The following is a 72,089-nucleotide window of genomic DNA, read 5'->3' as shown; positions in this document are numbered from 1 at the left end:
AAACTACAGAATTTATGAGTCTAAAATCAAAAAAGGGAAAAAGACATTCTGGTCAGAAAAGGTCATATAGTTACATGGTATGTTAGAGGTCCTTAGATCAAATCCTTATGGACATAATTTTGAAAGTTGTTATATTCATCAAGAAGAAGACATAAATTTTGTTTGCAATCATTTCACTTTTATCACAATGTTGTTGTATTATGCATGGGTGCATTTTCGGTACTAGTCAACACCCTTTTTCCAAAGTTGATTGTTGGAGAACATGGCTAAACTCGATGATTTATTACATTTATTAAGCAATATAATGTGGTCTACTGTCCATAACGATGTCCAAGTCATCAAGGACACACTCTTTGACATCTAATCATGTTTGCAAAATGATTAAAGAAAAATTGAATTCTTGGAGCTAGAGTCCCAGTTTTAGCGAGATGAACTATATGAATTACAAAAGAAGAATCATGAACCTATTATTTTATAGAACAATAGTTTGTTTGAGCCTAAGATAAAAGTCCTTATGTGAAAACTATTATAAGACTGTGGGAAGAGATTACTCAAAATGAACACATAACTCATTTGGGATATAATGTCCTGGATGTATCTTTTCACTTTCCAAATTTTTCTAAACCTATACATTTCCAAAGTGCTAGATATTTGAATGGTGTTGTTCTAGAACAAGTTGATAGATGCCAACCGTGTAATAGAGTTGAAAATGTGAAAGATCAATGTTTTGATCTTCACCCACGTGAACATTGTGGAAATCACAATCACCATACAAACAGATGTTCCAGAGAGAAGACTTCTGTAAGAGAGCAGCTAAATTTTGGATGGATTTCTTCTTGGGATTGGACGAAAACAACCAAGAAGATTATAGATCATACCGAAGGATATGTTCGAGAGAGATGACCAGTCTTGCAGTGATGAAGAATATTTCTCACCCTATATCTGACAAGAGGGGAATTTTTGATGGTCTGCTACAAGTTCGAGCTCGAGATGTCAAGTGAGTCTGAGTCAAAAATCTACATTGAGCCTAAGCCACAACCTATACCAGTTAGAGCCAGAGTTGTGAGACTTCAGTATTTACTGATTTAGTTGTTTGTGAATGAGCACTTCCATATTTGGAATTGTTCGAGGAACTATTGTCATAGTTTCATAGTTTGTGGTCACCTTAAAACTACATTTTTGGTTTTTATGAAAAATTCTATGAACATTCAAGAGTTGGTGTTGGTTGAGACCTTGAGTTTTCCCATATTGGTTTGTGGTCATCCTTAAAAACCATTTCTTGAGAGACATTCAACTCTTGGTTGAGATGATTTTTTGCATTTTGAGCTCTCATTCATGGACTTTGGTACAACCCTTCAGATTAAGGAGGGAATTTTATATAGCTAATCCTTGGGGTTAAAGATTGAGTTAGTTTGAGTAGTTATTGGATTCCAAGAAGATCCGGAAACTAATTCAACTCTTTCCTGTATGTATTAATTTGTACACATTGTATATCATTGATTGAGATCAATTAATATATGTTTGAGTTTAGTTTCCAATTTGTGTGTCTTACATCTACTAGTTGTCATAGTCAGTTTGAATTCAGTTTAGTTAGTTGATTTTAGTTGAGTTTTAGTTGGGACTTTCTCTAATTATTTATTACTTTTGTTTCCTTGTCTCTTTTGTAATATATTTAGTTGTTACTTTGTGATGAGAAGAGTTGTTAGCTCCATTGCTTTGCTTGATTGTATTCTTTGTACCTTTGTTAGTGTCCATTTTATCCTCACTAGATACAAAAAGCGGACATGACCACATTTAGAATTCATGAGTGTGTCAACATTGAGGTTGTAATGGGTTTCCGCTAGCATGGCCACAAAGCATATTAAGTGAAGGCCTGGTCTACATGCGCACCAGAGAAACAAAATGCCTTGAATTCTTGAACAACTTTCTCACGAGGTTTGGAAGTTGGGGTATGTATTGGGATTTTATGATTGTTTGGATCCTAGCCCCACCATTTTTTGTTTTTTCCTTCACATTTTAAAATATTGATTTATTACTCTCCACTCTCTAATGCCAGGCATGTATCTCATGGATCTACTGGAATGCATGTTGATCATGGATAATGTTGAATGCCTTGGAATCGATAGACACTTTGAGAAGGAAATCAAGGAAGCTCTAGATTATGTTTACAGGTATCAATAGAAATTTAAATTTTATTGGACTTCGAATCGACTATTTCCTCTTAAAATCCTTGAGTGTAAAATTGAAGAAATAGTGGCATACATGCATTGGAATGGTCAAGGCACTGGGTGGGGAAGCCTAAGTCCTGTTTTTGGATTTCGGTTGCATCGGTGCAACGTATCTCCAATTGCTTATCAATTTTATTTTATTTTCTATCTAAAGAGATGCTTCAGTGTAATAGATAAAAGTATGCCATGGGTTGTGAGAGACATCATTGGCTATTCTATCCTCTAACATCCAAACATCGTTTTATTAATGATCCTTTTCGACAAGCTCAAATATGTTGATGGGAAATTCTTTTGCTTGACAGGTCAATTCAACAAAGATGTAGGAAACATGTTGAGCCTTTATAGAGTTTCCCGGCTAGTATTTCCAAGAGAAAACAATTTGGATGAAGCTAAAAGCTTCACTACTCAATATTTGACAGAAGCTCTTGATAAAAGTGAGACTTTCAACACATGGAACCACAAAGAAAGCCTAAAAGAAGAGGTAACTACATACAACATTCATATACTTTGTCACTTGTTAAATATTGGGAAAAACATCGGTGACTATTGTTTGAAAAAATAAAAAACCCTACTTCTTCGAAGCTAAGATCTGACTGTGAACCCATGTTTTCTGTAGAAGGGTAGTTTTAGTTTGTATTGCAAGAAGAAAGAGCCATCCATCATTATGTAGTCATTAATGGCGTAGATTCAGAGTTTGTCAATGTGGGATTCGTCTTTTCTGCGTGTGTTTTTCCCCTTCTCCATTGACATATAAAGTTAGATTTAGGATTTAATAATTTCAAAGCAGTGCAAGTCAATGGCAATGAGTTTATATCTACGCATCTTATTTCTAAGAAATCATCCCTGTGTGAGAAGCTGGCAACTTTTCTGGTTTTCTTGGTTTTTACGAATACAGTGAATAGGAATTTTTAGAGCAATCTACGTGTCAGTCCACGCGAAATACACAAAGAAATGTAGTACATGGGCCATATCCATCAAATACTATGAATGGGATGTACATTCACAGAGTAGGGCCACCTTTACCAACTGTAGCGAGCTCTTCTATCATCATCAATCCAATATTTATTTAAAAATGAAATAAGATGGAAATGACATTTATTCCATATTAACAAAATTTAAAAGCAACAACAGTCATTTTCCTTAACTTAACTCAACAACATTAAGATTCATTTTCCTTACTTCCTTGGTGAACTCACCACATAAGAAATCGTAATAAAAAGAATCCTTAATTTTTAAAATGATCTTAAAGGTCGAGATTCGAACTCTTTAATGGAAAACTATGAACTCACATAAATCATAGTAAAAGAAACCTTAATTTTTAAAATGGTCTCAAAGGTGGAGATTCGAACTCTTTCATGGAAAACTATGGGATTTGTGAGATTGTCTTTGAAGGAGGAATTTCAAGGATCATATTAATATAAAGTCACACAATTTACTTAGAGAATGAAAGTGAACTACTAGTATATATCTATTTATTGCAATGTAGAGTATGATTTCTATCATAATGGTTTTTAGTTGTATCACTACAATTGGAATGAGAGTTTTAACACAATATTTGAGACAATTTTTGGATAAATTGTTTTAACTTGAGACAAAAAAACTTGGTTATTGTCATAAATATTGTCTTAAGTGAGTGTCTAAAATTATTTCCTTAAAAATTGTCTCTATGAAAACAATATATAACAAAAGTGTTATTGTCTCTTAGAACACAATTTCATTTGTCTCTCTAAAGGAAATAGTTGGGATTAAAGACCTTGCCTTTATAGAGACAATATATCTTTAATCCGAGCTATTGTCTCTTTAGAGAGAAAAATGATATTTAGAGACAGTACAATAATAACTCATTTGTCTCTTTAGAAACAATATAAAACAATGAATCGAGAAAAATATCCCATCATTGAAATAAATCAATATAAAAAGTATTTAATTAAAACTAAACTACAATATCATTGATTAATTCATGTTAGGGCATAGTGGAATTGAACCACCAACCTCCTTCTTAGAAGGAATATGCTCTTCCATTAATCTAGCACCATTAAAATAATTATCTGAGCAGTTATGGTTGTCCTTGAAATTGCATATATAAGCATTGATTTAACAAAAAAAAGCTCGACGGGGAACCGTTTACCATAATAACCAGTAAGCTAATTAAGAAACGCATTCATTTACATGATGAGATACTTCAAGAAGTAGACAAAGGATCATTCCATTCACCTCGAACTTAAAATATCTTAGCTTCCATCACCAGAGTAGAACCAACCCTTAGTTTCACAAAAACTGATTTTATCTATTTGCAGAATGACAACATCACACTGACAATAATTCAGGATTTCAGGAGAAACTTTAAGGAACCAATTAGTAAATAATTTTCTTGGAGAACGATTACTATATTGACACTAATTTGGCTAAAAGGTGTTCAAACATCCCCAAAAGCATCAAGGAACATCTCCATGACCTCTGCCTTTTTGGCAGGAAACATACATGGAACTAGGAGTATGTACTATGTCTCCCACATTCTTGGGGACATCCCTTTACAAAAATGGATGGATAAACATACAGGTACATCCCTTGGGAGTAGGTATGGGTTCCCAAACAACATTGAGAAAAAAAAAAGAAAAATGAGCTTGAAATGCGTGTTTGTATATGGCTTCCCTTTCTCTTATGTTGAGCATATTAATGTTGCAATTAGAGATTTGTTCTAATTTTTTGTCCCTAAAACATTTTTTGGTTGAAGGCTATATGCCTTGCACAACTGCAAGAAAATACGGATGTCACAAAATAAGATATAAGCCTAAAAGATGCATTTCTAAGGCAGTAAAGTAAGTACTGGATTTTTCATCATTTTATGTGTCATAACCTAAACAGAATCATGAAGTTGCCTTCTTTCCAAAAATATGTTATGGACATAACACTATTATGAATCTTCCATCCATCTAAAGTAATTGAGAAGTCAATGACGCTAATAATATTAAAAAATACTTTTACACTTCCATGATGGGTGGGATAATACCAAAATCTCCTTAATTGTTAAACTTTAGTTGGTTCAAAATTTAATGTAACATATTGTAAATAGATACAAATCTAGACACAGTAGGGAGCCTCTAGCATGTAATGGAATGTATACAAACCTAGACACTATAGGTAGCCTCTGGCATGTAATGGAACATTTCAGATGTTGTTGAAGACATTATAGGTACCCTATGGAATGTAATGGAACATTTCAGTTATTGGTGAATGGTAGATGATGTGAGTTTCCATGTTCTTCAAGATATCATGTTAGTTTCACCGGGTGGATGCTTGAAGAAGTCAATATTGTTAACTACCCAATACCTAAATATTGTTGATTGGTGGATGTCGTTGTGACAAAGACTGTACAAGTAGAAGAGGAAGAAGTTATTATCATTTCTTTGGAGAACCAAGCACATGATTTGCTTGATGAAATACTTACATGAGGATGTTGATGAGGCATAGGATCAACTACAACCATAGTAATGTCTAATTCCATGAGATATAAGAAAGCAGGTTTAGGTTTGGTTGGAAAAGGAATGGTTTCTACTGCATCACCTATCAGCATTTCCACCATCTTAAACATTATTGAAGGTCGCACTGTTGCAACTACTTGCATGCATTCAAGGCCAATTTTAATAACTCTAATCCCTTCCTTCCATGGATAACTCCCCTTCTATAATGTTGAATCCATAGCTTCTATAACTATGTCTACTTCATACAGTTTCCTTATATGTGTGAGAAACATCAACAAGAAACTATATATTAGTAAGGGAACCTACATAATATATGGGAATTTTAGAAGAAAGAAGGGTGAGATGCAAATGATGTTGATTCTTTAATGTTGATAATCTGTTAAATCAAACTAGAATTGAACAAAGAACATCATGCCTTTGGGACTAAATTCATGAGATTATAGCTCGTCGTTTTGATTTAAAAAAGAATATCATACCATTTGGACTAAGTGCATAAGACTATTGCTCACATTAAGAAGTTTGCATTTCAGATGTTTTGAATTGATGCGTTGGTCGTAAAAAACCTACAACATCTACAAAACCATTAGCAAAATTTAGATCGGTTTAAAAATTTATGATTGTGGAAGACAATTATTTTACTCACATTCGTTTCAGGTACAAACTTAAAACTGGGTTCAAATTTTGATCAAAATGATTACAAAATTTCACAATAGATAGATTGAAATATTCACTTGCATTATAGTATTAGATCAGACAATTAAAGGAAATAAATTTATGATAAATGGAGTTATCTTGGCAATTACAACATGTGTGCAACAAGCCCCAATGGAAACTGTTTCCAACCTGTGATATTGAACCCTGTATGGTATTTTGAGAGGTAGATATGATAATTATATCTATATCTTCACCCATTATGTAAAGGGGATTTGTGCCTTTCTTGACACTTTGAGGGTGATTGTGATATTTTCTTTTGCATATCACGAAAAGGTGATTTATGCATTATACAATGTGTAGGAATGCCACCATACCTCTTTGTTGGTTATTTCTCACTATGTTTTAGGTGTTCCCTTTCAGGAATATTTTCAAAGTAACTGTTATTTGACTTTCTTCATTTCTTTTTCTTTGTGACGCTTCTTTTCTCCTTTGTTATCAGTGTTAATATCAAAGTTTGAGCCACTACTAGCTTGCTCTTTCTTCTACTTCTCCTTATTGTGTTTATTTTTCTCTACTTTCCTCCTTTTCTTATCCTCTTTACTAACTTTCTATCACTCCAATTGTTTCAATCCAATCATGCCATAATAGGATAATACAACTTAAAGTATTACGACCAAAGTTGTTTATCATATAGATGTTGTATAGGTGATATGTAGTATAAAATGCAATTGTATGCACTCTATTATATGTCCATGGAAAATACTAGCAATAATATAGTCCTTTAAATGAATACATTTGAAACGATATTCATAATGGCCATTATGGATGCATTATATAAAACATATTGTTTTTTTATTATTTATATTTTGATAGGATTGTTGTTGATTTGGGCAATAGCTTCTTGCTCCCTTTGGTGGACAAGAGATCAATATGTAACTTCCGCTATACAAAATTTGCAGATTGAGGCTCTTCATACAAAAAAAGTGCTCCTAGACGTGCCATAAGATGCTCTTTAATAAAAAGAAATTATCAAAATATGTCAAAGCATGAATAATCTCACATCAATATCAAGAATCATATAACCAATACAATGATTTCTTGGATATTTTTCAACATTTTATGTTACAAGATTATTCAAAGGCCTAGATTACCTAAACTAATTGATGAGAGCTACTTCTCAATTTTATTGTTCTTCCTAGTTAACAAGTTGGGAATTATTTTAATATTAGTTTCATATTGAAGAACATATTATCAACTTCCCATGATACATGTTGCCTTTGCATTCAATTCATTAGTTGTGCTGGGGAAAAGTCACATCAAATTTCTCATGAAGTCTTCGAAATGAAATATACAAAATATTTATGACCCCATTGGTAAACAAGACAACCACTAAGCCCAAATTGTCTAATGGAAATTTTTAACCAAAAAATAGCGGTCTTGGAAAGTGTCTAAAAATAGTGTGTATACGACAAAGTAGTTACCATTTTTTGTATCTCATGTCTGAGTTAGGAATATTTTTCTAGAGACATAGAAATCTCCACAAATTCTATTGAATTCACAAAAAATTATACTATGAAATTACAAATGAACAATTTTTTGAAAGCCTACTATTTTGATAATATTTGGCAAAGATACAAAATAGGCTTGGCATAGAAAATCCCCAACAAAAGGAACTTTTGAAGACAAAAAGTTGAGTTTATTGATAGTTAACAATTAGTAGGAAGCTTTTAATAAAAAATTACTACCACCCCCCCCCCCCCCCCCCAAAAAAAGAACAACAATTTCTTAGCCCAAAGTACCTATGGAACTCTACTTGCATGTTATGTTTCTCTTGACATAATATTGCCCATGTTTATCTATGATTGAGTGAGTGTTTTGCGATTTCTATCATTGAGGATCCTATCTAGGTTTCCTTCCTTAGTGTATTAGTGAATGATTGAATCCTCCTCTTTCCTTTAGGAATTTGTTACATTTGTTTGGCTCTTCGAAGCATCCCTTATATATTACTACTTGAGATAGAATTTTATTATTCATTGCCAACAAACAGAACGATACAACTCCTAACTAGATTTTTGGGAGCTATACCCTCTTCTTGAGCTCCTCATTTGACAAGACTTAATCTTTACATGATTGCTAGGTCTTCTTCCTTTATTGGGTGTCTTCCTTGTTTCTTCAACATTCCAACACATTATGTGTCATCCATTTAGAAAAAAACCACCTCTCTTTCCAAGTTTAACATTGATGGTTTTGACTTGCTTTGATTTCAATACATCGAGCATTTTCCAACAATATTCATTTTATTTTTGTTTAACATGACCATATTTTTGAAGGCCAACCATATTTCTTTTTCTTCTCTTTTAAATTATAACATTATCCACTCACATTGCTATTAGAAAATTCAAACTCTCCTTGATTATATATTGCATTACAATGGGGCAAAGCAGGGGAAAGTTGGAAGGTGGAATTTGCCAAGAAATGATCATGCACCCAAACTCTGTGAAGTTATTACATGCATACACTAAAAATCTTAGATCAGTAAGGAAAACCATTGCATATAAATTAGGGATTGATGGATATCTTTTACTAGCTACTACTGTCAAGTCTTCCTCTCATCAACAGAGGTGAGTACATAGCTATGTGATTGCATCCAAAATAACTTAGATGGGAACATTGATGGAAAACATCAATGCTTTAGCTACAATAATATATGTTAAAGTTAGGGGGTCACCTGATTGTAGTGCATTGTTTAGCTAAGAAGAATAGCTTTAGGTATGCTTAAGCTTATGGTACTCTTCTACCTTTATTGGCGTAAATATTGATGCAATGACACAAAAATATGAAAGAGAATTAGACAACTCTATAGCAAGCGAAAGGTAAGATGAAATACCTGAGTGAATAGATCTTATATAGGACGAACCGAATCAAATGGACCTAACAAGGGTCCCTGTTATTAGAGAGAGAATAAATCAGTTAATTTTCCTGATTACATGTTTTTTTCTAACAAGGTATATACCTTAAAACCAACAAAATGTTACATAGTATAACCGCAATCACTATATATAATGAGCTTCTGATTGTGGTTATATTATATCTACGCAAGAAATACAAGCCCAAATGTTGAACACCAATCACCCATGACGGCGTGATCAATTCGTTTCATGTGGGTTGATCACATGAAAACACAATGTGATCAGCCCAAGTGACTTGGTGTGTGGTGGGTTCCAGTATTGCAGCAATACTGCTGCAACTCCTAGGACTCCCTTCGTTACTTTTATCAACCCGGTAGTTCCTAACAAACTTGGAAGCGACGGTGCTGTATGCACAAGTACTAGCTCTTGCCGCAGCTGTCACTGGGTCAGCTGGCACAAGTCCGCTAGGAGCTTAAGCTAACTTCTATGAGCTCTGAGAAGAAGCTTTTTAACTGATGGACGAAAGCTAACTCAAAGAAGGCTGATCTACTTGCAGAAAGAAACTGGAGAGCTGAAAGAAAACGTAAACCCTAGTAAACCCTAATTTTACCAGCTAGCCCTACTGATGCAAGGAAGAGGATGCAAGCTACTGAAAGAGATGCCATTGACTTCTAGGAAGGTAAAATACATGTGTCTAAGCTAATTCTACAGTAACATTTGAAAAAAAACATCTTTTTGTATTTTTGAATAAGTTGACAGAATTATCATGCATGCGATCTAACTGTTTTTGACTGTGCGGAGGTGGATTGGTGAGAGGAAATGCTTGGAGGAGGTCGGGAAGGTTCAGAGAGGGCCTAAGGGGTCCCTAACACCCTTCCAGAGAGTTTCACAGAGTTTGGCTATCAAGAAACCTCATTCGTGAGCCTCTACAGGTAGTCTGCAGGGGTTCTACAGGATGTTCTGGAATTTCTACAGGATGTCTGTAATTTTCTACAGGTTCTTCAGAAATGGGATTTTGGAGGATGGATGGAGAGAGAAAGATGAAGGAGTGAGTATGGAGGTAGGATAGGGGTGTGAGGAGGTCTAGGAATTGGTGGATGGAGTTGAGGAAATATGAAGATGGCTGGATTTGTTCAAGAAGGAATGAAGCAATGTTGCACAAAAATTAGGGTTATGTGAGCAAATGGAAAACGTGAGGCAAGAATCCGTGTTAGGGGATGGAGAAGATGGGATTGATAGATTATGGGCCGATAGAGAAGTGGTACAGGTGCTCTGCAAGTTGTTTTTCCAACTGAACCAACGAAGACTTGTAAAATCAGAGACCTAGTTACGTTGACCTAATTTGATCTAGCTAACAGTAAAGAGAATGAACAGAAGTTTTAATTGCAATGAAACCATGTATACTAACTATGCAACGAAGTAATCAAGAATCTGAACATGTAACCAACTTCTGCAAATAAAAATCGAACACTAATGATTTCATGGCGAAGCAAAGTCAGTGTTTTTGTTGGGAGCAAGGTCACCTTGATCCTAGCTCCTGATCCCACTAAGGGAGAGGTGAAATCAGAGGTGCTTGATGGCCCTTTTCTGAAGCTTATCCCTGTTAATAACCTATCAACTCAATTTGAACATCAAAAATCTTTCTAATCATCAATAGTGACTTAGTTAATCAGCAAGATTTTAATCTACTTAACAGAAATGATTTTGCAAAGACATAAAGAACAAATAACAATACATAAAGGAGGCCTTGGCACTTGGGTTGGGCCCAACCCCAAGAGCTGCAGGCTCCTATAAAGAACTCAGATCTGATGCCAAGTAAAGCTGCTTTTCATTACTCAAAAATAATCATCACAAGAAAGTTATACAACAGTAGATACAAGAAAATGAGCTGAGAAAATGACAGCACTATAGTGCAAATACCAACAGTTCCAAAAGTAAACTACGAAGGCTGAGGCCTTCCTATTTATACACTACAAGGGGCCTAGCAGCCCTCCTTAATTCAAGGGACTCGGCTGTTCAAACTGCCAGTAAACAGTGACTCTTCCCAAAGCTGCTCGGCTGCCTTTAGGATTCGTTTTGGTGGCCTGTTGAGCTCAGAGTTGAGGGTGGAGATTTCGAGGAAGGGCCATTTAATGAAAGAGACAACCTCCCTACGAATCCTCACCTCAAGCTTGGCTGTCACCTGGCCCATAATTGCTTGGTTTTGCTCCAAAATTTGTCCAAAAACCTGAAATAACCACGTATTAGCCTCCTTGGTAGAGTGACCGCCCTTATTCGTTCAAATAACATAAACATACTAAAAAAACAAGCATAATCTATGAAAAATGGTGGATTGATCAAAGACAATTTAGGCAAAATGAGCCCAATAAGTTACCCAATTCGGGGCTCATCAGTGTGGTGGTTGCCATCAAGTCCAAAGGGGGAGATTGTTGGCATTATGATTCAAGTGTGGCTCTGATACCAAGTGACTTGGTGTGGTGGTTGCCATCAAGTCCAAAGGGGGAGATTGTTGGCATTATGATTCAAGCGTTGTCCTTGATGGCAACCACCACACCAAGTCACTCTCCCCCTTTGACATCAAGGGCAAAGGGCAGACCAAGAAGTTCTCTCCCTCTGCTGTCCATACTCCCCCTGAGTACCTGTTGAAATCTCTGATTGGGCTCCCCCTTTGTATATGCCAAGATGTACCAGTCTGTTCATGCTCCCCCTGAGCACATGCAAGGTCTTTATAACAAAGACCAGCAATCCATTCAAGACCAAGATAGTCATTAGCCACTATCATACATCATATATGATCTGCACCATAAGCATCAGCATCCAAACCTGCACTACCATTCCTTTGATCAACCAGCAAGATGTATCATTTAGCCTCATAAACTTCATCAAAGACTTCTAACCATAATGCCAACAATGCATTATTTGAAGTATATGCTCCCCCTGAGCCTGTGCCAACCATTATATATCATGACCGAACCATTTCCTGAGTCTGTTCTGTTGTCTTTTCTTCTGAAATCCATATACGCGACTCTGCAGCCTCTAGCTCGCGTATATACGCGACTTATATTCATTATATCAGCGTATGCAATATGGAATACTGAAGGTCTTCACTTTCAGTTTCCCCTGTGTCTGTTATGTCTGCTAACTGAGTTATGTCACACCTTTCTGTCTCTAATTCTGTCTTCTTCAATTCCTGGAATTGTGATGATGTATAGTCCTCTTGCTTTGAATTTTGAAATTTTCTCCTGCATTCCCTTGCTTTATGTCCAAGCTTGTTGCATGTATAACATCTTACATGTTTCATGTTCCTTCTATTGCAATCAATTGCTTTGTGTCCAAACACATTGCAGGCAAAACAATATCCTCTGAAATACCTGGAATGTGATGATCTTGTGTGATGGTCTTGAACCATTCTACTTCTACATCTGGCTGCAACATGTCCAAGATTATGACATACATAACATTCAACATTATTCAATGGATGAAATAATCGTCTATCACTTCCATAGTTAGGAGTAAAGGATTTTCTTTGAGGAATTTCTTTCCTTGGCTGTTGATGAGTTTGTCCTCTTATCTCTTTATTGAGTATTTCAGAATTCTCATTAGAGTTCCTTGCCTCACCTTGTGAGCTAGATTCACCTTCAACTGATTCATAAAAGCCAAGACCAGTTTTGATAGTAGGGGATCTTTGACTACCAAGAATGTCATCCAAAATCTTAGTACTATCTTGAAATTGTAACAGTTTATCCTTTTCTTCTAATTTACTTTTCAAGATATTTACCTCAACCTGATGTTGTTCTTTCTTTTCCAGATACTGCTTCCTTATGTTTTCTTCAGCTTTTCGTCCTTCTTCCACTTGTTGCCTTAATTCGATCACTTCATGTTCTTGTTCTTCAAGAGCTTCTCTATTCTGCTTCTTTGTTTCTTCAAGATTTTCTTTTAGAGAGAGGATCTTCGATTCAAGTCTCTGAATTGTTATGCTCTGATCTTTTACTACATCCTGCAATTGCTCCCTTACTCTGGTTACTGACTCCAATTGTTCCTTTAATCTGGTAACTTCTTCTGTTTCTACATCCTTATTTTCATATGCCATGAGACTTCTAATGTCTTCACAACTATTGAATGAGTCATTACTTTTAACATGGGTATAATAGCTTCTATTACCTTCTTCAGACATCTTTCCTTTGTTATGAGGGCATCTAGCAGCGTAGTGACCAACTCTACCACATGAAAAGCATTTGAAAGGTAGCTTACCTTTGAACCTTCCAGTTCCCCGTTCAAGATTTTTGACAAAATTTACCTCATCTTCTCCTTCTGAGATGTATCCTGATTCATTTGCTGATACTTCGAATGTGGCTTCTCTCATATCTGATGGTCCTTCTTTTCTCATCTCATAAGCAATTAAGATTCCGTGAAGCTGCGTCATAGTGATTTTCTGCAGATCCTCCTTTTCTTCTATGGCAGACACTTTGGAATCAAATTTAGTAGACAGGGATCTTAAAACCTTTTCAACTAAGACAACTTCCTTAAATTCTTCACCCAGATTCCTCATACAATTGACAATCTCATCTATACGTAGGAAGTAATTTGCTATGCTTTCATTACTATGCATCTTAAGATTTTCATACCGTATTCTGAGAGTTTGAAGCTTTGCTCGTTTTACCTGTTCATCTCCTTCGTAGCTTAGAATGATTTTGTCCCATATTTCTTTGGCTGATTTGAAATGCATAACCTTCATAAATTCTGATTGTGACAAACTTCCCAATAAGACAGTAACAGCTTTGGCATTGAGTTCATATTTCTTTCTCTCTGCTGTATCTGTAGGAATTGCTGATGGATATGTGTATCCTCCTTCCACGATTCCCCAAACATCCATTCCAAGCGATTGTAGATATGCTGTGGTTCTTATCTTCCAGTGGGCAAAGTTGCTCCCGTCAAAAATTGGTGGCCTGATGGATGCCTCTCTTTCTTGATTAGCCATTCTGATGGATCTTTCCTTCAAGCGATCAAGCTTCTTCTAAAAGGACCTGCTCTGATACCAATTGTTGGAAATAATACTGAGAGGGGGGGGGGGGTGAATCAGTATTAGCAAATCAAACACTTTTTCATTTTCATACTCTGATTCATATACGCTACTTCAGTTAAGGATATCTGCGTATATATGCAACTGTGTTAAATGCAACTAGCGTACATCCAGTAAACTTATGATTCAGTTAGTTGATCTTCAATGAGTGCATCAGAACATTATTAATCATATGAACAGTCAACAGGTGCAGTAAAACAGAACAGATCATCACACATAAAGAGCACACATGAACACCATGACATAGGGTGGAAACCCAATGTGGGTGAAAACCACATGCTGCAATTTGTTTCTATCTTCCTTTAATAAGAAACTTCTTTTACAATGTACTGGTGCAGTCCTTTACCAGTGCACAGGCTGCAACCTGCAGAGGGCTACAACCCTCTCTCGTTCTCCAGCTTCTTCTGGAAGGGAGCTACAACCCCCTTAGCTCTTGTACTAGCTGAAATACTAGTACGTAGGTGCTGACCTATAGAAGGCTACAACCTTCTCTTTACTTCCAGGGACCACGTTTCATAAATTTTCAGACTGGATCCATAAGTACAAAAAAAACACCACTGTAAGACAATCATCAACTATACGTGAATTAACAATCACTAAATCACCCAATACTGAATCACTGAAACCCTGTCATCAGAACACAGTTACCAGAACACAAACCAGAGCCCAGAACTCTGCAACAACCACTAGAACCAACAGCAACCTGAAACATCAAATCTCATAATGCATACACTACTTGACTGTGTCAAAATCGCGTGTACACGTGCTTTCACCAGAGAGAACCTGCGTACAGATCTAAAGATAGTTACTTATACCTTCGCTGCCATTTCCAACTTGATTCAGATCGAGCCAAGCATCACAAACTCATAACCAACATACTAGATCTTCACCCTTTTTCCAGACATACACTTCTTGCTCATCTACCCTTGACCTAATGATCTTCTCCTTATATAGGTTTAGGCTTCTCTCAATACCATGGTCCAAAACCATGTAGAAACAATACCTTGGACCCAATACCTGGGATCAACACTTCGGACCAAATACCACGGATCAATACCAAAATACCATGGACCAAATACCACGGACCAAAACTTAGTTTTCCAACATGTACGCGCCTTTCCTTCTGTGAACCTGCGTGTGTACACATACGCGCCTTTTGTTCTTCTCACCCGCGTGTATACGCGCTTTCATCAAGGTTAACCTGCGTATATCTCTCTCTTGACCTGCTGTACTAAGATCTATCCTCTGATTGAGTTGCCATCACCTGTATCATACCTCTGAGTGAGTTGCCATCAAGGACAACACTTGAATCATAATGCCAACATCCCAAATAACTTAGATGGGAACATTGATGGAAAACATCAATGCTTTAGCTACAATAATATATTTTAAAGTTAGGGGGTCACATGATTGTAGTGCATTGTTTAGCTAAGAAGAATAGCTTTAGGCATGCTTAAGCTTATGGTACTCTGCTACCTTTATTGGTGTAAATATTGATGCAATGACACAAAAATATGAAAGAGAATTAGACAACTCTATAGCAAGCGAAAGGTAAGATGAAATACCTGAGTGAATAGATCTTATATAGGACGAACCGAATCAAATTGACCTAACAAGGGTCCCTATTATTAGAGAGAGAATAAATCGGTTAATTTTCCTGATTACATGTTTTTTTCTAACAAAGTATATACCATAAAACCGACAAAATGTTACATAGTATAACCGCAATCACTATATCTAATGAGCTTATGATTGTGGTTATATTATATCTACGCAAGCAATACAAGCCCAAATGTTGAACACCAATCACCCATGACGGTGCGATCAGTTTGTTTCATGTGGGTTGATCACATGAAAACACAATGTGGGCTCCAAGTACAATAATAGAATCTGGCCATTTCAAATCAAATATAGGTGAGAAAATCAGCCACAACATATGCCATTAATCATACTTTCCAATCTCTCTTTATTGGCTACATGCTCCACAACATAGTTGTGAGTGCCATCGCACGTTCAAGCATGGAAAAATGTCAACTCAATGCGTGCACCAAACAATCAGAAATATACAAGTAGAATATAATGCACATGTTTGTCAACATAAATATTTTCTACATAGAAGGATTGAGAAATAAACAAAATAAAATGGAGCAAGACACACTAAGTTTCACATAGAAAACTGCAAACATGAATCCATCCAATACAACAGAAATAATTCTTGGTTTTACTTTTTGGTTTCCTTCCATTTTATATTGGGTTAAATCGGAACTTAAAAAAACACCAGGGAAAGAAACAAAATAGCTGCCCTTCTGGTACAAAAACATAGAGTGAGATCTCGTCTCTCATAAGTCATCATTTGAACCTTGAAAACATTGTAAGCCTCCAAAATACCCTCTGTAGCCGCAGTAGTAATCTCCTCAATCTACTTGGATATAACCTCTCAATATTGTGTCATGGAGGATGAGCTAAAATGGAAGTGAGCCTCTTTGAAGAAGCAACATGAGCAATTGTTTTCTTCAGATGGCTCAATGATGGATCGTCAATCAATTGTATTTGTAGAAAATGATGCATGAAATAAATTAAAATCAATGCCAACCTAACCAAATTCTACCATGTTGATCAATTCACAACTCTGGGAATCACAGATGATCCCAAGTTTGAGGCTCATCATTCACCTACACAATCCATTTGTGGTTAAAGTATTATTAGAGCACAGTGGGGTATTTCGAGCATTAAGGAATTAACTAGTATTTCTCAGAATCTAGGGAGTACCCAGAAATAGTGGAATATGGTAGATGAAGTTGGACCTCATGTTTTGAGATACTCACTGTGAGACTCTATTAAAAAACGAAAAAAATAAATAAAATATCTCTACACTATTACTTCTACAGAACCCCGCTCAAGTATTTTGTATGAATGATCTCACTTGAAGCAAGATTAATTATGACATTAGATGGATCCCTTACCCAAACTCAACCATTTAGGCCACCTTAGTTGAATAACACTGAGATGGTTGAAATCCTAGAAACTTTAATAAGATAAGGTATTTCATAAGGTCCTGTCATTCAAGTCATCCACTAAGTGTATAGAGGGTTTTGGAAACCATGAAAGGAAAATATTCCTAAGTACAATTAAGAAACAAAGCAGAGAGGAACCTGGCCAAAATATATTATCATATACTGGTGACTAAACTAAAAAATATCCACTAAACAAAGTTACCATGAAAACAATAACATCATGTATTTCACAATGTTCATGTGCCTGTTGGACACAGATTGTCAATGATGTCAATATGGCAATATTCGAGGAGCAAAAGGAGCCAAGAGGAGCAGAACAAAGAATGCAGACAACCATCACAGCAACAGAGGAACAAGCAGAGCTATAAGGAAGCAGACAGAGCCATCAGAGGAGCAATGGGTGCATTTATATTATCGGGAGCTATCGGGCCACAAAAGAATTATATGCATGAAGATACAGGCCGAGGAGCATATATCATACATATATATACATTTATACTATCGGGCCGAAAAGCCCATATACATAGGCTTAACACTATCGGAGGCGGAAGACTTGGCTCTAGGGCAAATACACTATCGAAGGTGGATTGCGGACTTGAAACTCTATACATGGGAGTGTTGAGTTGTATCGGGTCCGGCACATCGCATCGCTATGAGGGGTCTACGTTAACGTCGAGCCCTGACCCTGTGTGACTTTTGATCATCGATAGCGAGTATCGCATTGGCACTTCGGAAGTGGGAGCTACAATATGTCAAGCGGTCCATTGTGATCGTCAATAGCGCTATTGCATTGGACCTCCACCAAGGGCAACCCCCGATTGCGATGAATGCATGCGGACCCGCCGCTACATTACAATATGACGTAACCTTCATCGCATCCATCGCAGATCGCACGCTGAGAAGCCTTGCTGCATGAAAGCTCCAATTGTGATAAGGCTGTGGACCCAACAGGCATATAAACCATGGTTTAATACCATATCGCATCCAGTCCATCGGAGCAGTGGAGGATCAGCCGTCGGCCATCGACGGACTCATGGGTTTGATATATAAAGGACCCCCGGGAGTCACGAATCGCCGATTGCGATTTAAAATGCAGACCCGATATAGGAATAGCCGAAAGGCTTACGATGGTTGTTTCGACGTATAGAAGGCTGAACGTCAGTTAACAGGGGTGAATCATGGCAATTATGTTTGTGATTGGGACAAAACATCTCCATTTAATTGAAAGAACTCTGTGTATGCCCACAATCATTGCCAAAAGGAGCACTGTTACGGTAAACCAGGAATATATGTTCTATGTGGATCGTTTGGACCTGTCTAATGAATCTACGCGTCCCCAGAGAGTCAATGAACTTGCACAGTGTAGAGGAAGCCGTAGCGACTGAGGAGGAAGCCTAAGGGGCAGTGTAAGCGGAAATGAATGGACAGAGGCATGGTAATGTATAAAACAGTAAAAACAGACAACTGTTTGAGCTGTTGTTGCGGTGAAGAACCAGAGTGCGAGGTAGCAGAAGCAGCAGAGGCAGAAGAGACAACAGAAGCAGCGGAGGTTGTAGAGGCAGCAGAAGCAACAGAGGCAGGAGTGAGAGAACCTCAGCTGAATAGAGTGTAACAGCATACCAATTTATACCAAGGTTGGGTTGGAGCCTCAGAACTGAACAGGACTGAAGTCATTGGGGGTAGGTGCTCCTAAGTGTAGAACCACTGCAAAACAGAGTTGGTGCTCTGGAGGTTGGAGCCTCACTGAAGTCCAAGTTGGAGCTTGGCAACTATTCACAATAAGATATATACTTATATTGTATTTATTTCATTGCATTGTCTTGAGTTTTAATAAAAGAATTAATTCCGGCAGTTGATTTCTGTGTTCTGTGTATACATATACATATCTATATATGTTTTTGGTAATCACTAGAACAATAAAAAAAAGGGAAATACTGATTCACGGTTGTTAGGCCCCTATACTACTAGTGTAACCCCTTATTGTTATTAGTAAAACCCACTTATTATATTGATGTACCCATGTAGTGCCCATATTGTTACTATTGTGCCCCATAGAAGCCCACTATTGTTATTATTGTGCCCTTACATTATTATTGTTATGTCGGCTCTGATTATGTTATGACCCCTTAGACTCCTATATATAGAAAGGAGGTCTTTTCATTTGTATCATCCAAGAATTGTTCATTTATGTAATGTAAAGGAGGTTGCCCCCTCGAAGAGGCTGAATTCTAAGGTGTTGATCTATCTTTTCTATCTTTTTCTTGAGTTGGTTTCATAACATTTGGTATCAGAGCTTTGGATTCTAGGGTTTCGCTGCTCCAAATAGGTCATCGTGGCATTTTCGCTATAACATTTTTTCTGCGACGTTTCAGAAGCTAAAAAAAAAACCCATTTGAGAATAATTTGCGCTGAATCTCGGATCCCAATTTCAGAGCTTTTCACACTATATTTACGGAGATATGATCTGAGGAACTTGGTATTTTTGCAGACTCCTGAATTACATTCCAAACAGGTGACCTGGGGAAAATCATCATAACTTTCTCTCTGAGCATCAGATTGAAATTTCGTAAGAAGGTACAAAAAGAGGACGGACTGTAGTTTCTTGTATATAGCTTTTAGAGCCAAAGGTCGAAACAGTGACATGTAGCACTTCATACAAGTTCTCTCTTCTGGAAAGGTCTATAATCAGGTCATCTTGGGAGATTGTGCATAACTCTTTCTTGGAGAATCCAATTTAGATTAGACTGGTGGCATTGGAAAGAGGACACAGTGGGCTACTATAGGTCGCAATTTCAGAACTTAAAGATCCAAAAGTACAGAGTTACAGTCGTTTCAAGATCGAGCTCCTAAAATCGAGAAAAAGCAAGATGAGGAAGTTTGATGGCAAAGATCCGGTAAATTGGATACTCCAGATGGAGCAATATTTTGATCTACATGGTGTACCACTGTTACAAAAGGTATGTATTGCATCTTCATATTTAGAACTGGATCAATTTTTATGGTATGAAGGGCTTTGTTCTCGTAAACAACTTGTTACGTGGTCAACTTTCACGGAGGAAATGATAGAACATTATGAGGATACAAAGAACAACACCTTCTTTAGAGCAACACCACAACAATTGGAAAGAGTAAAAGGGCTTTGTGACATAGTGGAAAGAAAAATTACGGAAACCAGGAAACACACCCATCACAACTATAAATATGGAAGTGTTGTTTCTCCTAGCCTTCCACAACCTACAAGGGTTACACCACAACAATTGGAAGAAAAAAGAGAAAAAGGGCTTTGTTACAATTGTGATAGCAAATGCACTAAAGGTCATAAGTGTGCTGAGAAGAAATTATTTTACATAGAATATGAAGAGGAGGAAGAAAAGGATCAAGAAACATCAAAAGAAGAAGATATACGCCAAGACCCCACCCCAGAGAAAGAAGAAATGAATCAGACGATATCTTGTAAAGCATTGGCAAGAATTACCACTCCTCAAACTCTCAAGATAGAAGGACATATCAAGAAGAAAAAGGTGCAAGAAGTGAAAGATCACATCAAGAAAGAAGAAATGAATCCAACCATATCTTGTAATTCATTGGTCGAAATTACCACTCCTCAAAATATCAAGATAGAAGGACATATCAAGAAGAAAAATGTTCAAGAAGTGAAGGATCACATTGAGCATCAACAACAAGTTCTCCAACTTTTAAAGGATAACGCCACTTCGGTGCAAAATCAAACGAAACAACAGGTATATCAACATTGTAGTGAAAAATGTTTTGATGTAAGTGATTGGGTATTTTTACTGCTACATCTCAAGCAAGCTATTTATGAGAAGGAAATGTTGGCAATACTACATGAACTTAAAAAATGAAGACCTTACCGAATGGGAAGACTCTTCAAGGATGAGGATGTGGAAGCATTGTTTTGTGCTATTTCTATTATATAACTAGATTGGATAAACGAAGCAAGGGATGAATGGAAGAAGTACGAAGAAGTATGGCCACTTATTCAAAAGTTGCAAAAGATCCCAATTCAAACAATATTGCCAGAAATTGAAGAGGAAGGAAAACTTTTATTGGAACCTGGAGCAGTCATAGAAACAAGAACCCGACAGCTACGAAATCGATCAATTTCAGAGTATCTTACCAAGTGGAATAACTTAACCGCTGAAGATTCCACATGGGAGGACAAGAATTTTATACAGAAGCATCAAGAACTACTCAAGCGTTGAGGACAACGCTTTTTGAAGGAGAGGGGCATGTTAGGCCCCTATACTACTAGTGTAACCCCTTATTGTTATTAGTAAAACCCACTTATTATATTGATGTACCCATGTAGTGCCCATATTGTTACTATTGTGCCCCATAGAAGCCCACTATTGTTATTATTGTGCCCTTACATTATTATTGTTTTGTCGGCTCTGATTATGTTATGACCCCTTAGACTCCTATATATAGAAAGGAGGTCTTTTCATTTGTATCATCCAAGAATTGTTCATTTATGTAATGTAAAGGAGGTTGCCCCCTCGAAGAGGATGAATTCTAAGGCGTTGATCTATCTTTTTTATCTTTTTCTTGAGCTGGTTTCATAACAATGCCCCATCTCAGTATTTCCAACAATTGGTATCAGAGTCGGCTTCTTCATACTAGCCTAACAACTTGAAGAAGGATCTGCAACCATGATGAGAAATCACAAAGAATCAGGAAGACCTCCTCTGTTCGATGGCACTATGGTTTCTGGAAAAAGAGAATGACCTACTGCTTAATGTCCCTTGGACCTGAAGTCTAGCATTTTGTTCAAAATGAGTATCATATGCCTACCACCCTTCCAACAGATCAAGACGAGAGGGAAGCCTACATTGCAAATGCAAAGGCCTTAAACTCCATCACTAGTGGAATCACTAATTCCGAGTTCACAAAAGTCATGAACTGTGACTCTGCCAAAGAAATGTGGGACAAGCTAGTTGGCTTATACGATGGAGACTCAAAAGTCAAGAAGGCAAAGCTTCAAACTCATAGAAGACAATTTGAAAGCCTGAGGATGGAAGATGAAGAAGATATTGCAGCATACCTCCTCCGAGTAGCTGAAGTGGTCAACTCCCTTAAAGGATTGGACGAAAAAATTGAAGAAAGTACCATTGTTCAAAAAGTATTAAGATCTCTTCCAGATAGATTTGACTCCAAAATAAGTGCCATAGAAGAAGCAAAGGATCTAGATGCCCTCAAGATGGATGAACTCCATGGAATCCTCACTGCCTATGAGATGAGGAAAGGTGGCCCTAGCCCCAAAGATGCAACATTCAAGGCTTCAAAGTTAAAGAAGGGGAAAGAAAGGAATGACTGTAGTGATGAGTCCGATGTGGAATCCGAATTGGCTCAATTTGTACGAAAGCTTAAGAAAGGATCTAAGCTTAAAGGCAAGTACCCTCTTATATGTTTTAAGTGTGGAAAAATAGGTCATTATGCAGCAAAATGTCCTCATAAACATGATAGTGATGATGAAGGAAATTCTAAAAGAATGGCACACAAAAAGAAAGGGTTCAATAAGAAGAACTTCTTCTCTAAGCAAGATGAGTCCGATGAGGATGAGTTTATGGTCATCAAAAAGAAATCAGATGTGGAAAGTGACCATGATGAAAGCCAAGAAACATTATTCATGGCATTCACAAATGATGATGACTCAGGGCTGGAAGGAAATATAGATGAACTGTTAATTAGTGCCATTGAAGAAAATGAAAAACTACGGAATAAAATCATCTCTCTCAAGGTGGAAAACGAGGAAACAAAAAGGAGAGAAGATCTCCTGGAAGCAAAGCTAAAAGAAAAAGAAGAGACTTGTGAAGAACGTGAGGCCGAAATAGTGTCTCTGAGAAAGGAGTTGGAGCAAATTAAAAAGGGCTATAAAAGCTCTCAAATACTTGAGACTATTCTAAAAAGTCAAAAACCCCAACATGACAAGTCTAGAATAGGTTTCAAAGGAGAATCCTCAAGCACTAATAATAGTGCGAAAAGCTATGCTGATGCACTTTCCTGCAATCCAAAAGAAGAAAATGTGTGTTATCAAAAGCCCATCCCAGATCCGATGAATGAAGAGAGAATTACTCCAAAGAAGAATGTGGAGTCGAATCATGGATACTACAACAAATACAAACTTCTACTCCACCAAGGGCCCATCTCAAATCCAAAGAATGAGGTAGGAGTAATTCCCAGGAAGAAAATCGACTCAAACCATGGCTACTTCAACAGGTACAAAACCATCTTTCTTGGACACTTCATTCACTGTAAAAACTTTGGTCATCAAGCCAGACATTGTATGGCTCGCAAAAGTGAAAAGACAAAGCTAAAGGACTGAATAATCAACTCATATGCCCCCAAAAGGCAGGGACAAATCAAAACCTTCAATTCATTTGATCCCTTGACCAAATTTGATCTGATTTGCTCTTTCTGCTACAATAATGGACACTATGAACAAGACTGCCCACTCAAAGGAAGAAAGACGAGTAGCAAGAACTCTAGCATGGATAAATGTGGCCTGGCTCTATATGCTCAAAATAATGGAAACCATTGGTTTGTGGATAGTGGGTGCTCCAGACACATGACAGGAGACAGAAGGAAGTTTGTCTCACTGAGCAAAAAGGAAGGGAATGTGTCCTTTGGAAGCAGATCTGGCAGAATTGCAGGAAAAGGAACTGTTACTCTAATCAATGGAAAAGGAAAAGCTCAAGATGCTCTGCTAGTAGATGGGCTCAAACACAATCTCCTGAGTGTCAGCCAAATCTGTGATCAAGGACATAAGGTTGTCTTCAGCACCAAAGACTATGAAATAAGGAACTCTTCCTCAGGGGAACTTGTGGCGAAAGGGGTTAGAACACTAGACAAAATTTACATTCTGAACAAGATTTAGGAAAATAAATGCTACCTGAGTTAGACAGATGAAAGTTGGCTATGGCACAAGCGACTTGGACATACAAGCTTCGAAAATCTGGTCAATATCAGCAAGATTAGAGCTGTACGAGACATCCCAAGGCTGTTCAAACCAAATCAAGGAGTATGTGGTCCATGTCAACATGGAAAGCAAACCAGAACCAGCCACAAGACAAAGGAGCTCTCTACATCAAAGCCCTTGGAGATCATCCATGCTGATCTATGTGGACCAACTAGAAATCAGGCACTCCAAGGAGAAAGGTACTTTGTGTTATTTGTTGATGACTATACTAGAATGATGTGGATATATTTTATAAAGTATAAATCTGAAACTTTTGAATGTTTTAAGAATCTAAAATCCCTTGTAGAAAATGAAAAAGATTCAAAAATTAAGTGCCTCAGGGGGAGAATTCACATCAAACGAGTTTAGTAAGTCCTGTAATATTCATGGAATTAAAAAGAAATTCTCTGCTGCCAGAACACCTCAGCAAAATGGGGTAGTTGAAAGAAGAAACTGAACAGTGCAAGAAATGGCAAGAACAATGTTACTAGCAGCAGACTTGCAGTCAAAATTCTAGAGAGAAGCAATAGGGATGGCTATCTATACATTAAATCGAACTCAATTGAGACCAAACTGTGAAAAAACACCTTATGAGTTATGGAAAGGAAGACCAACTTCAGTAAAGTACTTCAAGATATTTTGAAGCAAGTGCTTCATAAAAATCAATGATGGCTCACCAGGAAAGTTTGATTCTCGGGTTGATGAAGGGATATTTCTTGGATACTCTACAAGGAGCAAGGCTTACAAGTGCTACAATTTTCGACTGAAGAAAATAGTGGAAAGAATTGATGTAAAGGTTGATGAAGGACTTCCAGAAAAAGAAATTGAAGAATATGAAGATGATTTTTTCATTGAAGAAGAAGAACCTAAAGAAGAAGAACCTGAAGAAGAAGAAATAGATGAGGAAGAAGAAGAGGAGAAAGAACCACCTCATACCCCTTCAAAGATGAAGTTTGTCCAAAGAGATCATCCAGAAGAGCAGATTATTGGCAACAGAGATGAAGGTGTGCAGACCCGAAGAAGGATAACAATTACACCCAAGAGAAAAGTCATTGCCCTTCTATCTATGATAGAACCAGAAACATTTGCAGAAGCAAGTAAGGATCCTCATTGGGTAAAAGCCATGGAAGAAGAAATGTCCCAAATTGAGAAGAACAAGACATGGGAGCTGGTACCTTGTCCAAAGGACAAAAACATAATAGGAACCAAATGGGTGTTTAAAAATAAAATGAATGAGGAAGGATAGGTTATTAGAAACAAGGCAAGGCTTGTCTGCAAAGGCTATTCACAAATTGAAGGAATTGATTTTGAAGATACATTTGCACCAATAGCCCATCTGGAAGCTATCAGGATGTTCTTGGCATTTGCTTGCTGAAAAGGATTCAAAATCTTTCAAATGGACATGAAATCAGCATTTCTAAATGGAGAACTCAAGGAAGAAGTCTACATGGAGCGGCCAGAAGGTTTTGATTTAACAGAAGGAAAGAACTTAGTCTGTAAGTTGAAAAAGGCTTTATATGGGTTGAAACAATCTCCTAGAGCTTGGTATGCAAGATTGGATCACTATCTACAACAACAAGGCTTCAAAAAGGGAGTGGCTAGAAGTAATCTATACATAAAGACAGATGAAGGTAAGTTATTAGTTACTCTTATTTATGTCGATGATCTGATCTTTGCTAGCAATAATGATGAAATGAGCAATGAATTTTCTCAAAACATGTCAAAAGAGTTTGAGATGTCAGTGATAGGAGAGCCGTCTCACTTCCTTGGACTTCAAGTATCTCAAACCAGAGCAGGACTATATATATCTCAAACCAAATATCTAAAAGACATGCTCAAAAAATATGGAATGGAGGATTGTGCACCCATGAGCACATCTATGACCACAAACTGCAAACTGAGCAAAGATGATGACTCCCCTCTAGTAGATGCAACTCATTACAGGTCAATGATTGGAGCCCTTCTATACTTAATAGCTACAAGACTAGACATAATGCAGGCAGTAGGAATGGTGGGAAGATTTCAATCTGCTCCCAAACAATCCCACTTATTAGCTGTAAAAAGAATTCTCAGATACCTGAAAGGAACTTTTGATTTCGGTCTTTGTTACCCAAAGAGCTCAACACTGACTGTCACTGCATACACCGATGCTGATTGGGCTGGAAGTATAGATGATCAGAAAAGTACTAGTGGAAATGCGTTCTTCCTAGGAGACTGTTTAGTATCCTGGCTCAGCAAAAAACAGTCATCCATATCATTATCCATAGCCAAAGCTGAGTATATTGCTGCAACAGACTATTGTACTCAGATACTATGGATGAAGGAAGCTTTAAAAGATGTCGACATATGTACAGATCAATCGATTACCGTCTATTATGACAACACAAGTGCTATCAGCCTCATCAAAAATCCAGTGATGCACTCAAGAACCAAACACATACCAATCAAGTATCATTTCCTCCGTGAGAAAGTAGCTGAACAAAACATCATCCTGGAATATATCAGTACTAAGGAACAGATAGCTGATATTTTCACAAAACCTCCTTCTCGAGAAGCATTCGAACATCTGTCAAAAGATGGGGGCTATCTCTTTATCATCCCTCAAGTTCATTCATAAAGATGTAGCAAGACAAGGGGAGCAGTTTGACGGGGGGAGTCCGTATGCATTCCTTTACCATTGATGTCAAAGGGGGAGAGCAGAAGAATATTGCCATCAATAACAAAGGGGGAGATTGTTGGACACAGATTGTCATTGATGTCAATATGGCAATATTCGAGGAGCAAAAGGAGCCAAAAGGAGCAGAACAAAGGATGCAGAAAACCATCACAGCAACAGAGGAACAAGTAGAGCTATAAAGAAGCAGACAGAGCCATCAGAGGAGCAATGGGTGCATTTATATTATCGGGAGCTATCGGGCCACAAAAGAATTATATGCATGAAGATACAAGCAGAGGAGCATATATCATACATATATATACATTTATACTATCGGGCCAGAAAGCCCATATACATAGGCTTAACACTATCGGAGGCAGAAGACTTGGCTCTAGGGAAAATACACTATCGGAGGCGGATTGTGGACTTGAAACTCTATACGTGGGAGTGTTGATTTGTATCGGGTCCGACACATCGCATCGCTATGAGGGGTCTACGTTAACGTCAAGCCCTAACCCTATGTGACTTTCGATCACCGATAGCGAGTATCACATCGGCACTTCGGAAGTGGGAGCTACAATATGTCAAGCGGTCCATTGCGATCGCCGATAGCGATATCGCATCGAACCTCCACGAAGGGCAACCCCCGATTGTGATGAACGCATGCATACCCGCTGCTACATTACAATATGACGTAACCTTCATCGCATCTGTCGCAGATCGCACGCCGAGAAGCCTTGTTGCTTGAAAGCTTCGATTGCGATAAGGCTGTGGATCTGACGGGCATATAAACCATGGTTTAATACCATATCACATCCAGTCCATCAGAGCAGTGGAGGATCGGCCGTCGGCCATCAGTGGAGTCATGGGTCCGATATATAAAGGACCCCCAGGAGTCACGAATCGCCGATTACGATTTAAAGCGTGAACCCGATACAAGAATAGTTGAAAGGCTTACGATGGCTGTTTCGATGGTATAGAAGGTTGAACATCAGTTAACAGGGGTGAGTCATGGCGATTATGATTGCGATCGGGACAAAACATCTCCGTTTAACTGAAAGAACTTTGTGTATGCCCACAATCGTTGCCAAAAGGAGCACTGTTACGGTAAATCAGGAAGATGTGTTCTCCATGGATCGTTTGGACCTGTCTAATGAATCTACACGTCCCCAGAGAGTCAGTGAACTTGCACAGCGCAGAGGAAGTCGCAACAACCAAGGAGGAAGCCTAAGAGGCGGTGTAAGAGGAAACGAATGGACAGAGGCATGGGAATGTATAAAACAGCAAAAATAGAGAAATGTTCGAGCTGTTGTTGTGGTGAAGAACTAGAGTGTGAGGTAGCAGAAGCAGTAGAGGCAGAAGCAGCAGAGGCTGTAGAGGCAGCAAAAGCAGCAGAGGCAGGAGAGTAGGAGTGAGAGAACCTCAGCTAAATAGAGTGTAGTAGCATACCAATTTATACCAAGGTTGGGTTGGAGCCCAAGAGGTGGGAGCCTCAGAACTGAACAGGACTGAAGTCATTAGGGGTAGGTGCTCCTAAGTGTAGAACCACTGCAAAACAGAGTTGGTGCTTTGGAGTTTGGAGCCTCACTGAAGTCCAAGTTGGAGCTTGGCAACTATTCACAATTAGATATATACTTATATTGTATTTATTTCATTGCATTGTCTTGAGTTTTAATAAAAGCATTAATTCCAGCTGTTGATTTCTGTGTTCTATGTATACATATACATATATATATATGCTTTTGGAAATCACTAGAATAATTAAAAAAAAAAGTTAAATACTAATTCACCCCCCCTCTCAGTATTTCCAACAGTGCCATACCATTTACACATTTTGATATCTAATGAATCATGTATTTCTCAGAGTTCATGTGTCATAAATAAAATAATGATAAAATTTGAAATTCAATCAAAATGAAACTCGTAAAATGAGCAAAGTAATCCTCTTGAACACTAAAGGGATGCCTCTCAAATGTGACAAGAATGACTCTCCAACAAGGCAAACGTCAAATCTAAGGAAAACTCAGAAAATCAACTATAAATGCGAGTTTTTAGCTCTGAAGTAGAAAATCAACTATAAATGGGAGCTTTTAGCTCTAAAGTAGTTCCCAACACCAAATTAATGTCGAACACCAACAAAAATTGAATAATGGTGAAAATGAGTTGACTTAGGGTTTGCATAGGTTTTAATACAAGGAAGAGAGCAGGCAAGAAGCCACTACAAATGGCTAGGACCCATAAGAGGTCTTTGGATTTTACTTTTTTAACATGATGGAAAATCATATGCAGGGGAAGCATGGACATCCTCTCATCCAACAAGTTACATCCAAGCATACAGGACACAAAGAACATGGTTAGTGATGTACCCCCTGCATCCCCAACATATCCTACCAAAACATACCTCACCTAGCAATATTCAACATGCATCTTGTGTTTCCACCACTCCATAGCATCCAGGACATCTACCCAAGATGCAGGTATGTGTCCCAATGTAACACGACCATAAACAATATATGTTCGAGACATGTCACAATAGGGCCAAGGCTAAAGAAGCAAAAGCACAAATTACATTTAATACAAGGTGCAGTTAAGGGTAAAATAAAAGACTAGGCTTGACTAAAAAAGCTGACTTCCTCAGAGCCCAACTGGATGCAACCATGATGGGAAATTTCATAGACCTACCAACCCATACAAAACATAATTATGCCATATTTGTGTAAGAAAAATGCTTGGCTAGGTGGATGGGATTTAAACAAAATATAAAAGTCCAACTTAATCAAAAATCATTTATTTATGGATAATACCAGTGCCAAAAGAAGGCCAGAACACAGTGTCCTAATGCTTTTAAACTTTTTTTTAACTCTATATATCCATAGAGTACAAAGAATATGGGCAAGCCATGGTCGGAGCATGTTTCTGCATCCCATACCCATAAACAACCATATCTAGTAACTATATTGCAAACACAATTAGCTCACACTACAAACCATTCAAAATTCATATTTTAGATGTTTCTGTTGGACTTACAATAACAACAAAAGCTACAACACCACATCAAAACGTTTTTCATTCTATCGTGGATAGTAGAAATAAGAAAAAATAATAAAAACAAAAATAATATGACCAAAATTATTCTCAAAAGAAACATGCTTTGTTCAACCTTCTATACTTAGCAAAGTTCTAATCAAATATTTTGGTAAATATATAAAAGAAAATCTCGCAAATATATTATATATGTTAAAAAAAAATACAAAAATGCCATACAGTCCATTTCTCTAGAATGAGAACTTGAACCATGGAATTTAGGAATAGGCCGAACTTGTGAATGAAATGGAATGCTCTGAATTTTGATTATCATAATGAATTATTTTCCATAAATGGATATAGTTTAGCATAAAACTGTCTTTGGAATTAGAGGTGGTTAACGGCTCCTCATGGAAACTCTATTTGGAGGAAAGGATGTGCTCAATAAGTAGAATTCATGCACTCTTCACCTCCAATGTGAATTTTCACTACCCTCACTTAGGGCCATTAGCCTTTTCACTTTTCTTTGCCTTCTATGCAGTTTGCCTCCCATTTTCCCTAACTCTTTACACAGTGTTTGAAATTCCCATGGGAATGATTGTTTCATTGCAGGTTTCTCGAAGTATTAAATGTTAAGCTCCATTAATTTAACACAAAAGCTACCTTGATTTATGGAGTTGCAGCTTTTCTTAACTTATGGAAACCAACTACAGTAGTTTCCTTAAGTTAAGAAAATCAACTGCAATTACTAAATTAATAATTGGGAGCTACTAAAGTGGTCCATTACTTTGATCTCATCTCTACCTTGATTTGTGGTTTTTCTAACACATAGCATTTAGAAGCTTGATGGAAGCTTAGCTATATGTTCATCTGTTGGTCCCCAAGCTCATATCTCAAACCCCCTTCAGTTCTACACCATCTAGCTGAGATAGCAGAGCTCGGAAGTGCCTTCAGAATTTTGTGTTCTTTTGTCTGGACAGAAGCTGGAGTGCTGAAGGAGAAGCTTGTGGACTGTGGCCTGCTTCAATGCATCACCAATGGCTGGAGGTAACTCGTATCCCTGGGCAATAAGGTTTAATGATTCCTTGAGTTTATTCCGCATGCAGAATCATTGTTAAAATTGTAGAATATCTAACAGTTGGTATCAGAGCCCTTTTACCTCTGCCTTGGGTTTTTAAGTGCGCCGAACTCCACATTCTTTAAGTGCGCACTTTACATTTCTTTTATGCGTTTTAAGTTTTAAATTTGGTTCATCGAACGATTTTTGTTAGAAAGCGATTGATGTACCTACCAGATTATTAATAATAATCGATGCCATTCATTATAGTAAATTCTTTTCGATGCCGAAGAGTATTCGAGTCCCTTCAGACCTTGGACTTTGATATAAAGGAGTGAGAAACCTAAAAGTAGCGGACCACATCAGCTTATTTGAAAAGTGTTTTGGCCGGCACAAAACCCTGGTTAAGTCATGACCTTTTCTCCCCCAGCATGCGTATTCGTTTTCTATTTCATTTGCATGTGAAGGTTTGTAGTTTGATTAACTTGCCTGTCCTTTCCTCTGGTAGCTTTATCGTCTCAAGGCGAGGGGAGTATGATTCCCCTCTTGATTTATGCGATGGCGATGGAGTGTTTTGACTCGACAGGGCCAATCTGAATCTGTTATTTGAAAGCGGAGGGACTAAGGGTTTCATTGTCATTGGGTGTTTCCGGCTAGAGGGAGTTTTTTCTAAACATGCACACTCAAATATGAACAAACGCGAAGCTCTATCGCCCTTATCAAAGGACTTTTCCTTCTGGTGTGGGTTAAAATAGAAACATCTTCAGCTCCAAGATAAACCAGTAGAAAACATTAACCCTTTAAAGAGACGAGAAATTATAATTGATGTTTTTCTGGTAAATGTTAAAAATCATTCTTGTTCTTGCTCTGAGCACTGGTGAACTTCAACCTCGGTTCCGCCATTAGGTTTGCTAGGAGGTAGGGTTATGCCATGACAGAAAGAAATTTTATGTGGAGCCGAGTTTGCGGTCCGTCCGTCTGGGTTCTGAACTCTTGGACTCTAATTCATATATTTGTTTTAACAAATGTCGGCAGTGAGCTGAGAGCTGGAACGAATTATAATTTTATTTAATAGATTAAAAAGATATGTACCATTCGGCTTAAAATAACCTTCCTATTTCTCAGTTAATCGGACCCAGAATGCGGCATCGTTTTGTCGTGTGGCTTTTGGTGAAGAAAACCTAAAAATGGTTGAAAGGTGGGAAACCAGTTATGACGGTTGCAGTTGGTAAATATTTAACAAAAGTCCCTTTTTTAAAGTTGCATTGAGAAATATGCTCTTGACACGAGTTCCTTTGGTAAATTTATATGCCAGTTGCAGCGTCATCCCTTGTCATGTGTTTGCTGGCTACCACAATGAAAATCGAACCCTGGTAATTGGCATTGTTGATAATATACAAACACATTGCCGTCAGAAACACATTACCGTATTAGAGACAAGCGTAATGGTTGATAATGCAAAGTTTTCACTAGTGGTCGCTTTTGTATAGTTGTAACGCCTACTATGGGGTTTTCGTCAGCGGTTTTGGATGACAGATGTAAGGAATGGTCATGAATAATCGTAACATACCAATTGGTATATAGGCTGTAAACATCGAATAGGTATATATGGATGCTAATTCTGTTGACAATCTAATTAACATTGACAAACTCAGATCATTGATTTGACATTTGAAAGTGAAGGGATATGTCTTGGGAGACTGAACAGCTTAGTTGTCTTTGCAACTTAAGATTCTATAAGTCGTTTAAAGATTGAATTTCTGCAAAGAGAAGTGTTCGATTTGGATTGATGTGATTACTATTTTGAAGACGAGTGCTTTGGAATTTTGAGTCAATCCGTTTTTTAATACCATATTGTATGGTTTGTTTCGTTTGGTATATATTTTGATATATATATTTTGGTTATATATATTTGGTTATAACTTTGGTTATAATTTTGGTTATATGTATTTTGGTTACATAACTTTAGATGATTTTATAAATATATATTTAAAATAAATGGAAAGGTCATTATATGACTTGATTCATTCAAGAATGTTCATGACATAAAGGTTCTTACCAAAGTTTCGGGTATGAACGTGAAATGGTTGTGAAGTCTATTCTTTTTAATATGAGTCATGTTAAAGGAAATAGTTCATGCATTCTTAAATATTTCAATATTTCAATATTTGAAATAATTTAGTCTTTGAATATTTCAAATTTGCAGTTTTGTTTGCAAATTGTTTAGAGCCCATTTTGTAATTGATTTAAGAATTAGTCTTAAATAAATTATGGGACAGTGAGACTAAGGAATGTAAATTTGATTTTAATTCCATTTATCTTGTGAGCAAAATAGCTTGTTTGCTGGTCTATTTTGTTGTTTTATAAACTTAAGGACGGAGCCTGAAGTCAAGCCAGCTAGTCTTCGAACTGCATTTGCTATGCAAATGCAAAGTAGATCAAAGCTGATTCAGTCAATCTCCGGGTTAAGTTTATAAATTGAACAATCAATTTGTAGTCATTTTCGGTAATGCTGACTGCTTTTGATTTTGCTGGAGAATTATTACACTTATATGGAGTTTATTAAAATGTCATTTTGACTTACTCCTTTCAGTAAACATTATTTTTCTCTCTGGTTAAGTTTTGTTTATGCAACAAAATTAATGTCTAGTGATCCATGTAATTTTAATTAATTAGAGAGTAGCCACAGCATCTTTAATTAAATAAAATTATATATTGATTGGCAAGATCACATAAAGATTATTTAGACATTAAATTGTAATTAATTACACTGAATATAATAAATTTTATCCCACAGGAATTTTTATTATATTTATGTGATTAATTAGGATAAAATTTCATAACCTACCCACAGGAGTTATGAATTAATAAGTTTTATCATAAAGTTTTATTGAATCTGCTTGAATTGAAAATTTAGCCCACAGGCAATTTTCATGTCATTTGATTCAATTCTTTTTAGCATGTTTTACATTGGTAAAACGTGAAAGATCATAAAGTTTTATTGAATCTGTTTGAGTTGAAAATTTAGCCCACAGGCAATTTTCATGTCATTTGATTCAATTCTTTTTACCATGTTTTACATTGGTAAAACATGAAAGTTCATAAAAGTTTTATTGAATCTGCTTGAATTGAAAATTTAGCCCACAGGCAATTTTCATGTCATTTGATTCAATTCCTTTTTAGCATGTTTTACATTGGTAAAACATGAAAGTTCATAAAAGTTTTATTGAATCTGCTTGAATTGAAAATTTAGCCCACAGGCAATTTTCATGTCATTTGATTCAATTCTTTTTAGCATGTTTTACATTGGTAAAACATGAAAGTTCATAAAGTTTTATTGAATCTGTTTGAGTTGAAAATTTAGCCCACAGGCAATTTTCATGTCATTTGATTCAATTCATTTTACCATGTTTTACATTGGTAGAACATGAAAGTTTATTAAGCCTCAACATAAGCATGTGATTCTTTATTTTGATGCAGTAGAACAACCTGCAAATTTCTCTGAGATTCGTTCTGACATTCCCGAACTTGAAGAAGTAATCTCGTTGCTTATTATGAATCTAATATGGTTAACGTTAATAGCCAGTGAGAAGTGAGCAAAGCATCTTATCAGGAAACAAGATGGGCTCGCATGTGGAAGCTATAAGAACATGTTATTTAACTTTAAGTAGTGGCTTTGTTTTGGAGTTAGAAAGGACCTTTTATGTTCCAAGTTTTTTTTAGAAACTTGATTTTAGTTTCAAGGCTTGTACCTTTTGGATATTCCTTAAACTTTTCAGAAGAATCTTTCAGTCTATCTGATTATGTTGGGAATGGTATTTTGTCTAATGGTCTTTACTGCAAAACAAAGTCACATATGATTCAATGCATGTTCACACTGGCACTAAAAGATTAATGATTGATAACACTTCTTCATGAATAACACATCTTCATTGATTCCCCTCTAGTCATGGTGAGCAATTGGTTTGCAAGCTCAAGAAGTCATTGTATGGTTTAAAACAAGCATCCTCCCAATGGTATTTGAGATTCCATAATGTAATTTCTTCTTTTGGTTTTGTAGAAAACATTATGGGTCAATGTATATACCTGAAGGTTAGTGGGAGTAAAATTTGTTTTCTTGTTTTATATGTGGATGACCTTTTGCTAGCAACCAATGATAAGGGTTTGCTACATGAGGTGAGACAATTCCTCTCTAAAAGTTTTGATATAAAGGATATAGGTGAGGCATCTTATGTCATTGGCATTAAGATCCATAGAGACAGATTTCGAGGCATCTTGGGTCTGTCCCAGGAAACCTATATTAATAAAATTTTAGAGAGATTTCAGATGAAGGATTGTTCACCAAGTATAGCTCCCATTGTGAAGGGTGATAGGTTCAATTTGAACCAATGCCCGAAGAACGACTCAGAAAGGAAACAAATGAAGAACATTCCATATGCTTCTGCTGTCGGAAGCCTAATGTAGGAATGTTGGGACGATGTCAGAGTGATTCAGGTTTAGACCACTGGAGAGCTGCAAAGAAAGTAATGAGGTACCTACATGCTTATGTATAGACGGACGGACAACTTGGAAGTAACTGGCTACTCAGATTCTGACTTTGCTGAATGTGTTGATTCACGCAAATCAACATCAGGATACATTTGCCAAGCAGACCTTGATTGCCACTTCCACTATGGAAGTCGAGTTCGTCTCCTGTTTTGAGGCTGCTTTACATGGTGTATGGCTTAAGAATTTCATTTTTGGGCTTAGAATTATGGATTCTATATCTAAGCCATTGAGAATATATTGTGATAATTCAGATGCTGGTTTTATGGCTAAAATAGTGGGAGTCGAAATAAACACATCGACATTAAGTTTTTAGCTATAAGGGAACGTGTTAAAGAAAATAAAGTGGTCATTGAGCACGACAGCACTGAGTTAATGATCAATGATCCTTTGACTAAGGGCATGCCACAGTTAATTTCAAGGATCATGTATTGAATATGGGACTTGGTTCCATTATGCAGTTTTTCATTGTATGGACAATGATAATGAAATTCTTAATTATTGTGATGTTTTTTCTCATATTTATGTGCACCTTAAGTTGATTTGAGAAAATTCATTTAAGAAGGACCAAGAATAAACATAGGGTTTATTCATTAAGATATTGTTACCACATAAATTATAATAAGAATAAATGCATAGTAATACATGGAAGATAATACTCGTCATAAGAGGACTTATCGCCATGATTCATGTATCTATTACTTAATAAAGATTGTCAATGGTTTTTAAGTTGAGACATTAAGTTTGGAAGTATGGACCAAGTGGGAGAATGTTAAGCTCCATTAATTTAACACAAAAGCTACCTTGATTTATGGAGTTGCAGCTTTTCTTAACTTATGGAAACCAACTGCAGTAGTTTCCTTAAGTTAAGAAAATCAACTGCAATTACTAAATTAATAATTGGGAGCTACTAAAGTGGTCCATTACTTTGATCTCATCTCTACCTTGATTTGTGGTTTTTCTAACACATAACATTTAGAAGCTTGATGGAAGCTTAGCTATATGTTCATCTGTTGGTCCCCAAGCTCATATCTCAAACCCCCTTCAGTTCTACACCATCTAGCTGAGATAGCAGAGCTCGGAAGTGCCTTCAGAATTTTGTGTTCTTTTGTCTGGGCAGAAGCTGGAGTGCTGAAGGAGAAGCTTGTGGATTGTGGCCTGCTTCAATGCATCACCAATGGCTAGAGGTAACTCGTATCCCTGGGCAATAAGGTTTAATGATTCCTTGAGTTTATTCCGCATGCAGAATCATTATTAAAATTGTAGAATATCTAACATTAAATGGATTTATAACATCGATCAATTTGGAGAAGTGTACCTTATTGGATGAACATAGTAACAAGAAGATTGATTATGAGACAGTAAGTGTGTTGCTCACCTCAAAAAAATTGGCTCGCTTGCAGCAGTTTCTCCACAACTTGGATTTTCAATATTCCAGCTCCTTTAGTCCATGATCTCTAACAATATTGTTTTTTTCTGGAGTCTAATGTGATCGCTCTTCACAATATTACGAATCAGTTAAATAATATTACATTGGAGACATCATGATTCAGTATGATTGTCACCATGGTATCTGTGAATCTTACTTTTAAAGTGAATTTACTCAATTTCATCGAAGAGCAGCAACCCCAAACACAGTAAATGTGAATTCTAAATGACAATGTCAACGAAACAAGAGTAGCATTACTTCGTAGCCCAAATGTCATTGAACGTCCCTTCAGTGCGTTGTAGTTATGAAAGACACATCCAATCCCGATTTGGTTAGTTGTTCCTCACTCCACCTTCTACTCCCTATGCGCAACAATCACGTCTCGTTGCATTGCATAATAAATATACTGTGAAAGCAAATTTATCAATATTTCATGAGATAAATATAAAGTAGACCTTTTAAAATGAATAAACAGATTTGACAAAGATGTCAAGGTAGTTACAGTGATATGGTGAAGAGTGAAAAGTAAACCCTAGACTAACTAATCGAATGTATAATAAAAACAAAATTAAACTTTATAAGCATATACCAAATTCTACAGGTATTTCCCAATTTCTAGTCATAAAAAGTTATTTATTGAAGTCCATATCGATTTATCATTTTTTGCTTCACACATTTCACATTTTTAGCCATTTCACCATCATACTATTGTTGTAAAAGAAGCTTGAAGCACCACCGCATACATGCGGTCGTTGAACGCCATTCAGCCCAGCCAGCCATTGTGAAAGATGGATACAAAAGAAAATTTTCAAGCAAACACCTGCTCATATGTCCAATCGTAAAAGTTTAATAATTTGTTTGTATATATTCTGCGTTCCGATCACATTCCACACAAAATATAGATTAGAGTAGCATGAAAACGAAAGAGAGCTTTACGGACACGGCGTTTACGCATCACATGCTCAAGATAACACAAGGAACAAGGAATAACGATATAGATATTAAATGTGTTTGTGTAATGTTATCTAATTTTAATGGTAATGAGATGTGATGTGATGTGATGTGATGTGATGTGATGTTAATGTTGTATTTAGTGGAAAGATATGTGAAAAAAGGCAGAAAAGAATTAGAAATGTGAAATACAATTGTATATAAATAGTTGTACATGGTAAAAGGAGAAGAAAAAAAAGCTAGCATAATTACATTAATGATATGGTTAAGAAAATAAATAAAAACTAATATAATTATATAGATTATATTGTTGGTAAAATGCAGAAGCATCAATTTATGATAAACATCAAAACACATATTTCATGAAATATTGCATATTATAAGAAAAATTTTAAAAATCATGAAAATGAATTAAATTATAACTTCATTTTAAATTATTATTATTATTAATTATAAAAAAGAATTAATGAATAAGTTAAATATATATGCATTTAAAAATATGTAAAAGAATTATTATCCATGGAAATTGATTTCCACTTTACTATGGAGATTTTTAACCTATAAATGTGTTGTGTTACAATATATAGGTCAATACCATGGTTTATCAATATCCATGTACAAAAAACCATAACTCATTTCATATGACATTTTTTTAATTAATCAATTTGATTAAAAGGCAAGAAATAGTGTAACTACGTTTGAAATAAATCTCAACCTTTGTTGACTTACTCCCACTAAGAATATTCTAGAAATAATTAATTAATTAATTTGCATTACCAAAAAATACTTTTAAAATTTTCTTCCAATTGTTAAATTCATTTATATAAAATATTTTTTATAATTAAAATGTTTTTTTAATTTAATTTATTTTTACAATTATATAATTTAAACAGATAAAAATACAATTCCATTATTAATGATCAAATTAAACAAAGAGTGAATTATTTTCCTGTTTTTTTTTACATTTTAAATGAAGTTGATGAAAAAAAATTTAGTTAGATGTTTTATTTTTGTTATTCAAAATGTATTTTTGAATATATAAATAAATTCAACTCATAAAAAAAAACTAAAACTATACTAAATTTACATTTCAAATTTGTGATTCCAACAATTTTTTATCAAATTTAAAACAAATTCAACCAAAAAAAATATTTTAAAAAAATTCACAACATAAGATAACATCTAGATCACCCATCTTTAGAGATTACCCTACAGTGATGTCTACACTCCTGAAATTGTCGTACTCAATCGGTATAAATTGTCATGCTCAGTCGGTGGAAATTGTGTCTATCACAGTTAGAAAGCTTCCTTTGTCAAAAGGTTGTGAAACCGACAGTTCAAATGCAGATGTAAGCAGATGACATACGTTGACGACGTAAACATATTTCATACCTTTGAATTTTGAGGCATAGGAAGTTAGGAAACTAGACAATTATTAATAGAGAAATCAGAGAATATAAGAGAGCACAAGTGTAGGAATGGATCAAGAGAAAACTTGTTACCCAGAATAGAGTGTGTGTATAATTGATTGTTCTTCATGGTTAAAATTGCAATTTGTCGTAAGTAGTTAATCCATCTCAATCTGCAGCTCTTTCCGGATCTATGGAGAATTGTATATACATGATGATTATATATTAGTATAATGTGTTTTACTTTGCTTGAAAGATCTGTATAATGTTCATTTGCAGATGCAGTTTCATCTTCACCTTTCTTGTCATAAGATAGTGATGGAGCTTCTCGTTTCTTGATTGTAGGTTAACATTCTTTGTATTCAACATTGTTGTAGGTTCTTCGGACTTATACTTGTCCTTAATGCTTGCGATTTCTTCAACTTTTGTTGCTTCTTCCCGATTGTCAATATCCACACACTCAAAAACAATGTTAGATTCATAAAAAGAACCATACTGATTCTTGTCATCGTGCTCTTTGAAGAGAGCTTTGCTTCCTTCATTTTTCATCATTGACATAGTTGGTTGATTCATGTCTTCAACCTCTTCAGTCAATTATGTTGCTGCAAACATGTTGTCCTGCATTTGATTTGTGTATGGAGGTAGTTAGATCTTCTCACCAAACAAAAACTCATCAATAAGATGCTCTTCATGCATCATATTGAACCACTCTTCATGAGATACATAATTCTCATCAAATTTGACTTCATAAGTCTCTGCATCACAGGGAGTTTCCTTACTATCACATGCTACTCTATTATCAGCGACATACATACTTTCAGTCTTAATCCCAGTTATGATGCTTTCAACACAATCACCTTTAGCAACAACACCTTCATCAACTTCAGCTTTCTCACTCCCCTCCATACTGTACTTCATTTCAAGAACATCCCAAAATATTTTTGCATTATGTATTTCACCAAATTCATGCAAAATATTAGACAAAATGTTTTCATCTAAAGCTGATATAATGAGAAGTAATGCTACTGCACTTCTACACTTATCTTGGGTATTTATGGATGTTTCTTCAACAAATTGCCATAAATCTACTGAACCAAGTAATCCTTCCATTATCATTGCCCAAAGCTTAAAATTTTTACCTGAGAACGATGGTAGAACTAGCATTAATCGCTTCAATATTGCATCAATGTCCTCAAATTCTTCAAGGTGGTTTAGATCTTCATCATTCATGGTCTCTATAACTAGATACAATGCATATTCTTGATGCAATGCATATTCTTCTGCAACTTCTCCTTTTGTTGTGTTCATGACAGCTCCCAGACCCGTAGGAACACCACAACCTAGTAGACATATCTTCTCCAATGGAGCTTGTTCCTTCACCTTGGCAACACTCACATCATGTACCACAATGTATTGACTAAATGTTAAAGTTCCCATGAAATGATAAATTGGTTTCCCTTTTATCGAAAACCGACTCTTCATGTCACTAGCACAAGACCAACTCTAGTAGCTGATCGAACCTTGCCACACACATCCTCTAACTAGCTGAAATGGCCTAATAGATATCTCTTGTCCAGGAGTTGCAACGTCAACAATGATAGGTGTCTCCCAATCTTATGACAACGATTGAGGGAAGATCACATTAAACATACATTAACAACACACTCAAAGTTGTAGTCAACACCCCCATAGGTTATATCAATGAACACCTGTTCTTCACAGGCTTCAGCCTTCTCTCCAACGCAGAATCAACACGATGGTAGACTCCCACACACTAGTTCATCTGCAATGTGCACAGAAGCTCTGCGTCACACCATACACGTTGAAGTTAGATTTCAGCTCCAGCTTGCAAACTCCACGCAACTCCACAGTGATACAGGCTTGCAACTCCACGCTCGCTAAATCCATTACTCAACACGAGCCTCAAGCCAAGATTGACCCTTCTACAATGCTCATATAGCCCGCAACACATTCTCTTCACACCACCAAGCCCTCAGGACTTCTCACTCCATCAAGCCTTCATAAAAGCAGTCAAGGAGAATGCGATGCACAAGACTTTCGCAAGCACAGCTAATCTCATCAAAGTGCTTCTGACTACCACCGTTCTTGCTTTCCAAATTTTTTCACTGATTTTAACCAATGGAGGTTGTTAGAGGCTAGATTAACCTCAGGCTGAAGGGAGGCAATCCTAGGATAACCACAAACCAAGCTTAACCTGGTAGCTAGCCGTACCAGGTCGGGAGAGGGCTCTCTCCTTGTCAATCTCAGTTGAGATGACTGAATTAAATATGGATTTTAGGCTAGATATAGAGTGCAGGGATTTTGTTTGAAAGTTTTTGGTGGAAACAACAAAAGAAAGGATGATTGGGCTATGGAGTCGATGCCAGTTTCTGCCAGCAAACTTGGGGCAAATTAAGTGCCATGTTCAGCCAGATAAAGATTGTGAATGTGAGTAGCATAGGGGAGAAAGCCCGCTGCCCTGCAGGCATCAAACAAAGGATGGATCTGCAGCAGCAACTTTAGATGAAAGAGAATAACGAGGTTGCTCAACAGAGCATCTAGCAACGGATGAATTCTGCTAAGACTACCATTACATCTAACATAAAAATCATCATGAAAGGAGCATCATTATGGATGAGTTCCTAACATATCACTTAGATAATGCTGAAACAAAGGAGAAAAACATAATGTGTAAATGAATTATAGGAGAAAAAACATACTGAACATTTAAGAACCATGATGAATCCCAGGCCTAAAGGGAAAAAACTAATTTATTATGATATTCAATAAAACTTTACATAGTCCAAATGCTTCTTCCTGTTGCAAAAATCGAACCTCTATCTTTTAAAAATAATCCAATATATAATATTACATATTAATTATTGATTCCTAAAGATAGGAATCAAAATAATTAAAATAGAAAAAACAAACAAAAACCTAAATATGTTTTTACGCGGTCAAATTACCTAAATTAAATTATAACAAAATAACTAATTAAATCTCAAAAATAAAAATGAACAATTAATTTGCTGCCACAAGTCGAATTGCCAAAGTCTGTTGTGAAACATCGCTGGAAATCAGGGATAATCTGGGGTGTTGATCAACTCATCCTCTACCTACGCCCTGTAGATGCCTTGGGTTCCTAAAATAGTTGCCATTTTTTCGTTGAATAATTTTAATACTGCCACCTCTCCTTCAAAAACTCAATGTTGTTGATCCCATAGCTAAAACACTTGTCATCGATTCCTAGCAAATATGAACGTCCAGGAGGAGATGCGAAGTCAGCTCTACAAAAGGCAGCATTAGCGTGATCAGCTTCTCTTAGTACATAATTGAGACAATTCCGCTCTAAAACACGTTCTCTTGCTCTTTTGCGGTGTAAATATTCAAGCCCTGGATCTGCCACATGATAATCAATATCAGATAACAATCCATTCGTCACAGAAAATGGATCAGTAGGAGGCAGAGCCTGTCACTAATACGCAGAAGCATATGAATCTGATGCTTGCAAAGCATAAGCATCAAGCAATGGCGCACGCTGAGGCAATACTATCATTGTTAGGTCAATATAATGGAGCTTAGGGAATCTGATAAAAAAATGGTACATGTCTTGCTGCTCCAACAAAAGATTTCCAACCACAGTAATCAACTATTATATTGTAATTTATCCTATGCTGCCTGACCAACGAAACTGCATCTTTGAAACGCTTGTCTACCAAAGCCCCAACAATGGCTAGAAGAACCAATTTTTGTGGATATATTGTTTCCAATTTCCCATGAACTGTTTGTAAGATTACTGCAGCTTCATCCCAATTGATGATACCAATCAACTTTACCCCCCTTTCCCATACCTTGAGCCTGTCATTATTTCGTTCCCTGATAATTTTATTCTCACTTTGCAGCTTGTTGCCAAAACCTACAAGTGACTGTCCATTTCCCATCGACTCATAATGTCCATCTCCATGGAATATTTCATCTATATTTGCCACAATGAGCACGTCCTGCCTTGTAGTATAAATAAGATGGGTTACTACCTCTTGTACCTTGCCTGCAGCACTTGCATAAAATGCAAAACTAGTACAGATACTACAAATTACCTGACCATTCACCTGCAATCTGCCATCTTGATCAAGTCCAAATATCAAGACCTTCAACTTTCCATAATCATAAATAGGAATAGCATGTATCCACAGGCAATATGAAAAAAACCCCTTCAAATTGGCCGCTTTTTATAAAACTCTGCAGGTGAAAAATTTATTCCCTATTTTGACATGTATGAAGCAATATCACCATTACCGAGTTGAATGAAAGCTTCACATTTTGTCATAGGATTTGCAGCAATGGCTACCACTAAGCTTTCTATAACAGTATGCATGGATGACTTCACAACCCAACCACCAGATGACAAACACCCTGGCTCCACCTCTTCCACATTGTTGCAAACAAGCTCCGTTTCAACAAGGATACTCACTTCATTATTTCTCTCACCCATTAGAGGACACTTTCTCCAGTTATTAGAAATGAAATCTGAATATAAAGAAGGTTGATCACCATCACAAGGCATTACCCCAAGAATAACATAAGTGTCTAACCATGTTAGATGCTTGAGATCACCAAACTCTATTTTAATAAGACTGCCTGGATCAACATTTACACTTTCATATACAATGCCTTCCAACTGATCCCACATATCCATATTTGGAAATTTCACAATACTTAAATTGCCATCTGATAGTCCTATAGCCAAATGACTCTCTAAACCTCTAGAAGTGAAAGCGACACTCTGAACAGTAGACTGAAACTTGACATTGAAGTGAGACATGGGAGGTGGCACAAGAGATAAAGATAGTGGTGTGACAAGCACATTCACACCATCAATCACAATGGCTATAGACTCATCATAAACAACACTGCTCCAACAGAGATTTAGCAAATGAACTAATCCATATGCAGTCCAACAAATAGCACACATTGGTCTTTCTGGGTCCCAGGCAAACATTAACTTGTTCTTTCCCAAGTACCTCCATTCTTGTTTCAGATACCAGTGATAATTACTAAAACTCCAAATTTGGATGCTAGACCACTCATCATATCTCACCAATGCAGCAAGCAGCTCCGAGTTACAGTTCCACTTCAACATGTCAATTTTGGCTTCTGTTGTTCCATATATGTTGAATGAACCTCTCTCCAAGCCATTTTTCTCAAAGAAGGCAACTGAAGCACAATTTTTAGTTTTGCTTGTATTACAAGCAGCCGCCACTTTGGCTCCGCTGGGCATCCAATCCATAGCTGCCTCCATAAAAGCGTTAGGTTGCAGAAGAGGAATGCAATGTCCCAGACTCTCTTTCCCAGATTCTGAGTCGCTGCAAGCCTTCAGAATTGCCTGTACATCCCAATGTCGCAAAGTACTTTCCATCTCCTCGCCATGAAACCCGCACTTGACAAAATGGACTGGATAAGCCAGAAATCCCATCTGTTGTAGTCCCTCCAAATAAAATATCCATGGACCAACTGCAAGAGCAATAACCATCTGAAGAATAACAATTGAAAATTTGTGAACACCAACAGCCAAATGTTAAACTCTTCCAGCACCTACAGTAACAGTCAAGTTTTGTCACTTTAATTCCACCTTCTTCCCCTATTGATTTTAGTACTGTAGTTAGTGTGAGCACCAACACCATTACAATTACCCTCAATGGGTTTGGAGTTGAATGAGGTGACAATAACATCCATTTATGAAATTCTCTTAGAATGTAGTACGCAACCCATAATTGATCACCAGATGAAATTCCAACTAAAAGCTTTTAAAGTGCTCAATATGATAAGAAGCTTGGCCCTCCTAGAACAATTTATTCACAACTAGAGTAATCAATGCTTCCTCGATAGATCTTTTGTCAACATAATATCAATACTACTAGAAGTAAGATCTTTCTGTTACTTGAACATTGAAGAACAACCTACTGGTCATGGACAATGTCTTGGATGTAAAAACAACTTGCTGCATATATCATTGATCATTCTAGTCGAAGCATCTTTGTTTCCCTAATTAATTAGAACGTAGAGACAGAGTAAAGTTATTCCTTTGACGGGAATACGATGAGAGAGAAATAACTATTGAAAAACAAATTATCTCCATATTAGCAATCTTTGTCACCCTTGCTGGTACATCAAGGACCTTGAGACCAGCAGCTGTAAACTTTTCACCAGCAATATCCCTGTCACCGATGTACAGTGCCCTCTGCACAGATTCATGGATATCTCTTTCAATCAAAGCAGAACGAGTTCACCATATGTTGAGATGGGGATTAGCCACATGGCAGTAGACCTCAAAGATTATGTTCTCTCTTTCTCTATCACAATCCAGCCACAAGACCAGCCACTAACATCTCCTAGCTTCTTCTAGATCATTCAATACTTGAACTACAGCACGGGAGATCTTTGACTCAACCATTCATTTAGTCATATCTTCTGATCCGGGAGCTGGTTTTTGGAGTGTGAAATGTATCGTTGGAAAGCTCTTTCCGAGTTGCTCCTGATGAACAGACTTATGACATGTTTTGTGCTGAATATCATGTGCAAAACATCTGACAAAACCAGACATAGTAAGAGCTCATGTTGATCCCTGGTGATAGGCTGCGAAGACTGAAACTAACATCGGCTCCATTGGGGATGGCAACTCCTTGGAGGTGTCAAGAACACCATAGACCAAGTGCCTCATCCATTGGGCAATACGTTCAAACAACTGCAAACTCAAAACAACTCATACCAATACAAACATACACATACTGCAACCTGTACATAATCAAATACCGGAAACTGACATGCTGCCTTTTGCAGCTTATTTATTTACAAATCTACCCTACGCTGAGGCAAAATCAAAAGATCAAGTAATGCTATAATGCCAGACCAACCATTCAAGCAACTGTGACAATGATGTTGTTGTTTGATAGTGTTTGAACCAGAACATAGTTGGAAATCCTACCAACAATATATACCCATAGTACCTCTGGCTCTGTAAAAGGCAACCTAGTTTTTCTTTCAACTTAAAAATATATTCCATATATGCTGCTATGGGATCATAGAAACTAGATTCTATCTACTGCCCCAGCTCATTAACATATGCTCTTATTTGGGGATTGTCACATCCTCGCTGTAAATCATAACATCCTTCAATCCAACCATCCAAGGGTAGCCTTATCTTTTCTTCTTTGGGAGGAGGGAGAGTTTCCAAGAACTGTTTAGGGTCTTGGAATTCATGTGATTTAATTTGAACATCCAATAATTCAATTTCATTTTCCAATCTTTCAACCACTAAGCCAAGAAAACAATATTTATTCTCAGGTGTGAGTCGACTGGATTTCAAGCTAAGAAACAATGATGTTAAAAAAATTTGATCAATCTGAAATTTTGCTATCTCATCCCTTAAAATCAATAACATTTCACTAGATAATGGATTTGCCACATACCCTGTCATCGGTGATTACCATCAACGTTCTGAAAACTGGATTCTTTGGCAGTGAAGTCGAAGCTCAGGATCTTGAACATTGGAGTCATCAGGTAGATGATTTCAGCCTTCATATGTGTCTGACTGCTGTCCACCATCAGCAATCAGATCTGCAACTTGAATGATCTTTCCCGGAGAAGATCTGTCACCTCTTCCCCAGTATGGTCGCCACTATGTTAGAGCCTAGATTGACCTTAGGCTGAAGGGAGGCAATCCTAGGATAACCACAAACCAAGCTTAACCTGGTAGCTAGCCCTACCAGGTCGGGAGAGGGCTCTCTCCTTGTCAATCTCAGTTGAGATGACTGAATTAAATATGGATTTTAGGCTAGGTATAGAGTGTGGGGATTTTGTTTGAAAGTTTTGGGTCGAAACAACAAAAGAAAGGATGATTGGGCTATGGAGTTGATTCCAGTTTCCGCCAACAAACTTGGGGCAAATTAAGTGCCATGTTTAGCCAGATAAAGATTGTGAATGTGAGTAGCATAGGGGAGAAAGCCCATTGCCCTGCAGGCATCAAACAAAGGATGGATCTACAGCAGCAACTTTAGATGAAAGAGAATAACGAGGTTGCTCAACAGAGCATCTAGCAACAGATGAATTTTTCTAAGACTACCATTACAACTAATAGCAAAATCATCATGAAAGGAGCATCATTATGGATGAATTCCTAACGTATCACTTAGATAATGTTGAAACAAAGGAGAAAAACATAATGTGTAAATGAATTACAGGAGAAAAAAACATACTGAACATTTAAGCACTGTGATGAATCCCAGGCCTAAAGGGCAAAAACTGCTTTATTATGATATTCAATAAAACTTTACACAGTCCAAATGCTTCTTCCTGTTGCAAAAATCGAACCTCTGTCTTTTAAAAATAATCCTATATATAATATTACATATTAATTATTGATTCCTAAACATGGGAATCAAAATAATTAAAATAGAAAAAACAAACAAAAACCTAAATATGTTTTTATGCGGTCAAATTACCTAAATTAAATTATAACAAAATAACTTATTAAATCTCAAAAATAAAAAGGAACAATTAATTTGCTGCCACAAGTCGAATTGCCAAAGTCTGTTGTGAAACATCGCTGGAAATCAGGGAAAATTAGGGGTGTTGATCAACTCATCCTCTACCTGCGCCCTGTAGATGCCTTGGGTTCCTGAAATAGTTGCCATTTTTTTGTTGAATAATTTGAATACTACCACCTCTCCTTCAAAAACTCAATGCTGTTGATCCCATAGCTAAAACACTTGTCATCGATTCCTAGCAAATATGAACGTCCAGGAGGAGATGCGAAGTTAGCTCTACGAAAGGCAGCATTAGCGTGATCAGCTTCTCTTAGCACATAATCGAGACAATTCCGCTCTAAAACACATTCTCCTGCTCTTTTGCGGTGTAAATATTCAAGCCCTGGATCTACCACATGATAATCAATATCAGATAACAATCCATTCCTCATAGGCAATGGATCAGCAGGAGGCAGAGCCTGTCTCTGATACGTAGAAGCATATGAATCTGATGCTTGCAAAGCATAAGCATCAAGCAATGGCGCACGCTGAGGCAATACTGTGTCAGGTCAATATAATGGAGCTTAGGGAATCTGATCAACAAATGGTACATGTCTTGCTGCTCCAACAAAAGATTGCCAACCACAGTAATCAACTATTATATTGTAATTTATCCTATGTTGCTTGACCAACAAAACTGCATCTTTGAAATGCTTGTTTACCAAAGCCCCAGCAATGGCTAGAAGAACCAATTTTTGTGGATATATTGTTTCCAAGTTCCCATGAACTGTTTGTAAGATTACTGCAGCTTCATCCCCATTGATGATACCAATCAACTTTTCCCCCCTTTCCCATACCTTGAGCCCGTCATTATTTCCTTCCCTGATAATTTTATTCTCACTTTGCAGCTTGTTGCCAAAACCTACAGGTGACTGTCCATTTCCCATCGACTCATAATGTCCATCTCCATGGAATATTTCATCTATATTTTCCACAATGAGCACGTCCTGCCTTGTAGTATAAATAAGATGGGTTACCACTTCTTGTACCTTGCCTGCAGCACTTGCATAAAATGCAAAACTAGTACAGATACTACAAATTACCTGACCATTCACCTGCAATCTGCCATCTTCATCAAGTCCAAATATCAAGACCTTCAACTTTCCATAATCATAAATAGGAATAGCATGCATCCACGGGCAATATGACAAAAACCCCTTCAAATTGGCTGCTTTTTATACAGCTCTGCAGGTGAAAAATTTATTCCCTCTTTTGACATGTATGAAACAATATCACCATTCCCGAGTTGAATGAAAGCTTCACATTTTGTCATAGGATTTCCAGCGATGGCTACCACTGAGCTTTCTATAACAGTATGCATGGATGACTTCACAATCCAACCACAAAATGACAAACACCTTGGCTCCACCTCTTCCACATTGTTGCAAACAAGCTCCATTTCAACAAGGATACTCACTTCATTATTTCTCTCACCCATTAAAGGACACTTTCTCCAGTTATTAGAAATGAAATCTGAATATAAAGAAGGTTGATCACCATCACAAGGCATTACCCCAAGAATAACATAAGTGTCTAACCATGTTAGATGCTTGAGATCACCAGACTCTATTTTGATAAGACTGCCTGGATCAACATTTACACTTTCATATATAGTTCCTTCCAACTAATCCCACATATCCATATTTGGAAATTTCACAATACTTAAATTGCCATCTGATAGTCCTACAGCCAAATGACTCTCTAAACCTCTAGAAGTGAAAGCGACACTCTGAAGAGCAGACTGAAACTTGACATTGAAGTGAGACATGGGAGGCGGCACAAGAGATAAAGATAGTGGTGTGGCAAGCACATTCACACCATCAATCACAATGGCTATAGAATCATCATAAACAACACTGTTCCAACAGAGATTTAGCAAATGAACTAATCCATATGCAGTGCAACAAATAGCACACATTGTTCTTTCTGGGTCCCAGGCAAACATTAACTTGTTCTTTCCCAAATACCTCCATTCTTGTTTTAGATACCAGTGATAATTACTAAAACTACAAATTTGGATGCTAGACTACTCATCATATCTCACCAATGCAACAAGCAGCTCCATGTTACAGTTCCACGTCAACATGTCAATTTTGGCTTCTGTTGTTCCATATATGTTGAATGAACCTCTCTCCAAGCCATTTTTCTCAAAGAAGGCAACTGAAGCACAATTTTTAGTTTTGCTTGTATTACAAGCAGTCGCCACTTTGGCTCCGCTGGGCATCCAATCCATAGCTACCTCCATAAAAGCGTTAGGTTGCAGAAGAGGAATGCAATGTCCCAGACTCTCTTTCCCAGATTCTGAGTCGCTGCAAGCCTTTAGAATTGCCTGTACAACCCAATGTCGCAAAGTACTTTCCATCTCCTCGCCATGAAACCTGCACTGGACAAAATGGACTCGATAAGCCAGAAATCCCATCTGCTATAGTCCCTCCAAATAAAATATCCATGGACCAACTGCAAGAGCAATAACCATCTGAAGAATAACAATTGAAAATTTGTGAACACCAATAGCCAAACCTTAAACTCTTCCAGCATCTATAGTAACAGTCAAGTTTTGTCACTTTAATTCCACCTTCTTCCCCTATTGATTTTAGTACTGTAGTTAGTGTGAGCACCAACACCATTACAATTACCCTCAATGGGTTTGGAGTTGAATGAGGTGACAACACCATCCATTTATGAAATTCTCTTAGAATGTAGTACGCAACCCATAATTGATCACCAGATGAAATGCCAACTGAAAGCTTTTAAAGTGCTCAATATGATAAGAAGCTTGGCCCTCCGAGAACAATTTATTCACAACTAGAGTAATCAATGCTTCCCCGATAGATCTTTTGTCAAAATAATATCAATACTACCAGAAGTAAGCTCTTTCTGTTGCTTGAACATTGAAGAACAACCTGCTGGTCATGGACAATGTCTTGGATGTAAAAACAACTTGCTGCATATATCATTGATCATTCTAGTCGAAACATCTTTGTTCCCCTATTTAATTAGAACGCAGAGACAGAGTAAAGTTATTCCTTTGATGGGAATACGATGAGAGAGAAATAACTATTGAAAAACAAATTATCTCCATATTAGCAATCTTTGTCACCCTTGCTGGTACATCAGGGACCTTGAGACCAGCAGCTATAAACTTTTCACCAGCAATATTCTTGTTACCGATGTACAATGCCCTCTACACAGATCATGGATATCTCTTTCAATCAAAGCAGAACGAGTTCACCATATGTTGAGATGGGGATTAGCCACACGGCAATAGACCTCAAAGACTATGTTCTCTCTTTCTCTATCACAATCCAACCACAAGACCAGCCACTGACATCTCCTAGCTTCTTCTAGATCATTCAATACCTGAACTGCTGCACGGGAGATCTTTGACTCAACCATTCATTTAGTCATATCTTCTGATCTGGGAGCCGGTTTTTGGAGTGTGATATACCATTGGAAAGCTCTTTCCGAGCTGCTCCTGATGAATAGACTTATGACATGTTTTGTGCTGAATATCATGTGAAAAACATCTGACAAAACCAGACATAGTAAGAGCTCATGTTGATCCCTGGTGACAGGTTACGAAGACTGAAACTAACAAAGGCCACTGCTACAATGTCAACAAATACTTGACCAGATTTTTTGTTGGGCATCTGCGGGATTTCTTGCTTCCTTGACTTACTCACCGACAGTTAGAAGGAAGAGGACGAAACGTTATACTATCGGATCACCACCTGAACCGGGATGTGGACGATCAACCTAGAGATCAACAGGATGGTATATCTATCTAACGAGCGAGCCCTCACAACCCACGGATGGGCCTTTGTTGCTCCTTTATTGTTGTAGCCTGAACACTAAGCCGAAAGTCGAAGGCCTCACCACCGCCACTCATGTCCTCGGCCTTGGCCTGCACCACGCCTCCACGCTCTCACTCTTAACATAACACTCTTCTTTTAACACAGCTACAGACAGTGTGATCCACAACAGGCATAAACAATCTCACTAATCTTCACACACACCAGGCACTTCTGGAAGTCTAATGACACTTCCACATGCTGCAATCTTCATCAGCGACTATGCACAACTCACCTGATCTTCGATACCATGACAAAAAAATGAAGACTCTATGAAAGAGCTTATCTATTGCATTACTAAACACTGAAATTTATACAAAACCCAGTCTAGGGATTCACCTAATATCATTTACTATCTATCTAAATTTGTTGTCTATCGCCGACTCCCACCTACTGACATTAATAACTAGCCAACTCGCTGCCGACTATAACCATCATACAATCAGGCGTGATTAATGTTCTAACCACCATTGTTGTAAACGAAACTATAGTATACATACTACTTAGCCTAAAACACCACCGCATACATTTTGTCGTTCAATATTCATTCAGTCGACCGTTGTGAAAGATGAATACTGAACTTGACTCACTCATGTGTACTTCACTCACTCATGTGTCCAATCTAAAGGAAAATAAAACTTAACACCCGCTCATATGTAATCATAAAATTTAATAATTTGAAGTCAACTTATTTTAATAATTTGAAGTCAACTTCAGTCATATGTCCATTCATGAAAGTAAGCATTTTGAAATTTATATGCTTGTAAATGTTTTGTTCCCCGGTTACAATCCATACAAAATATGAGTTAGAGTCGAATCAAAACAAAAGGGAACTTTATAGTCACCTAGTTTACGCGATCACATGACCAAGGTAACATAATGAATAATGATGCCATTCTAGGAAATGTTTTGGTACTGTTAGAGAGGAGTAATTATGAGATGTTAAAAAGTGTTTTGGTATTGTGAGTGAGCAATAACGATGGTATACTAAATGGGTTTTCGAAATTTTGTATTTTTTTTAATGGTGATGGATTATGATGTCATGTTGAAAGTATTTTTTTTGGGATGTTGTATTTAGTGGAAAGTTGGTAATATTAAAAGCGAAAAATATATTTTAAGCAAAAAATAATATTTTAAATAAATAGTTTTAAATAATGAGAAAAAAAATTAGTAAATAAATTATTATATAATGCTTAGATTTTTTGGAGAAATGACATAGAGAACAAAGGGTTGACGCGTTTTAAAATTAGATCTAGGTTTATCATCAGGACCATGATGAGAAGCAAGATCAACTAACTAAAATATATAAATCTAAGAGATTCAATGGTAAATTTCCAACATATAATTTATTTATTTACTTTTAATAAATGTTAAAGGACCAAAGTCAAATTAGTTAATTTTGAAATTTTATTTATTTATTTATTTCTAAGAAACAACAATATTTAAAAAAATAAAAATAAATCATATATATATATATAAAATAATTTTGAAAGATTCTAATATTTTGTTATTAACAATTTTATATTATTAAAAAAAAAAACTTCAAGAAAGTAGAAGGAAACTAATGAGGGAAAGAATAAAGGGAAGGGATCTATGCACTACTTAACTTCCATCCATCATCTCTATTAAGACTTTTGTTCTTTCCCTCATTAGTTTTCTTCTTCTGTCTTGAAATATTTTTTTTAATAATATAAAATTGTGAATAACAAATTATTATTATTATTAAAAACATAATAAATAAATTATAATATAAAATTTCTTAATAACAAAATATTAGAATCTTAAAAAAAAAAAATCAAATTCAAATTTTATATATATATTATTCATTTTTTTTAATATCGTTGTTTCTTAGAAAAATAAATAATTTCAAAATTAACTAATTTGAATTTGTTCCTTTAACATTTATTAAGAAGAAAAAAATTAATAAATAAATCAATTAATTAACCGTTAGAAATTTACCATTGCATCTCGTCAGTTGATCTTGCTCATCTTGGTCCTGATGATGAACCTAGATCTAGGTTCTAAATGCATTGAAGCTTTGTTCTCTATGTGATTTCTCCGGAAAATCTGAACATTATATCATGAATCACAGAAGCATAAAATCTCAGAAATTATTGTACAATTTTTCCAAGAGAAAAACTATATTTTAAATCATGTTGGATTTATTGTTTAAAATACTGTTGTGAATCTAAAGAATCATAAAAATATACAAAGAAGAAAAAAATTCATAAAATCATAAGAAGGATACAAAGAAAAACAATCCCATAGATATAGATTTTAGGTAGAATGTAGCTTTGAAATGGGTGAGAAAATTGTTTGCACATTAATGTTGAAGGAGGTGAACCCAAGTAGCCTTCAACATTAAGAGAAGGAGATGACCAAAATTTTCCATATAAAAAATGCAGGTCAAGAATGCAAATATGATGCTATGTTTGAATGAGGTTTATATGAAAAATCTCATTGAAATGTTAACAAACTTATGGATCATCCCAACAACAATATTTTAACTTGGAGAAATGATTAGAGGTACCTACTCAATGACTTTGAAGTTGGTATAAAAAATGAAATGTAGCAAAATAAGTTGGCTTTCCAAATATATTTCCATTTATACAAATTGTGCCTAACTATGTGAATTTTGTATTTTACTAACACTGGTATGTTAATTTTCATGAAAATATATAATGCATATCTTTTTGTTAGTACAACATTTTAAGTATTTAAATGATCGAATCTTGTTATAAAACTTGTGGAGTTGTAGAGAACAAAGAATTTTTGCGTACAATTATCTTTCCAAAATTGACATAGCATTGCTATACATTGAATGTATATAACAGATTCTCAAGAGTTGATTGTCAAGGGAGCGTAGGAGCATAACGAAAATGACAACAGACAAGGGATTTTATTCACTTTCTTCTCAAGGAGTGTGGTTGCCTGGTGCAAGGTCATTCATCGTTGGATTAGAAGGTTGTGTGCTCAATGGGGATGGAGAAGAGGCTTTGAAGCTACTTTTTTTTAATTCATGAAGAAGGTGGAAAACCCAAGTCTGTTATGATCATGAGCATTCATCGTGAATTTGGGATCTTAGTAGCTCTAGAACAAGGCAAGGGGATCCATAATTATATTGTCAAGGGTGGTCTTGAATCGGATGTTTATGTGGGAAGTTCCCTTGTAGACACATATGCGAAGTGCAAAAGTATGAAGGATGCATGAAATACATTTGAAAAAATGTTTGAGAGAAAAATTGATGTATGGAATTCAAAATTTGCAAGGTATTGATAGAATGGCATGCTTGAGGATGTCACGGTACTATTTCGAGAAATGTAGTGAGTAGGTGTTAAGCCTAATGTGATCTTCTGGACTTTAATGATTGCGGCTTATGCAAAGAATGCACATGGAGAGGGGGCTTTACATCTCTTGAAAATAAATGAGTGCTTTCAATGTGAAACTAAACTCAGTTACCATCGCTAGTGCTATCCCAACATGTGCTAACTTTGTAGCTCTAACTCATGGTAAGTAAATCCATGGTTATATGACTAGAAGTCAAACCAAGTGAGATTTCTATGTTGCAAGTGCATTGGTAGACATGTATGCTAAATGTGGGTACATTGAGAAGGCACAACAAGTGTTTAAAAAAATGAATTAGATAAATTTAGCCTCGTGGAATGCAATAATTGGTGGTTATGTGAAGCATGGTCATGGCAAGGATTCCCCTACAATGTTTCGTTGAATGCAACTAGCTGACTAGAAGCATATCCACATGTCCTTCACTAGTATCCTTTCTGCGGGTAGCCAAGCAAGCTTGGTTGATAAAGCCCTGATGCATATGCAGCCTGTAGAGATGTTGTTTCCTGCGCATATGAGTGATATGATTTCACAAGGAGAACTCCCTCCCTTTCGCAGTTCTATTTTGGACGAAATACAGGACGAGTCGTATGAGGAAATATTCAAGATCCTCATTAAAATTATAAAAGGTAAATCCTCCCCATTTTGGGTCAAGGCTTTGGACTCAGTGGGAAATTTGAAGCAGCACATCTTGTGCAGGTTGGGCATCCTTGTAAAAACTCAGTGTCTTCTTTCTAGGAGGATGCTTCAGGATCTTGTCGTGATGAAGGACTATCACATATCAAGGAATTGTTCCATCATCTTGAACCTCAGGCTTTGTGGTGGAGCTCTGGGGTCGAGGACCTCCAACAGATTCACTTATTACATGGATGTGACATAGGGAAACATTTCCATACCTACAAATCATCCTTAAATCAACCCAGATCCCTACATTCTAGAAAAAATGAAACATGTGTCTTCCATGAAGGTTAATATTCCAGAGTTAAACTCCCTTTTCTCTGCTCTCTAATCCAAGACTATGATATGTAGGTTTAATGGTTTTTTTCCTAGATCTGACATTTTACACTTGTGGGTATTTTCATCCCGAAACCCCAACTGTGAGATCTATTTATGTTCCAAAGGTTTGTTTACAATCCAATTTGATACTCAAGAAAATATGGAAAAAACATTGAATGATGGGCCCTGGTTCTGGGGTAGAGGTGGGATTTTCATTACCCCATGATTCCCATATTTTGATGCCACAAAAATGGTGGTCTCAATTATGTCGGTATGGATGAGGCTACCAAATCTCCCCCTCCCTTTTTGACATCACATGGTTCTAGAGGAAATTGGAAACACTGGTAAAAGTCAAAAAGATGGACCTTAAAAGAACAGAGAAAGGCCTTTTTTCCTTTTCTAAAATCTGTATAGAGATGGGCCTCAACAAAGGTCTACTTGACCACATACTACTGAAACACAAAATTTCAATGGACCCAAGTATTAGAATATGAGAACATGATTTTCAAATGTTGAATATGCTTCCAAACAGGACACTCTCAGAACACACGCCCTTAGGAAAAAAGATCCCAAAAACGAAAAAGAGCTGGGACCATAAATCAAAAGGATGGTATGCTTGTGATCCTCACCTCTCAGAAGAAGAAGAAGAAGAAATCATTGAGAACCATCCAAACAAAGTAGAAGTTGAAGCACAAGTCTAACATGGTAGCATATCCCATATGCAGAATGACATTGAACCATAAGAGATTCAAACATCAAAACACCAAAAAAATGAGGCACATAAAGAACATGGGATGGGGGGTTCAATGTGAGTTCATGTTTCTAAGAGCTCTGAACTACCAATAGTTCTGGTTGGTCTGAACACAGAGGAATGGAAGAAAATAAAAAATGCAAGAAAGAGAAGTTAAGTGATTATTATCACATTTAATTTCCAAGTTTCATATGTTCTTTTCTCTTTATCTTATAAGCCAAACTTATTCTTACGGAAAAAATGCAAGAAAAAGAAGTTAAGTGATTATTATCACATTTAATTTTCAAATTTCATATGTTTTTTTCTCTTTATCTTATAATCCAAACTTATTCTTACGAAACGCTTACAGCATATGTAAAATGTAATCTTGTTTGTTTTTCAAGATGAATAAAATTATAATTATTTTCCCTTTGATTTTGTTTTCTTCAACGATTTAAAAATTTATATATATATAAATAAGTAAATTATATATTACCATTAATATAACTTTAAAAACTTTAATATTATCCAATAATAATTTTTTATTTTATTATAAATTTTAATGTATTTTAATGCATCCGATATTTTGTTTTCCAAATGATATTTTTGATTTTGATAACCATCCAATGCATCCAAATTTGAAGTATCTGTGCTTGTCCTTACATCTAGCAATTTATTATAAAACATATTTACAAACTATTAGAATATGTAATTTTAAAATATATAAAGAGGCTGAGAAGAAAAACCTTTTCAGTTTCGAATGTTTTCAAAGAATTTTCCTTCGAAGAGAAGCCTAACCACCATGTATGGTAATGGGAGTTTGATATTTAGATGGGGATTGATGAGTTTACCCATTGAATTGAATATTTTATAAAAATATTTTAATTAATTTTATTTGAAATTAATTTTGTTCTTAAAATTATAAATTTAAATTTGAACATATATATATAATTAAATTTTAATAAAATAAACAAAATGTGAGAGATAAAGTGCTTTGTTTTCAACTATTTGTTTTTAGGATTTAAATAAATAGATATAAAAAAAACAATTTGTTATCTGTTACTTTATTTCCTATTTCGAAACAAGATTACTGTTAATTTTATTTCGAAACAAGATTACTGTTAAATAAATTTGAATTTGAGATGGTAATTTTGTTTAAAACTAAACAAGATTGGTTGAAATTACAAATTTGAGTTTGAATAGTAAATTTATACTTCAAATGTTCAAATTTTTCAAACCATTAATATTATTTATTAGTACAATTTCTTCATAAATTATTAATAAATTCAAATAAAACAACCAAAACTTGAAAATATTAAATAACCTTACTTTCAATGAAAAAATTTTCTCTGCATATTCAATAAATAAATAAAACAATCTATTATAAGTTACTCTAATTCCCAATTATAAATAATTAATGTTAATTTTGAATAAATTATTTTTGAATTAATAAAAGAAAAATTATTGGCATTACAATTTTGAATTTTTTGGGGGTAAATATTGAATGGAATTATATATTTAAAAAACCACAATTCCATTATAAATAATATCACCCCGTTCTAATGTGCTCTCTAGTTTCAAGTAAATGCATATAAAAAGGAACAACTTGTGCGTTACTCTCCTTCCCACGTCAAAACGAGATTACTGCAAGACACCCGTCCTCACCAAATTGACATATTAGTGTATAGTCACCCATCTCACCAAATTGTTGTACATAGTCGGTGGAAATTGTGAAATCCAATACGTAACGCTACTTCGCAAAGAGATTATTACAGCTCAAGAACCTTGTTAATGGAGTTGTCTATAATGCGATTTTTTGGAGATTCCGGTAACGGAATCCGGCGGAAGAAATTGAGATTAAATCTTGATTTTTTGCAGTTAAAATGGTTTTTTAACTGCATATTTGGATTCAGCACCCTCGAAAACCCCTGGGACGCTTTCATTGTGCAGAAACTAGCTATCAAACTTGCGATTCCAATAAATTCCTGCTGGATTTGACCGGAAAAACCCACCGGAAAAACTTTCAAAAAGTCGCGTTATAGACAACTGCCTTTTTAATAAGCTTTTTCAACCAGCTCTTTTTCACAGCTAAGAGTACAAGTTTAAATATATTACGTTTGTCGAAAGCTTGTGAAATTGACGGTTTAAATGCAGACGTAAGCAGATGGCATACATTGAAGATGTAAACCTATGGCATACATTTGAATTTTGATGCATCGAAGGTTACAACTTTAATGAATCACGTGACAGTGGACTCTACTTGTCGCACAAGAAAATTAACTCATGGTTTAAGAAACGTTGAAGTCAATTTTTGTAGGACACACGGTCGCATTTGCATTGCATTTGATAGGTTACATATCACAGGTACGGTAAATTTTGATGCATCGGAGGTTACAGCTTTAATGAATCACGTGACAGTGGACTCTACTTGTCGCACAAGAAAATTAACTCATGGATTAAGAAAAGTTGAAGTCAATTTTCGTAGGACACGCGGTCGCATTTGCATTGCATTTGATAGGTTAGATATCACAGGTACTGTAAATATTGTTGTCCTGTGCCCAAACGTTAACTTGTTCGGCTTCGTGTTCAATCTCAAAGCCAAACGTTCTTCCTCCTCTGGCCAACACTGTTGGAGCTACTGTTGCTATGGCTTCTTCATTCCCAATTGTGGAGTAAACCTGTTGAGGCAACTCATACCTTTTCTCCCTATCACTAATAATGTACATTTGTGAGCCCAAACTTACTTCATCGTCCCGATCCTGAGACTGGATCTTAGAGTACTGATCAACGTCGGCCCACAGAATTTCTGGTGCACTAAATTGGGAGCGGGAATGGTGTGATGCGTATGACTCAGTTTTTGGGTAAACATTACTAAAATCAGCTGCATTTGAGTACGAATGGCCAGCGCTCCGTGCAGTTGTTCCAGGAGATGCTATCAAAGAAGAATAGTCGATCTCAATATTAAGCATCTCGCCATCTTTTCCAATTTCCCATTTCATTGAGTCACTGATCTCATCAAGAGCGGGGATAATGTTGGTACAGCCAACAGAATTACTGCCAGAGACATGCGCTTCGTGTGGTGACGATGTAGTCCACGGGTCTATCAATTGACTGCATCTCGATGATTTTGCAGTATTATAAGTATGCCCTTGCACTTGCAGACAGGGAAATATAAAAGCCTGAGAGAAGCTCTTACTGGTCTGAGTAGAAGTAGAATCAGTCCACAGTTGAGAGGAAGAAATTAGCTGGTTGTCGAGGGGGTCTATATCCAATCCGTTCTGAACACCATAAAGCTGATTTTCTTCAGTGATCAATCCATCCAAGATGTTATCAAGGGACTGCATGCACCCTTCAGGAATGGCGTCCAATGGCTTGCCAGAGTGAAACCCCGTATAACCACCATGAGCCTGCGCAGAGACTGCATTGGTATTGTATGTGGCATCGGATTCCGAGGGGGTGTTATATTTTGTGCTGGTGTTGCCGTTGGCTTTGGTGGAGGACGAGCAGGGAAACCCGTTGAGCTTCTTCTTTATATAGGAGTTCCAATAATTCTTGATCTCGTTGTCCGTGCGTCCAGGCAAATAGGAGGCAATTTGAGACCACCTGCGTCGTCAACGTCATTCACTTTTCCAAATAGATGGACAAAATGTAACAGTTAAATGGAACAATTATTAATAGAGAAATCAGTGAATAAAAGAAAGCAAATGGATCAAAAGAAAACCTGTTGCCCAGAATAGAGTGTAAGTGTATGATCAATTGTTCTTCTTGGAGTGAAATTGCGCCGTGTTTAATGCCAGGTCGTAAGTAGTTAATCCATCTCAACCTGCAGCTCTTTCCGGATCTCTGCAGACCTGTATATACATGACTATGAATTAGTCTAAGGTGTGTCTTACTTAGGTAGGTCGGGATGATTTTTTTTGTGGGGGAAGCTGGAACGGTCTGCAATTCAGGTAATGTCTATTTTGGAAATCCTATAAATATGAAAGAAGTTTATCATTTTTTTTATATTCATCAAATTTCCAAACTCTATTATAGAATTGAAAATTCTCAAATATAAAATTTACTTATTATTCACTATACACTTGAAAAATTCTTATTATAAAAAGGAAACTTAACTTATTATCGATCTTGCACCAAGAGCAGACGGTAGTCACTGAAAGTACTATATTTGTACAGACAAGGAAAAGGGTATTCACTGAGATATTATATAGAGGATAGGGCACTCACTAGAGAAACAAACTTTGCATTTCGTTATAAACACTTCGCTAAAAGAAGAATGCGAGGATGATTTTAATAGAAAAAATAAAAGCATACTTCATAAAATTTCATGAACCACTCTGTATTAAGTAAAATGAATGGAAACTAAATTAATACTATTAACATTGTTAAAATACTAAAATAAAGCAGAGTAGAACTGAAATAAAGCAGAATGGAATTGGGTACTTCATTAATTACCAACATGCTTGGCCACATAGCTCCAGCTGCAGCCGGTAAGGCAGTTATTCTTCATATAATTCATAAGTTTCTCGTCTTCTTCAGGTGACCAGAGACCTTTTCTTATCTTCGGTTTGGAGGAAACGGAGGCTCCATCTACATGCCCTTGCGTGCACATCATTTTTACCGCTGCCTGCCAATGGATCTTCTCTGCGAGTAACTCAGTTTGGCGGTGACTTCTCCTAGCTTGGCTGATCTGGGGTTGGGAATCAACTCGTGGGAGATATATAAACACGAATTCACAAGTAGAGCGATGGCGATCAACAGGGATGTATGGTGAAAGCCAATGGAGCCCACAAGCCTTCTATTTTCCAAAGTCGCACATGGCAACCGACCAATCATTGGAATTGATTCCGTATGATTGTGACCGTAGCGTCTGTGAATATTGCTTTTAAAGTAAATTTAGTCCATTTCTCCTGAGAGCAGGAACCCCAAACACATCTAGATGTGAATGCCAAATGATGATGTCAACCAAACAATAGTATCATTACTACGTGGCGCGAAATTTAACTGCATATGTTGGGTCATTGAACGTCCCTTTAGTGAGTTGCAGCTACGAAAGACATATCCAATCAGCACTGGGCTGGCGGTTCCTGCTTCCACCTTCTACTCCCTAGGCGCAACAATCGCGTCTCGTTATATACTGTGAAATCAAATTTGGCAAAGGTGTCAAGGTGTTAAAGATAAAGTAGACTTTTTTAATGAATGGGCAGATTTGGCAAAGGTGTCAAGGTACTTACAGTGTTAGGGTGAACAGTAAACCATAGACTAACCAACCGGCTGTATACTAAAGACAAAATTAAACTTTCCAAGCATATACCAAATTTTACTTGTGTTTCCAAATTCATAAAAGGTTACTGATTAAAGTCCATATCATTTGTCATTTTTTGTTCCACGCATTCCACATTTGTAATCATTTCACCGCCATACATTGTTGTAAACGAAGCTATCGTGTCCGTACTACTTAACCTGAAACACCACCGCATACACTAGGTCGTCGAACAAATATTCAGCCAGCCGTTGTGAAAGATGAATACTGCAACAAAAGAAAACTTTATGGGCAAACACCCGCTCCTGTGTCCAATCATAAAAGTTAATAACTTTGATCTGAACTTAGTAATATGTCCATTCATGAAAGGTAATAATTTGTAGTCTATTGGTTCCTATACTTTTATGCTTCCCGGTCACATTCCACACAAAATATAGATTAGAGTCGCATGAAAACAAAAGAGAGATTTACAGACACCAAGTTTACCCCATCACATGTTCAAGATAACACAAGGAATAATGATGAGATATGAGAAAGTGTTTCGGCAACATTGAGAGGAATAATGATGAAATGTTAAATGTGTATTTTTAATGGTAATGAGATTATGATGTGATGTTGAAAATATTTTTGGTAATATCTAGATTTTTTTTAGTATAACTAAAAATACATTAGTATACAAGTTTACTCATCACATGCTCAAGATAACACAAGGAATAATGATGAGGTATGAGAAAGTGTTTTGGCAACATTGAGAGGAATAACTATGAGATGTTAAATGTGTATTTTTAATAGTAATGAGATTATGATATGATAACTGAAAACATATATGGACTTTTTATAGTATAATTAAAATTACACTTAGAAATGATATGATTTTTTAATTTCCTTAGAACAATGATGACATGGAATCTATATAGAAAAGATGACAGGTGGTAGCTATGGATTAGTTGATGTGATGACTTGCAGTCGAGCTAGCTAGTTGATGTGGTAGCGAGAAGTGTATCTAGTTATCCCAACCTCTACACATTTGACAATTTGCTCACTTTCTAAAATAACCAATGTAATACCGCTTTGTTTTTATGTAAATAGCTTTTATTTTTTTAAGTTAACTATTTTAGTTGTGGTGTTGAAAAAGCCATGGGATATAATGATGTAATAAATGAATTTATTAATGAAAAGGAAAATTGGAAATTATTTGAGAAAAAAATATTAGAGTAAATAAGATTATGGTCAAGATTGAGAAATTGAAGTTGACTGATAAGATTAAGACAATCTTCTCTTAAATCACTCCTAAAAATCCGGGCAGAGTTTAGTAAAATTTAATATGATGGGAGAAAAAATCTATTAAATCACTGCATCGCAGAAAAACAATGAGGAAAAAGGTGAGCAGACCCAAAACAGGATGCCCTTAAAAGAAAAATCTGGGGTTGGCAGACCCTGAAAAACAGGACGCTGTTAAAAGAAAAATCTGGGGTAAGCAGACCCTGAAAAACAAGACGCCGTTAAAAGTAAAATCTGCGAGGGAAGAAAGGCATAAATATACCTCGTAAAATCTGTGAGGGAAGAAAGGCATAAATATACCCGGTAAAATCTGCGAGGGAAGAAAGGCATAAATATACTTTTAAGGAATATTTGTTCACGGTGAACTTGGGGGAATCAGTTAATGGATGGGCGAAAAGTATTTCTTCCTGAGATAATTTCCAACAGTATACAACACGACTAAGGAATTTCTAGTGGTTTATTTCGAGTCATGGTGATGGTTAGAATGTGACTATATTTAAAATAGATTTCGCAAATTCAGTGATATTGAAGATGGACTTTGCTCGTAAGAATCCGATTATGTTTAAGATAGATTTTGATGGTTAGAATTTGATTACCTTTAAAATAAATTATTTTGATGAACTTATTGATGTAAATCTTTTATATAGCCCAAGTTCAGAGGTAATATTACATTTTTTTTCATTTCAGTGTGATTAACTGTTGTAAATATTGGGAATAGTGGTTGGTTAGATCGAAGTATTTGTGTTGTTCATATCTGTATTTATACTAAAATTGTTGGACCATATAAGTTAATAACGGTTATGGAATTTGTGCAGTGTGCTTATTGACTGATACGAAATCTGATATATAATTTTACATTTTTTTTTACTGTGATTAACTGTTGTAAATATTGGGAATAGTGGTTGGTTAGATCGAAATATTTGTGTTGTTCATATCTGTATTTATACTAAAATTGTTGGACCATGTAAGTTACTAACGATTATAGAATTTGTGCAGTGTGTTTATTGACTGATACGAAATCTGATACATGTTATCGGTTAAGCAAGTGTGGATTTTCCTCTGGTAATGAAGGATTGATTTTGGAAAATGCATAGTAGGAGACTTATTATGAACTAGAGACAACATTAAGTGTAGTCATCGTGGAGAGTAGATATTTACTTTAGACTATATGATCATAAATAATTATGTAAGGTTATAAATAAGTTAATCACATAAAGTTTAGGAGAAGGGATACTCTTACATTCTATCACTGAGGCAAAGTAAAATTGACTAAAAGAATTAATAGAGTTGGTCATCGTGGAGAGTAGATATTTACTATAGATTATATGATCATAAACAATTATGTAAGGTTATAAATAAGTTAAGCACATAAAGTTTAGGACAAGGGATACTCTTACATTCCATGACTGAGGCAAAGTAAAATTGACTAAAAGAATTAATAGAGTTGAGATCAGTCGTTCGGAGATAAGGGGTTTATTTTTAGGCAACGACAAAATTATAATTAGGTGGTTAGAAAGGCATGAGCATATTTGAAGATTAAAGAAAAATTATATTGATTAACTGTTGACGGTAATCGATAACCCAAGGGTATAAACGTCAAAAGAAGAACTAATTCAAGGTAAGGATATTACCTCACTTTGTTATTCATAGAACAAAAAGATTAGGGCGCAAAGCAAAACCACCAAAAGTAACCACAAATTATATAATTTTCTTTTATCATTAAACGAAAGGACTATGCTCCTCTCAAGGCTAGGTATATGATCTGGAATGCGGATAAGAAGTAAACCAGGAATATGATGGTAATATATGGTTAGAGGTCGGATAATCATTCAACACTGAGGAAAACAAAGTCTTGACTTTTACAGGGAATATTGAGACTCGGTGCAGGGAAAATCAATATGCAAGTATTATCCAAGAATTGTGCATCCTAGAATAGTAGAAATAGGAAATAATTCTTATCTGTCAAAACATATATACATTAACGCACTGATTGTTAGGTTAAAACAATATTCACTAGACAATATGCATGTAAGCCTATATATACAGTAAAGACCGACGCAATGGAACAAGGGTAATTGAGATTCTTATAGACCTAAAATTTGTATGCAATGGTAATTAAAAGGGTAAACATAATTACAGCCAAGGAAACTCTTCCTCTTTAAAGAAATGAATTATATCCATGGTAATTTAAAGTACTATCACAAGCCAGTAATAAATACATATCTATATACATGTCATGAGATATCTATAGAATAACATCGACATAAATCTATAGGTAGCTAAAATGAAAAAAAGAAAAAAAGAAATTATAGATTAGAGCCTTATGAGGCCATGATGACATAATCAAGATTTAATTGTATGCCTAGAAAAAACAAGTTAAAACCAAAACCTTCTTTCCGGAGTTACTAGTTACAATTTGTAGCTTGTAGAGAAGCTGAATGTCTACCACACACCCTAACATCTATTTAGTGAGGCGTCACATAGAGAGAAATTACGAAGTGTGAGAAAACCATTTGGAACTCTGATTAGCCACTATTAATGACTTGTTTCCATGCCCACGAATGACTCATACCTCAAAGAAAACACCTTAGGAGGTTGTACAGGACACTAACCTGATAAAGGGAGAACTACATCGGCTAATGTCATAAATTTGGTGAATTTCATCCCAAAATCCACTGAGATGCAATTGGATATACTTGTAAACAAAACAAGGAGCAGTCATACATTGCTTAACATGAGAGTATTCAAGATAAAAGTGAACGATGGAAAAAAATAACAGAGTACCGATGAAAATAAAGAGGCAACAAACACCTGTTTTCATCATGAGACATTGTCCTCTCGCCACCTATACGCAATATAAGGGCACTGGGGGTAAGAAGGTGAAAACAATAGAGGAGAAACTTTAGGGTGAATTAATAATATAATCAAATACCGTATAGTAAAATTTAGTGGTTAAGGCATCGACTTACCTGTGATCATTTGAGGCCAGGAAACACCACTAGTGATCATACCAGTACACTACCCGAGAAGAAATTTCCTGTAACACCATAAACAATTTTGGTGTTGGTCCATGAACTGAAGGGAAATCACAGACCCTCAATGAACATACCAGAGAATGAAATAAATCTAATCATCTCACAATCAATTTAGTGACAATGCCATTTATCATGTAGGTCGACCCTCCATTTAGCATTCATTTCAAACCTAGAATGGAATGCAGTCACAGAGTTGGGAACCATATATTAGGAAGTGAATGTGAAATAAATCAAAAGAAAAAAAATTGGAGAATGAACAAAGCCTCTTTCCATGACTTAACTTACCTCATAGCGCATTTGACTATCATGGCATTATCCAGATGTTAGCATGTGAGGCAAGACTCAGTGGTGAAAGCGTCGTGGAACACCTTCAAGGTTTCGACAACCAAATGGAAGGAATTGGAACGCCAGAAAGGAGGCTAGGGTTACAGTTGGGAGTGTAAATCGTGGGATTTGAGGAAATCATCAGGACCATCCACATACCCATGTTACATATACCTTATAGTGATCATGTGGAAGAGTGAGGCATATCACATGAACAAGGTGAGCTTCCTTATGATGATTGGATGTTTTGTCTAAAAAAAATGCCATGTAAAACAATGACAAAATTATTTCCCTTGAATTTATACATAAATATATTGTAAATAGAGTGTGGATATTACAGCAAAGTCCCGAGGGTTAATGAAAAATATACATAGTAAAGAGTATGAATAACTATTAGGATATCAACATATGGTCTACCATGAAGGTTATATTAACCTAAGAAGGAGACAACTCAATGTTGACCGCATCACCATAGTTGTATCATCGACTATGAATAAGGTAGTGTAAATAAATAAATTAGTGTATGAAATGTGTGTCCAATCTGGAAGTGGACAAGTGAACTACGGGTATAGTTCCCTTGATTACGTCAAGAAACCAATCTTACTTTTATTACAAGATTCAACTTGATTATGTCATGGCCCCACAAGCTATCACTTGTAGGTTTATCAAATTCTTTTGAAAGGAACGCCAATCCCTTCTCATTTATCAGCTACCACTGAAAGGGACTGCCGACCCTACTCGTTTACTAGTACTCACTAGAAGTGGCATTTGCCCCTGATTGTTTATCAATCTCTATTGAAAGGGACTATTGCCCCCAAATATTTACTGGCACCCACTAGAAGGAGATCCTACCCTTGATCTGTAAGTTACCACTTGTTGGTGTTGTTTATCCATCCTTCATCTATTTTCATACTAGAACCAAGAGACCTCTTACCTCATAATCAAACAAATTATGCTCACTGAAACTGCTCACCAAAGGCACCATAAAAATTCCTTCATCAATTTCTTCCTACTGATGCAAACATATTCAATAATCATTGATTACTTATGCAAAACACCAATAAGATCACCTTCAACAATTTCTTATTACTGAAAAAATCATGCACCAGCAACACCAACACCATGTTGGAAATAATACTGAGAGGGGGGGTGAACCAATATTTACAAATCAATAACTTTTTCGTTTCCATGATAAGATTTATATACGCTACTTTAGTGAAGGAAACTTGCCTGTGCACGCAACTGTTCTTAAGGAAACCAGCGTATATCCAGTGAACTTATGATTCAGTTAATTCATCATATGTTGATCTTTAATCAGTGCATCAGTACATTATTAAACATTAAACAATAACCATGTGAAGTAATAACAAAATAAACCATCACACATAAGCAACACACATGAACACCAAGATTTAAGGTGGAAACCCAATGTGGGTGAAAACCACTCGTTGATGTTGTCTCTGTCTTCTTTTAATAATAAGAAAATTTGTTTACAATCTTGTACTGGTGCAGATTCATACTAGTATGCAGGCTTCTACCTACAGAAGGTTACAACCTTCTCTCGTTCTCTAGCTTCTACTGGAAGGGAGCTACAACCCCCTAACTCTTGTACTAGCCGATATGTTTACTAGTACGTAGGCGCTGACCTACTGAAGGCTCCAACCTTCACTCATTTTCCAACTACTACTGGAAGGGAGCTCCAACCCCCTGGCTCTTGTACTGGCCGATATGTTTACCAGTACATAGGTGTCGGCCTATAGAAGGCTACGACCTTCTCTCTTCCTCCAGGGACCACGTTTCATGAATTTTCAAACTGGATAGTCCTGGATCACAACACCACAATCAGAAGGCCATGTTTCATAAAATTTTCACACTGGACCCATCGACAACATTGAAGCTCAAAAATCAATCACAATTGCAATACAACCATCAAATACATCTGTATCAACTAGTCACTAAAACTCAATCATCACTCTCTGAATCAACCACAACTCAGTCAATCACTGACAACCTCTGACACAACTGAATCAACCATTCATTCATACTTAATAAACTTCAACCAATCAACTAGAACAGATATATAATTGTAATCAATACACAGATCTATACCCAGAACACTGCATCATCATTCATAATGAGTTGTAACCTCAAAACCATGCATCAGAGTGTGTACGATACTTGGCTGAACCCAAACTACATGTATACGCTACTTCCTTCAGCCCAACCTGCGTATGTCTCTATAGATACTGAATCATAAGACTTCTAAACCACAAAATGTACCAATTAGTGACATTCTAAAGATCTACCGTCAGATAGCAATAAGGATCACCCTTCTTTCTCAATCAATTAATCAATGAAACACAAACTCTTTATGCATTTAGTTTTACTTTCAGATATAAGAAGACTTCATTAACAGACAGTAGTAAAACAGCATCACTGATCTAATAGATCAGTCATCCTTGAACATTAAGATTTTCTTTTGCATACGCTACTTGGAAGAGCAGAACTAGCGTATATACACAATTTCACCAAAGCGAACCAGCATATAGATCTGCAAATACTTACTTATAACTTCGTTGCACTTCCCGACTTCAGACATACCCAGATCATCATATATAAAGGATAAAATATGTGTTAGCAATAAGATCTATCCCATCCATTATCAGATCACATAATGATAAGTCATTATGATCATGATCCATCATTAGACCTCATCACAATCAATCAATCTAAACATTCAGAACACTGTCACCAGAATGTAGTCACCAGAACACAAAGCATAACCCAAAACTCTGCATCAACAACCAGAACCAACTGCAACTTCAAACATCATAGTTCATAAGGTATACTTCGATGTGTTGAACCAGTGTGTATACGCGCTTTTACCAAAGCGAAACAGTGTACATCTCTGCAAATACTAACTTAGAACTTCACATCTATTCCAGACTTCAGTCATACCCAGATCATAACATTTACAGAATAAACATGCGTCAGTATTCAGATCTAGACTATTCATGATCAAACCACATAATGATAATTCATTTCATGCTTTATGATCCCGATCCATCATCAATTATCAACCACATAGGGTGCATCCTTAGTTCAGATCAAGCAAAGCATCAGAAGCTCATAACCTGCATATATGATCTAAAACTTAATAAGATATTCAATACTTGCACACCTTGGCCTAATGATCTTCTCCTCCTTATATAGTTTTAGGCCTTTCTCAATACCTTGGACTAGAACCACTTAGGACCAATACCTTGGACCAAATACTTAGGGTCAATATCTCGGACCAAATACCTTGGATCAATACCTTGGACCAAAAATACCTTGGACTAAATACCTCAGGCCAAAACCTTGGTTTTCCAACATGTACGTGATTTTCCTCCTGTGAAAGTGCGTGTATACTTATACGCTAATTTTGTTCTGTTAACTCGCGTGTATATGCTCTTTTTGTACAGTGAACCCGCGTATACAACTTATCATACCTGAAAATGTCCTTTTTCTTCAACTTCTTGATTCTGATATGTAGTCCTTTGTTCCTTCATCCTATTCTTTTGTACCATGACTTTGTTACCTCTAAATAGACCTTTTATAATGAGATTTTCCATTTTGCATAACTTCTGAACTGATTCCTTTAAACTACCCTGCATTTTTTCATATTTATAAACACAACTGCCATGCATTCTGTCACTTCTGATATCTCTCCTGTAGATTCATCTAGTTACGTAGATTCATCTAGTTACCATATACAAGTGAGTTGTTCTATTACAAGTGGGTTGCCATCAAGTACAACACCTGCATCATAATGCCAACAATCCCCCCCTTTGGACTTGATGGCAACCATATTGGTGTTGATTACTGCAAGCTGTAGAAACTGTTAGAGATAACACGCAACACCAAAAATACTCTCCCCCTTTGACATCAAGGGCAAAGGGCGGGACAAGTTATTCTCCCCCTTTGATATTAAGGGTACATATTTGAATAGCTAACTATGAACATTGATCATGCTCCCCCTAGGCACATGCTGAATTTTCTGATTAAAGTCCCCCTTTGTACATGCTGAGATGCACTATATCATCCATGCTCCCCCTGAGCACATGCAGAGTCTGCAAAAATATTTTCCAAAAGAATAACATGACTCTATAACTCAACTATGTGAGTTTGACCTTCCTATCACCAATGACTCATACATACATCAATCTCCCAACCAAGTGGGGATATACCAAATTTGACTCATCCACCCAACCAAGTGGGGATATACCAATTGTTTATACATGACTGAAATATAGCAATTATTACATCATCCTTCCCATGCATAGTGGGGGTACAAATTACATCATATGACCAAAAAGGACTCATCAAAAGACTATGACAGACAAAGACATATTATTACATCATGGGCCTTTATATGATCTTTTCATCGAGTGATATACATGACATTTTTAACAAAGACCAAAGACCTAAACAAGACCATGATAGTCATCAACAACTATCATACACCATATATGATCTTCACCATAAGCATCTGTCAGCAGCATCCAGACCAACAACCTGTATATGTCCATCATGACAATGTAAATATCATCAACCTGTGACAAAGTATGTTGTATATAGATATCAACTCATCCTCTTGATCTTATCAAGATCAACTTGCTCTGTTTCCTTAGTAGAAAGAGCCTTATCATAACCTTCCATGAATCAACTAAGCATATGTCATATCTCCAGGCAGTAATACAAAATCATATCTTATGTATGTGAAAACACCATAGTCATCATCTATGATCATAACATCATCATCAAGAACTTGAATTATCTTTTCACAAGAGCCCTCAATATATCAACCATGTATCATCACTAGGGAACATCCCACATCTGATAAGCATCAACCATGATAATCAACATATGTGAATATCAAACCTATCATCATAAAGTAAGAAGTCATAATTATCATGTGAATAAGTAAGCCATGTCTTCGAATATCCATATCTTCAAATCGCTATGGAACTTGCAATAACTCCATTCTCTTGGCCAACACTATTTATCAATATGCAACTCAAGTAATCATCCATGTATCCAACATAATGTGTATCCATCAACTAAGTATCTAGCAAACCATGAGCGCATGGTCATTTGTCAAGCTTTATTGATACCATCAACAACAACAATCCTCAACCATGTGAGAGCCAAAAACTATAGGAAACTTGCATCCTAACTGCACCATATGAACTTTATGCATCTTTGAAGGCATGAAGATAGCAACATAAA

The 72,089-nt window shown here is 36.3% G+C and overlaps 2 pseudogenes; both read right to left on the bottom strand.

Annotated features, from left to right (window-relative positions):
- Positions 1-42,589: 42,589 nt before the first annotated feature.
- Positions 42,590-48,388, bottom strand: LOC149248949 (elongator complex protein 1-like; annotated as a pseudogene).
- Positions 48,389-48,520: 132 nt separating this feature from the next.
- Positions 48,521-51,392, bottom strand: LOC149248948 (elongator complex protein 1-like; annotated as a pseudogene).
- Positions 51,393-72,089: the final 20,697 nt, after the last annotated feature.

This window comes from Pinus tabuliformis, chromosome 7 (assembly GCF_031772625.1).
Source record: "Pinus tabuliformis cultivar Carrire ecotype Pingquan chromosome 7, CPIR1, whole genome shotgun sequence".
NCBI lineage: Eukaryota > Viridiplantae > Streptophyta > Pinopsida > Pinales > Pinaceae > Pinus > Pinus tabuliformis.
This window is presented reverse-complemented; position numbering and strand designations above follow the sequence as displayed.